Source organism: Coregonus clupeaformis, chromosome 37 (assembly GCF_020615455.1).
Source record: "Coregonus clupeaformis isolate EN_2021a chromosome 37, ASM2061545v1, whole genome shotgun sequence".
Classification (NCBI taxonomy): domain Eukaryota; kingdom Metazoa; phylum Chordata; class Actinopteri; order Salmoniformes; family Salmonidae; genus Coregonus; species Coregonus clupeaformis.
In genome coordinates this window covers 22,342,862-22,414,950 of record NC_059228.1, presented here as the reverse complement: position 1 = coordinate 22,414,950, position 72,089 = coordinate 22,342,862, and the positions used below count along the sequence as shown (strand labels likewise).

The following is a 72,089-nucleotide window of genomic DNA, read 5'->3' as shown; positions in this document are numbered from 1 at the left end:
GGCCTAGTTAGAGTAATCAAAGACAAAAAGCTAAAAACATTAACATTTCATCCTAAGACCTAATTCTTCCTTGTAATTCTTTCTCCCTCTTTCCTCTTTTCAAACAGGAGAGAAACCCCACAGATGCCACCTGTGCCCCTTCGCCTCCGCCTATTTGCGCCACCTAGAGGCCCACATGCGCTCCCACACGGGAGAGAAGCCTTACAAATGTGAGCTGTGCTCCTTCCGCTGCAGTGACCGCAGCAACCTGTCACACCACCGCCGCCGCCGGCACAAGCTCTTACCAATGAAGGGCGCTCGCTCCTCTCTCTCCCACAAGAAGATGCTGAGCGTCTTGCAGAAGAAGACCAGCCTGGGCTACGGTCGCCGGCTCCTCATCAACTTCAGCCCCCCCTCCATGGTGGTGCACAAGGCTGAGCACCTGGATGATTACTCCCATGAGCTGCCCCACCTGCGCCAGGAGACCTACGACGACCAGGGTGCTGGTGGAGATGGTAGCTCAATGGACGAACACCACAATCATCACCACAACTTGGTCATGGACAACCCCCTTAACCAACTCTCCACCCTGGCCGGCCAGCTGGCCAGCCTGCCCTCAGAGGCTGAAGGCCAGACCCAGCAGCCTCCCATGTCTCCAGGTGCGGAGTCCTGTGTGGACGAGAAGCCCTTCCTCATCCAGCAGCCTCACCCAGCCACAGCTCCTGCTGCTGTGTCAGCCAGCGCTGCCCACGCCTCTTCCTCCCCCATCACCCCAGAGCCCAGGCCCCCACCACCCAGCAACTGCAGCCCCGGGGCAGGTCCCTGCAGCGAGCACAGTGGGCGCACCAGTACTCCCAGCATCACCAACAGCCAGCCCAGCACACCAGCCCCGGGCCTGCCCTCTCTGCATCAAGACCCCCAGATGCTGCACCACTGCCAGCATTGTGACATCTACTTCCCTGACAACATCCTGTACACCATCCACATGGGCTGCCACGGCTACGAGAACCCCTTCCAGTGCAACATCTGTGGCCACAGGTGCAGGAGCAAGTACGACTTTGCCTGCCATTTTGCCAGGGGGCAGCATAAGCAGTGACTTGGTGCCGGGTCAGTGATGAAGGACTAGAGATGATGAATGGAGGTTGTTTTTATTTAATTCAATGATGGATATTTTATTTATTGCTGTTGAACTTTCTGAAATTGGCCTTGATGTAACCTCTGCGAATTCTGTGTAGTGAATTAGATTTTCTAGGGGGAAAATAACACGTTTGACAGTGCCCATGCGTATGTAGCTAGTGTGTAGGGATGGAGTGGTTTAGATGGACAACTCATTTGACCAGTTTGATCATGAACATTCCTCATGTGGGTTTTTAACATGAACACTATTTTCAGCCTTACAAACATAGTTCTAGATGATGCTAAACCCTTTGTGAGAGTGCCCTTTAGTGGCTTTAACCATACCCAACTAAACCATTTATGAGTGAAAGACTGCACCATTCATGCCTCCAACAGTGCCTACGATATTCACAATCTCTTTACCTGTACTGAAATGGACACATCTGACATTTTGTGTTCGTTTTCTTCAGATTAAGATGTCCTCTTGACATTTGTGATGGATCTGTACACAGTGCCCTTCCTTAACCGCAGACAGGTAGCCCTAGCGGTTAGAGCGTTGGGCCAGTAACCGAAAGGTCGCTGGTTTGAATACCTGAGCCGACAAGGTGAAAAATCTGTCTGTGCCCTTGAGCATGGCACTTAACCCTAATTTGCTCCAGGGGCGCTGTACTACTATGGCGGACCTTGTAAAACAACACATTTCTCTGCACCTCTATGGTGTATGTGACAATAATAATACAACTTTTTGCTAATTGGGTGAGAATAAAGCCTAACCTATACATCATCTTATATTCTGACCTTTAAATAGCATATGTCATTGTGAGATCCAACACCTTTACTGTCAAAGCAGTATCACCATATCAATTTTTTTCTCCTTTGTCATGTCTATTGAGTTCAGAATTGCCAAGTAGCACCAGAGATGCCATGTTTTAGCATACATGCTATGCCTTGGGATTCATTCAGTCCTGCATTAATCAAGGCATTGTATATTGTGGATCTCAATGTTTTCTTAAATATTTATTGAGTATTGTATTCTATATTTTCCAGTCTGATAGGTGTTGTCAATGACGTTGAAATTATGCTGAAGTGAAGATGACTGCCTTAGCAGGGTTGTTTTGTTTTAGATACTGTCGTGTCTGTTGCATAGCAACATTTGTGGAGAAAATAGTTATTGTTCCTAGGACTAATTGCACATCACCATGCTTACAGGCATCCAATGATGGAGGGGTTATTTAAAGGGGAAGTTCACAGAAGAAGAAAAACCTGTAAGGGAATTTGTTTAATGGGTTGTATCTTTTATAGGACAGTTGAATGTTGAATTGTTTTGGCGGTCAAATCATTTTATGTGAGGGGAAATATTAACACATTTCTAAGTAAAGTGTTTTCTAACAGAGTTTCTTTGTCTCAGCTGTCCTTTTTCTTGGTGTCTCTGAATTAACATAGTCAGAATTTGAAATGTCACATATTTGATCTGTTTTAATGCTATCACATGGAATAAGATGTTCAGACACCAATAATTGTCTTTTGAGAATGCTTTTAATCATTTTGCTAATGTAGCAAAGACATACATGATTGTGTACAGTAGCAGTGAATATACTTCATTGCCACAGGTGAAATGAATTGATAGCATTAATGATTATAGTTTGTTGAGGCTGGTCAGCTTAGTCTTAAGCTTCCACCTTAGCCTGGAGCTCTTCCTTATCAGACACTTTCTCTGGCTTCTCCAGATCTGAGGAAAGAAAGACCTGTTTATGTCTACATTGTATCTGAACCAGAGTGATAACATACATACACTGCTCAAAAAAATAAAGGGAACACTTAAACAACACAATGTAACTCCAAGGCAATCACACTTCTGTGAAATCAAACTGTCCACTTAGGAAGCAACACTGATTGACAATAAATGTCACATGCTGTTGTGCAAATGGAATAGACAACAGGTGGAAATTATAGGCAATTAGCAAGACACCACCAATAAAGAAGTGGTTCTGCAGGTGGTGACCACAGACCACTTCTCAGTTCCTATGCTTCCTGGCTGATGTTTTGGTCACTTTTGAATGCTGGCGGTGCTTTCACTCTAGTGGTAGCATGAGACGGAGTCTACAACCCACACAAGTGGCTCAGGTAGTGCAGCTCATCCAGGATGGCACATCAATGCGAGCTATGGCAAGAAGGTTTGCTGTGTCTGTCAGCGTAGTGTCCAGAGCATGGAGGCGCTACCAGGAGACAGGCCAGTACATCAGCAGACGTGGAGGAGGCCGTAGGAGGGCAACTACCCAGCAGCAGGACCGCTACCTCCGCCTTTGTGCAAGAAGGAGCAGGAGGAGCACTGCCAGAGTCCTGCAAAATGACCTCCAGCAGGCCACAAATGTGCATGTGTCTGCTCAAATGGTCAGAAACAGACTCCATGAGGGTGTATGAGGGCCCGACGTCCACAGGTGGGGGTTGTGCTTACAGCCCAACACCGTGCAGGACGTTTGGCATTTGCCAGAGAACACCAAGATTGGCAAATTCGCCACTGGCGCCCTGTGCTCTTCACAGATGAAAGCAGGTTCACACTGAGCAGACGTGACAGAGTCTGGAGACGCCGTGAAGAACGTTCTGCTGCCTGCAACATCCTCCAGCATGACCGGTTTGGCGGTGGGTCAGTCATGGTGTGGGGTGGCATTTCTTTGGGGGGCCGCACAGCCCTCCATGTGCTCGCCAGAGGTAGCCTGACTGCCATTAGGTACCGAGATGAGATCCTCAGACCCCTTGTGAGACCATATGCTGGTGCGGTTGGCCCTGGGTTCCTCCTAATGCAAGACAATGCTAGACCTCATGTGGCTGGAGTGTGTCAGCAGTTCCTGCAAGAGGAAGGCACTGATGCTATGAACTGGCCCGCCCGTTCCCCAGACCTGAATCCAATTGAGCACATCTGGGACATCATGTCTCGCTCCATCCACCAACGCCACGTTGTACCACAGACTGTCCAGGAGTTGGCAGATGCGTTAGTCCAGGTCTGGGAGGAGATCCCTCAGGAGACCATCCGCCACCTCATTAGGAGCATGCCCAGGCGTTGTAGGGAGGTCATACAGGCATGTGGAGGCCACACACACTACTGAGCCTCATTTTGACTTGTTTTAAGGACATTACATCAAAGTTGGATCAGCCTGTAGTGTGGTTTTCCACTTTAATTTTGAGGGTGACTCCAAATCCAGACCTCCATGGGTTGATAAATTTGATTTCCATTGATAATTTTTGTGTGATTTTGTTGTCAGCACATTCAACTATGTAAAGAAAAAAGTATTTAATAAGATTATTTCATTCATTCAGATCTATGATGTGTTGTTTAAGTGTTCCCTTTATTTTTTTGAGCAGTGTATAATTCAGAAGAATATGACAGTGCGCCACTGCTCCTAATTGTTTGAGATTTTTCAACAGCCTAAAGCAAACATTAGCAGCAAATATTAGCCCATACAGATCTGTGCCCAGGTTAGTATGTCCCACGTATGTCTAGAGAAATCATGACATCATGGCCCTATTAGGAGTTGACTTCTGACCTTTGAGCTAGATGGGTCCTAGGACCATGGTGTGGCTCTCCTGGGAGGGTCCCTGGCCTTGTGGGTGCGGCTGCCTCGGCGGCAGCGGGAGTTGTAGTCGGTGGCCTAACAGATGGTGACCTTACACTGCAGGTACACAAACTTGTGGGCTCGCAGGAACTTGAAGGCCTGGAAGGTGAAGCAGGCGTAGCCACTGGTACCAGAGGTATAGGAGTAGTAGGTCAGGTTCCTCCTACATCTGTGGGTGCATCAGAAACAAATGTTTATTTTATCAAGATCCTTGAAGAATAAGCATTTGTTGATAAGGTATAGGACCCAGAATGTTTCCTTCTCCGCAATATCTCATGGCCCTACAACAACCTCTGCAGGTCAGCAGTGCCTGTCTCTTACCCGTTGCGCACCAGGTCGTAGGATCTGGTTTGGAAGTCATGAGGGGAGGGAGAGGTCATACAGGTGTCCAGGAACAGATGTAGGCTGCTGTCGGACCTCCTCAGACGGACATGGATGTACAAGTTCTGGTTGAGGGTAATCTCGTATGGAGTCTGGGCTATCTGGGTGTAGAAGTTGCTGCTGGGAAAGAAGGCCATTGTGACATTGAATCTTCCCATGCCTGTGATGGTACTGTTACCCCCATCGTGCTTGGCCATGTACATAATCTGGACCATGGTGTCCTGCTCCATACGACACTCAACTCGCAGCATGAAATGAGACTGGTGTGTGATCTCGCCTGAGTCGGACCGGTAGGCACGGACGGCGTTGGTGTAATCTACTCTCCCATTTTCAAACTGTTTAGAGTTTGAGGCAAAAAAAAGTTATTGGACAAGAAACAGAAAGTGATTGGAAAATGTAGATGCTAGTTGATGTGACTATATCCACTGTTCATAAAATATAAAAATGATTTGCAGCACACTAGATAGAGCTCTATGTGGCTTTTTACATACCAAACATAATGTGGTAATCGCTTTGCTTTTGGTGAATTAATTTACCGTTCGTTGGGTCCCACAGATGTTGATCGGGAAACTGAGCACCACCTGCTAGCTGTTGACCTGAGGTGCTGGTCATACAGGAACAAGTTGTAGGCGTCGTAGCCCATTGAGATCAGGTAGGATCTTTGAATCACGATGTTCATGTTGTCTGAGGAGCAGTACACTCGACCTGAAACACAACAGCATAAATAAAACCAACCTGAGGCTCCTAAGCTTTAATATCTATGTCATAATACCTGAGATAAATGATCAGTGTTTGATTAACTGCACCAGATTATCACTCTCAGGCTACCTTGGTTTGGTGAGGGACCTGCTGAACATGGCCCTGAAGCCCCTGCTGACCCCTGAGTAGTCGGAGCAGAAGACAACTGTCATGTAGTTAGGAGTGGTAGGCATCCAAAGAGGTGCCATTGTTGAAGTCACAGATTGTGCCTATCAGACGAGAGTGCACAGACAATCCATCCTACACAGAGATGTAATCACAGGAGCAGCAGTTCTCCAACCTGAACCAACAATGAGCATACATTTACTGTATAGGGGACTTTGAAGTAGATGTCAATGTGAACTCCATTTCAAGATCTGTCTTAATGCACATTCAGAATTATTGAAATCCATTAGATTGTTCTTGAAAGGGAACTGTCAATCTGAAGCTTTCTCAAATATTTTACATTAAGATGAAACAAACCAGGGTAATCACAGGAACCATTTCTGAAGAGGATTCTTAACTCACTCCAGGTCAGTAAACGACAGGAAGGTCCTTTGGCCAGAGGGGGCTGATAGGTGCCATACACTGTAGGTGTTGTCATGGTAATATTCTGGAAAGTAGGGACTGGAGATGGAACCAGAGCCATGCAGGTTTCCTCCACAGGTGGGGCGAGTCCCTGAGACTCGGGACGAGAAATGAAACACAAAATCAATTTTAATGAATTCAAGAGTCAGACATCTCGACACCAAATGTGATTCACTATAGATATTCTACAGTAAATCACATTCAGTGTCAAGAAAGGTTTAGTTAGTTACACATTGACATCTACTTGTGTTATTCTGTCATTATACAGCTTATTGAATCCCCTTTTTTAATGGATGTTATGGGAAGTTGAAATACCTGATGTGGCTGGAATATCTGGTGTGGTGGTGGGCAGTATGCTGTGTGAAGAAAAACATAAGAATGAGGAATATCCAGACCAAACTGGAGTAAATGCAACTGTGCTTAAAGTCAGTTAGGGAGTGTGACTGGTACTACTGTATTCATTGTTCAGGTTTCATTGTTTAAAGCTACACTTCTACAGCATATTAACTGAATGTATGACTCAATCTAATTTTCAGATTATCTGGTAGATATTTTACACAGGCCTACTTAGAGTGGATGGGCAACTCAAGTCTTGGCAGCAGGAATTACTATTTGTGCCCATAATTTCTCCACATTTTTCCTATCTTTACAGTGTGCTCTTTCACAGAGAATAGCAGGACCCATCTGATCTACTGTTTGTCTCGGACGCTTACTGCTGTAGTCATGGCAACAATTTCCATAGTATTTACAGGAGCTGGCACAGGAACAGCTTCCAAAATTGTAACCACAGTTGTACCTACAGGAAGTCCCTGCAGGACAAAATAAATGTCCTTACTAAGTTAGTTATAATAACAACACTTGTGCAAACAAAGCTTTAAAGGTCCAATGCAGCCATTTTTATTTCAATATCAAATCATTACTGAGTAACAATTAAGTACCTACTGTGATTGTTTTCAATTAAAATGGTCAAAAAGAAAACAAAAATAGCTTCTTAGCAAAGAACAATTTCTGAAGCAACATTTTTGCTAGCTCTGACTGGGAGTGATCTGAGTGGGGAGGGGAAAACTGAAAACTAGCTGTTACTGGCCAAGAGGTTTGGAACTCTTTCTTATTGGTCTATTAACTAATTAACCACCTAGTGATGTCACCAAGCAGGCCAAAACTCCATCCAACCAAAACAGCCTCAGAAATTGCAGCCCAAATAAATGCTTCACAGAGTTCAAGTCACAGACACATCTCTACATCAACTGTTCAGAGGGGACTGTGTGAATCAGGCCTTCATGGTCGAATTGCTGCAAAGAAACCACTACTAAAGGACACCAATAAGAAGAAGAGACCTGCTTGGGCCAGGAAACACGAGCAATGGACATTAGACCGGTGGAAATGTGTCCTTTGGTCTGGAGTCCAAATTTGAGATTTTTGGTTCCAACCGCCGTGTCTTTGTGAAACGCGGTGTGGGTGAACGGATGATCTCTGCATGTGTAGTTCCCACCGTAAAGCATGGAGGAGGAGGTGTTATGGTGTGGGGGTGCTTTGCTGGTGACACTGGCTGTGATTTATTTATTTAGAATTCAAGGCACACTTAACCAGCATGGCTACCACAGCATTCTGCGGTGATATGCCATCCCATCTGGTTTGGGCGTAGTGGGACTATAATTTGTTTTTCAACAGGACAATGACCCAACACACCTCCAGGCTGTGTAAGGGCTATTTGACCAAGAAGGAGAGTGATGGAGTGCTGCATCAGATGACCTGGCCTCCACAATCCCCCGACCTCAACCCAATTGAGATGGTTTGGGATGAGTCGGACGGCAGAGTGAAGGAAAAGCAGCCAACAAGTGCTCAGCATATGTGGGAACTCCTTCAAGACTGTTGGAAAAGCATTCCAGGTGAAGCTGGTTGAGAGAATACCAAGCGTGTGCAAAGCTGTCATCAAGGCAAACGGTGGCTATTTGAAGAATCTCAAATATAAAATATATTTTGATTTGTTTAACACTTTTTAGTATAGACAAAGAAAACCTTCCCAAGTACTAAAAATCAAAGACAACTCTTTAACATCATTGTAGTCATGTCAACAGTTGCCATAGTATCAACAGGATGAGGTGCAGGATCAATCACCAACATTAGAGCCACAGTTGTATCTACAGGAACCCTAACCTTCTGTATAGGACAGACAGCATGACCCATTACTCACAGTTACTGTAGGCTAAATCCAGTAGATGTTTCATTTGTGACCAAAGTTTAAAGCATTTGTTGTTATTTTATTTATTTTTTATTTATATTGTCATCATGTTTTACGTAGGTGACAGGTCAGTAATCACGATGTACATCGACATTACGGAAGATAAATACCTGTGGCTGTGGCCAAAGATTAGTCTATTGTGCCCTGGCAATAACCTGTGAGAAGAAGAGGCAATAACACTGGGATGAACATTACCGTAGGCAAAGAGCACCGCCACACTGTTAATAATCAGAAACTAAAGTCTTTAACATCTCTTTCTCTACCATACCATAGTAGTCATAGCAACAGTTGCCCTGGTTTTGACAGGATGAGGTGCAGGAGCAGATCATGCCATTGGAGCCATGGTTGTCCCTACAGGAATTCCAATCTGTTGTATAGGACAGAAAGCACTACTCAAAGTTCCTGTAAATCCAGTTAACTTTTTATTTGTGTGACCAAAGCTTTGATACATGAACAACTCATTTGATTATTTATGAATTTTTTTAAATGTTACATTATGTTACATTTTCCAAAAAGCTTTGAAATAGGAAAAATTATTTATGTGAATTTTGTTGAACTACACTAGTTGTACAGCAAAATTCTGACACAGCTGAATAAATACCTCAGTTTGCTACAGGACTTGGAGCTGCTGTTGTGTCTGCAGGTGTGCCATATCAGTACTCTATACAAAGTAGATAAAATGGCACAGAAGTTCACATTTTAATGGAGGAAGAGCACCCACTGTTACAATGTTATTTTCTGATTACCTGGGACTTTGCAGACTTATTTTAGAATTGAAGAGCAACCCAAGTCTTGGTGGCAGATACAGTATTTGTATTCTTACCCAGAATGTATCCACATTCTTTCCATCTTTGTAGTGTGCTTTTTCACAGAGAATATCTGAACCTTCTGATCTACTGTAATAGACTCATACTGTTGTAGTCATAGCAACAGCTGCCATAGTATTGACAGGAGCTGGAGCCGGAACAGCTTCCAAAATAGTAACCACAGTTGTACCTACAGAAAGCCTGAGCTGAAGGACAGAAAGCAATTTAGAAACTATAATATCACTTGTGAGGCCAAATGTTTAAAACATGCACATTTTACTATTGATATGGTCAGCATTTTCTACACAGGTCACCAAACTATATGCTGGCAAAGCTGAAGGTTTTACAGGTTTGAGTTTTGGGGGTGAAATGCCTGTGGTTGCAGGTATTTCGGTTGGAGCATCTGTGTTGGGTTCTGCGCTTGTGCCAGGACAGTACTCTATACAAAGTAGATAAAATGGCACCGAAGGGAACATTTTAACGGAGGAAGAGCACTCACTGTTACAATATTCTAAAGTTGATCCTAATTCCCTGCTCTTACGTTGATAGTCCTGGCAACAGTCTCCCCTGTATTCACAGGAAGATGAGCAGGAGCAGTTGCCGACCTGATAACCACAGATGTATCTACAAGAACCTCCATCTACAAGAGAAACTAACAGATTAAGCATGCTTCACTGATCATAACACAGCAATTATAACAAGCTGCTAAAATGAACAGACCATTAGTACACATGTAGTGTATATCAGTATCAGTTCATGAGTAAAATAGAAAGCACTTTATATGGCCTGATGATTTGCGATATTTGCATCTATTTTCAGTTCAGGGAGAAAATACCACCTCTGACAACCTATGCAATGAATGTCTTTATGAATGTTTCCCTCATCTCAGTGCCTTACCCACTACATGATACTCTCCCTGAAATCCCTTGTATGTTGAGGAGTCGTCACTTGTGAATTGCACAGTTATTGAACTTCCAGTGGAGTAAAAAGTTGAGCTCTGTCCTCCACACAGCTTCCCCAGCAGTCGGTAGTTGGTGGAAGGGCCATCGTAGACAGAGATTACATCATACCTACAATTGAAGTCACCCTCAAGACTGTGGTCGAAGACAGGAAAGATGAATGGAATACGATGATGGTGACTAGTTTAGGCCTTTCCCATAGGCTGTTAATTGTTACATTACCTACTTTATGATACCTACTTCATGATTAACTACTTGTTGCACTAACACCCGCACTTGTCTCCTCTTACAAGCACTGATTATGCTCATTGCTACTTTATTAAAGAAAAATGTACTTACTATGACTGTGAAATGTGATTGTCTCCCCTAGCTATCTTAAACAAACTCCTTAAAACAATTCACTTCTCCTCTGTAGGCCAAAATGACGCGCATTGTGTTTTGCGGACAGTCTATCAGCCTGTTCTAAGTAATCGTACGTCACCTTATCATAAAAATGAATTCTTTCATATGTGCTATATCATAAACTCCTTAAAACCATTTACTGACCTTCTGTAGCCCAAATGTACATGAATTTTGTTTGCGGAAAGTCATTAAATGTGTTCACTATGTGAACTGGCTACTTTATGACCACGAGCCCAGGTGGGACATTTCTCACACACTGAGTATTAAGTGATTTCTCACATTCAGCTTTCAATGACTTTATGGGTGCTATAAGGAGGTTTGAATGCATGCTTTTGGGTATATAAGCCGTCCTGTTTTGGAAATGTGGCATCGTCAAGGGGAAGGTACCACTCTTCTTGTTCTTTGCTCTGTGATAGCCTCACATGGAGCTCAAGGTAATGTATTCACTACACTGTATATGTGTTTATTGGTGTCTATCTGTATTCGTAAGTATTGTTCGTGTGTAACTATGGGTATGGTTATAGCGTTGTAGTAGCGCTTCAAGTGGCTATTTCGCTCAAAGACTTTAAATAGTTTTACTCAAATACTCGTACTTTCTCGTTTCAGGTTACTGGACCACATTTGGTAAGTATTATTGATTATCTGATTTCTTCTCCTAAATAACATCCAGCAGTTGGTCCTCTTTTTTAGTTTTTTTGTGCAATTTCAATTCAAATTTCAGATTTATTCCGACATTTCAGATTTACAGTGCCTATAGAAAGTCTACACCCCCCTTGGATTTCTTCACATTTTATTGTCTTACAGAGTGGGTTTAAAATGGATTTCATTGTCATTTTTTGTCAACGATCTACACAAAATACCCTGTTATGTCAAAAATTGAAGAAAAATTATATATATTTTTTTAAAGATTAATGAAAATTAAAACACTAAAATACCTTGATTAGATAAGTATTCACCCCCCGAGACAATACATGTTAGAATCACCATTGGCAGCGCTAGAAAGACCTAGTTAATCTATAGCTGGCCCAGAACAGAGATGCACGTCTTGCTCTTCATTGTAATTAGTGGGCTAATATGAATACCATGAATGCCACTCTCTTGTCTGAGAGTTGAGGAAAGACTGACTGCGTCACTTCTTGGTTTTATAAGAAACAATGTGTTGGAAATTCAAAATTGTTTTTATAGTGAACTTACACACATCACTGACACACACACTTACCCCACCAGACATGCCACCAGGGGTCTTTTCAAAGTCCCCAGGTCCAGAACAAATTCAACGAAATGTACAGTATTATGCAGAGCCATAAGTGCATGGAACGCCCTTCCATCTTATACAGCGCAAGTGAACAGCAAACCTGGTTTCAAAAAACAAATAAAGCAACACCTCATGGCACAACGCCTCTCCCCTGTGTGACCTACCTGTTGTGTTTATATATTGACATGCATGTGTAACTGATAGCTGAGCACCCAACACACACACACACACACTACATGTTAATGTTTTTAAATGTATGTAAATGGTATTTGTTGTTGTCTGTAATGTATTTTTCTGTCCCTTCTACTCCCTCTCCGGTGCTCGAGGTCACCAGTTCACTCATCATTACATACACCTGCCACCATCGTTAAGCGCACCTGCGCTTAATTATGGGACTCACCTGGACTCCATCACGTCATTGATTACCTCCCCTATATCTGTCACTCCCTCAGGTTCATTCCCCAGTCAGCATTGATGCTGTTATGTTTATCATGTCCAGACACTGTTCTTGTTTTGTTTCATGTTTATTTATTATTAAAACCAAACCCTGTACTTGCTTCTCGTCTCCCAGCGTCTGTCGTTACAGAATGCTGACTCCACAATTGGAAGCAACAGGGATTTTTCTGGTGACCTCGGGTCCGAATGCCACAGCTGAAAATAAAAAAATCCCATCACAGCCATTGAACTGTGTATCTTTTTTAAAATCACCAATGGACTCATGTTGACATCCCTCAGCAGTTCCCTTCCTGTCCTGCAGCTCAATTCAGAAGGACGACTACATATTTTATGTGTCTGGGTGGTTTAATACATCATTCACAGCACAATGATTAACTTGACCATGGTTAAAGATATATTCAATGTCTGATTTGTTATTGTTACCCATCTACCAATCACTGCCCTTCTTTATGAGGCTTTCAAAAAGCTCCCTGGTCTTTGTAGTTGAATCTGTACTTGAAAATCAAGACTTGATTGAGGGACCTTACAGATGTTGTATGTATGGGGGACAGAGGAAGGGGCAGTTATTCAAAAATCATGTCAACCACTATTATTTCACACGGAGTGAGTCCATATAACTTATGTGATTTGTTAAGCCAAATTTTACTTCTGAATAATTTTAGACTTGCCTAAACAAAGGGGATGAATACTATACAGCGAGTATATTTTAGTTATAAAAATGGTATTAATTTGTAAACGTTTGTAGAATTTTCTTATCACCTTGACATTATGGAATATTTTGTGTAGACCAATTAAATCTATTTCAATCCCACGTTGTAACACAACAAAATGTGAAAAAAGTTCAAGGGAGTTTAGATTGTCTATCGGCACTGGATTTGCACTGACCATAAGTGTGCAGAGGTTTCCTAATCAGCTATTTTGGGTGTAACCTAATGACATATCTATTTCCCACAGAAACGATCTGTCTCTGTCACCTTCCACCGTAGATGCGGAAGTGAGACATAGGCGGATGCGGTGATTGAGACGCATCCAATGCAAAAAAAACGATATCTCTAGCTTAAATTGACAGATTTTTAAGGGGATAAAAAAAATATGCTAATTAGATTTCCGCAGGGGTGGGATATCGACCTTAGGGGCTTAAGATGAATGCACTAACAGTAAGACGCTCCAGATAAGAGTGTCTGCTAAATGACTAAAATGTAAAATGTCATGATCACTGATCTGTCCCGGCAGATTAAATAAACAAATTATTGCTCAGTGGTAAGTAATTATAATTTAAGAATATTTTAAGTGTATTCACACAGATTCAAGTGTATACATAAACATTTAAGGAGCCTACTTACCTGACATAGGGGAATTCCAGCTGAACGATTTGGGTCTCCCCTGTGCGACTGTACCAAGCACAGTTTGTATAGTTAGGGAAGGTAGTTGCTGGGGTGGTTCGGGCTGGTGAACTGGCCCTTTAGTCCAAACAGGTAACCACCACATGGAGCCGCGGTGCCTGAAAAAACAAATAAAGACAACATATTTATTAAGAATGATGAGTATAATTCAGTATCTGACTGGCAGTGCTAACTGGCACAATGAGAAAAATATTACTTAACTGGAACTTTGATAAAGTAATGTGTTTTAATGAACAAGGTGATTAAACACATGGGATAGTTAATCAAAATTGTTGATAAACAGAGCAACATACAATAGACACTGCTCAGAAATGGAAAAACAGTTGGAATATCTGATATGGGGTAATCTGTAGCTGGCCAAGGTTCTGTGGGAAATAGAAATGTTGTTACGCTTCACCCAAAATGGCTGCTTTTCCTTCACTCTACCGTCCGACTCATCCCAAACCATCTCAATTGGGTTGAGGTCGGGGGATTGTGGAGGCCAGGTCATCTGATGCAGCACTCCATCACTCTCCTTCTTGGTCAAATAGACCTTACACAGCCTGGAGGTGTGTTGGGTCATTGTCCTGTTGAAAAACAAATGATAGTCCCACTAAGCCCAAACCAGATGGGATGGAGAATCGCTGCAGAATGCTGTGGTAGCCATGCTGGTTAAGTGTGCCTTGAATTGTAAATAAATCACAGACAGTGTCACCAGCAAAGCACCCCCACACCATAACACCTCCTCCTCCATGCTTTACAGTGGGAACTACACATGTGGAGATCATCCGTTCACCCACACCGCGTCTCACAAAGACACGGCGGTTGGAGCCAAAAATCTCCAATTTGGACTCCAGACCAAAGGACAAATTTCCACCGGTCTAATGTCCATTGCTCATGTTTCTTAGCCCAAGCAAGTCTCTCCTTATTATTGGTCTCCTTTAGTAGTGGTTTCTTTGTAGCAAAATCGACCATGAAGGCCGGATTCACACAGTCCCCTCTGAACAGTTGATGTAGAGATGTGTCTGTGACTTGAACTCTGTGAAGCATTTATTTGGGCTGCAATTTCTGAAGCTGGTAACTCTAATGAACTTATCCTCTGCAGCAGAGGTAATTCTGGGTCTTCCATTCCTGTGGTGGTCCTCATGAGAGCCAGTTTCATCATAGCGCTTGATGGTTTTTGCTACTGAACTTGAAGAAACTTTCAAAGTTCTTGACATTTTCAGTATTGACTGACCTTCATGTCTTAAAGTAATGATGGACTGTCGTTTCTCTTTGCTTATTTGAGCTGTTCTTGCCATAATATGGACTTCGTCTTTTACCAAATAGGGCTATCTTCTGAATACCCCCCCTACCTTGTCACAATACAACTATTGGCTAAAACGCATTAGGAAGGAAATAAATTCCAAAAACTAACTTTTAAGAAGGCACAACTGTTAATTGAAATTAATTCCAGGTGACTAACTCATGAAGCTGGGTGAGAGAATGCAGAGAGTGTGCAAAACTGTCATCAAGGCAAAGGGTGGCTTTTTGAAGAATCTCAAATATAAAATAAATTTTGATTTGTTTAACACTTTTTTGGTTACTACATGATTCCATATGTGTTATTCCATAGTTTTGATGTCTTCACTATTATTCTACAATGTAAAAAATTGAAAAAATAAAGAAAAACTTTTGACTGGTGGTGCATCTAAACATCCATGCGTAAAGATCTACCCTGTCCAGTACTGTTTTTATAAATGTGTTGTGCTATTCTTTATAGCCTATTCTGTATCTTAACCTGTTTAGTTTTTTTTGTGTGTGCATGAGGGCTTAAGTGTCATTTTTATTTATAGTGTGCATTCATTGTATTATGTACAGTGGCTTGCGAAAGTATTTACCCCCATTGGCATTTTTCTTATTTTGTTGCCTTACAACCTGGAATTAAAATTGATTTTTATTTGGATTTCATGTAATGGACATACACAAAATAGTCCAAATTGGTGAAGTGAAATTAAATAAATAACTTGTTTCAAAAAATGGGGGGGGTTATCATTTGATTTACACAACAGATGCAAAATATTTTTTATTGTGAAACAAACAAGAAATAAGACAAAAAAACAGAAAACTTGAGCGTGCATAACTATTCACCCCACTGGGATTTTTGCCCATTCAAGGCAAAACTGGTCCAGCTCCTTCAAGTTGGATGGGTTCCGCTGGTGTACAGCAATCTTTAAGTCATACCACAGATTCTCAATTGGATTGAGGTATGGGCTTTGACTAGGCCATTCCAAGACATTTAAATGTTTCCCCTTAAACCACTCGAGTGTTGCTTTAGCAGTATGCTTAGGGTCATTGTCCTGCTGGAAGGTGAACCTCCGTCCCAGTCTCAAATCTCTGGAAGACTGAAACAGGTTTCCCTCAAGAATTTCCCTGTATTTAGCGCCATCCATCATTCCTTAAATTCTGACCAGTTTCCTAGTCCCTGCCGATGAAAAATATCCCCACAGCATGATGCTGCCACCACCATGCTTCACTGTGGGGATGATGTTCTCGGGGTGATGAGAGGTGTTGGGTTTGCCCCAGACATAGCGTTTTCCTTGATGGCCAATAAGCTCAATTTTAGTCTCATCTGACCAGAGTACCTTCTTCCATATGTTTGGGGAGTCTCCCACAGGCTTTTGGCGAACACCAAACATGTTTGCTTATTTTTTTCTTAAAACAATGGCTTTTTTCTGCCCACTCTTCCGTAAAGCCCAGCTCTGCGGAGTGTACGGCTTAAAGTGATAGATACTCCAATCTCCGCTGTGGATTTTTGCAGCTCCTTCAGGGTTATCTTTAGTCTCTTTGTTGCCTCTCTGGTTAATGCCCTCCTTGCCAGGTCCGTGAGTTTTGGTGGGCGGCCCTCTCTTGGCAGGTTTGTTGTGGTGCCATATTCTTTCCATTTTTTAATAATGGATTTAATGGTGCTCCGTGGGATGTTCAACGTTTCTGATATTTTTTTATAACCCAACCTTCATCTGTACTTCTCTCTAACTTTGTCCCTGACCTGTTTGGAGAGCTCCTTGGTCTTCATGGTGCCGCTTGTTTGGTGGTGCCCCTTGCTTAGTGGTGTTACAGACTCTGGGGCCTTTCAGAACAGGTGTATATATACTGAGATCATGTGACAGATCATGTGATACTTAGATTGCACACAGGTGGACTTTATTTAACTAATTATGTGACTTCTGAAGGTAATTGGTTGCAACAGATCTTATTTAGGGGCTTCATAGCAAAGGGGGTGAATACATATGCACGCACCACTTTTCCGTTATTTATTTTTTAAATTTTTTTGAAACAAGTTATTTATTTAATTTCACTTCACCAATTTGGACTATTTTGTGTATGTCCATTACATGAAATCCAAATAAAAATCAATTTAAATTATAGGTTGTAATGCAACAAAATAGGAAAAAAGCCAATGGGGATGAATATTTTTGCAAGGCACTGTAGTCTTGTGTTTTTCTCCATACCCTAGTCCTCCCATCAGCGTGATACGGCAGGAACAGGGATTCATCAGACCTGGCAATGTTTTTCCAATTCTCCAATGTCTAGTGTTTTCGTTCCTTAGCACAATACAGCCGCAGTTTCTTGTTTTTTGTTGAAAGAAGTGGAAATCTGTAAGGTCCTCGGCTGCAATACCCCATTCGTGTCAAGGTATGATGAGTTGTGCATTCTTTTATGGGTCTTTGGGCACCAATGTTGTACTGGACTGTCAGTTGACTAACTGTAGCCCGTCTGTTGTTCTGCACAATTCGTGTCAGCCTCATTTGTCTTATTTCATCAATTACCCGTTTTCGACCACTGGCCTGCCGTTGGCTGGAAGTCCTTTGGGTGGTGGACCATTTTTGACACAGACGGGACATTGTTGAATGTGAAAAACCCAGCAGCGTTGCAGTTCTTGACAAACTCTATCCAGTGCGCCTGGCAGCTACTACCATACCCTGTTCAAAGGCACTTACAGTGCATTCGGAAAGTATTCAGACCCCTTGACTTTTTCCACATTTTGTTACGTTACAGCCTTATTCTAAAATTGATTAAAATGTTTTTTTCCCCCCTCATCAATCTACACACAATACCCCATAATGACCATGAAAAAACTGGTTTTAAGACATTTTTGCAAATGTATATATATATTTAAAAAATGATATATCACATTTACATAAGTATTCAGACCCTTTACTCAGTAATTTGTTGAAGCACCTTTGGCAGCGATTAAGCCTTGAGTCTTCTTGGGTATGACGCTACAAGGTTGGCGTCCTGCATTTGCTTAGTTTCTCCCATTCTTCTCTGCCGATCCTCTCAAGCTCTGTCAGGTTGGATGGGGAGCGTCGCTGCACAGCTATTTTCAGGTCTCTCCAGAGATGTTCGATTGGGTTCAAGTCCGGGCCCTGGCTGGGACACTCAAGGACATTCAGAGACTTGTCCCAAAGCCACTCCTGCATTGTCTTGGCTGTGTGCTTAGGGTCGTTGTCCTGTTGGAAGGTGAACCTTCAACCCAGTCTGAGGTCCTGAGCGATCTGGAGCAGGTTTTCATCAAGGATATCTCTGTACTTCGCTCCGTTCATCTTTCCCTCGATCCTGACTAGTCTCCCAGTCCCTGCCGCTGAAAAACATCCTCACAGCATGATGCTGCCACCACCATGCTTCACCGTAGGGATGGTGCCAGGTTTCCTCCAGACGTGACGCTTGGCATTCAGGCCAAGGAGTTCAATCTTGGTTTCATCAGACCAGAGAATCTTGTTTCTCATGGTCTGAGAGTCATTTAGATGCCTTTTGGCAAACTCCAAGCAGGCTGTCATGTGCTTTTACTGATGAGTGGCTTCCGTCTGGCCACTCTCCCATAAATGCCTGATTGGTGGAGTGCTGTAGAGATGGTTGTCCTTCTGGAAGGTTCTCCCATCCCACAGAAGAACTCTGGAGCTCTGCCAGAGTGACCATTGGGTTCATGGTCACCTCCCTTCTCCCCCGATTGCTCAGTTTGGCCGGGTGGACAGTTTTAGGAAGAGTCTTGGTGGTTCCAAACTTCTTCCATTTAAGAATGATGGAGTCCACTGTGTTCTTGATGGAGGCCGCTGTGTTCTTGCTGCAGACATTTTTTGGTACCCTTCCCCAGATCTGTGCCTAGACACAATCCGGTCTCGGAGCTCTACGGACAATTCCTTAGACCTCATGGCTTGTTTTTTGCTCTGATATGCTCTGTCAACTGTGGGACCTTATTTAGACAGGTGTGTGCCTTTCCAAATCATGTCCAATCAATTGAATTTACCACAGGTGGACTCCATCAAGTTTTAGAAACATCTCAAGGATTATCAATGGAAACAGGATGCACCTGAGCTCAATTTCGAGTCTAATAGCAAAGGTTCTGAATACTTATGTAAATAAGTTATTTCTGTTCTAAAAACCTGTCATTATGGGGTATTGTGTGTAGATTGATTAGGAAAAAAATGAAGTTAATTAATTTCAGTATAAGGATGTAACTTAACAAAATGTGGAAATAGGGAAGGGGTCTGAATACTTTCCGAATGCACTGTATGTTCTTGGTAATAAATATGTACCTGGTGGCACCGCAGAATCATCAACACACCCCTGACCAAGAGGTCAGTGTCCCTGAGCCCTGCTATTTTTATTTTGTTGTTGTCAGATAATTTGACTTTGCCCATCCCCACTGATCCAAGATGGCGTAGCATTGCGGTCGTGTACTCTGTGTGTGTCCGTGTAAATTGCCTGTTTTCTGTATTTATTTATTTTATTTTTCATACATATTTCCCTATCACACTTTTCATCCTTCTACTAAATATACGTTCCTGCAACCCGCCTCACTCAATGTGGAACGGATTCTATTATTGACTTACCTTTTATCTAGAATCTCCAGTTGAAACTAGCTAGCCAGCTAACTAGCTACTTGCTATTAGCCACCGTTAGCGGTTTTCACCCAGAACATCGGATTCTCTGCCGGAATAACTGAATCACTGGACATTAACACCGGATCGCAACTAGCTAGCCGCAACCGAATGGATGTTGCTGTTGGCTAATCACCAATGTCCCCCGAAGCAAGCTCCAGTTAGCCTTGAGCTAGCCTCGAGCCAGGCCCTTATCCCGGCTATCTACCTCTCTGTCTACCGGACGGGAGTAGCCAGCTAACTAGCTACTTGCTATTAGCCACCGTTAGTGGTTTTTCACCATTGTCCGTGACCTGCACTACCTACCAGCCAGCTCTAGCCTGGACTATTATCGGCCAGTCTGCACTGTCTGCACAGCGCGTTATCGACCCAGAACATATAGGTTTTTCTGCCCGAATCACTGAATCACTGGACCTTTAACACCGGATCATCGCAACTAGCTAGCTGCAACCAAATGGATGTTGTTGTTGGCTAATCAGCCTTGAGCTAGCCTCGAGTCAGGCCCATCTCCCGGCTATCTACCTCTCTGTCAACCGGACGGGACCTCCTAGAGTCGACACGGAGCCCCGCCGATCAATCACGACTGGTCTGCCGACGTATTCGTCTGTGGTTTCAACAGGCTTCCCGTTGCGACGACCACGAAGATCCATCTGCTAGCCCCGGCCCGCTAGCACACGCAAACAACAGCCGTGCTTCCTGCTAGCCTGTGCTGTAGCACCAATTCGAACTGCTCTCGGACTCACATAATTTATTGCTGTTCACTGGACCTTATGATCACTCAGCTGCACAGCTGATGCCTGCTGGACTGTTCCTTTACATGGTACCCTGTCCTGTTTATCTGTTTAGCCTCAGCCCGAACTTTCATCGCCATTACCAGTTGTTGTCTTAGCTCTCCTGAATAACACCTGTGATTGCTTTATGCCTCTCTCCCATGTCAATATGCCTTGCCTATTGCTGTTCCAGTTAGTTATTATTATACAATTTCACTGTAGACCCCCAAGTCCCTCTCAAACTGCCTCAAATAGCTCCTTTGTTCCACCCCCCATACACACGGAGACCGGCTCAATCGGTGCCTCCAGTGATGCTATCTCTTTCATTGTTACCCAACGCTTAGGTTTACCTCCACTGTACTCATATCCTTCCGTATCCTTGTCTGTACATAATGCCCTGAATCTATTCTACAACGCCCGGAAATCTGCCCCTTTTTTCTCTGTACCCAATGCACTAGAAGACCAGTTCTTAAAGCCTTTAGCCGTATCCTTATTCTAGTCCTCCTCCGTTCCTCTGGTGATGTAGAGGGTAACCCAGGCCCTGCAGCCCCCAGTATCACTCCTACTCCCCAGGAGCTATCATTTGTTGACTTCTGTAACCGTAAAGCATTGTTTTTTTGCACGTTAACATCAGAAGCCTCCTCCCTAAGTTTGAGTTATTCACTGTGTTAGCACACTCCGCCAACCCTGATGTTCTAGCAGTGTCTGAATCCTGGCTTAGGAAGGCCACCAAAAATGCAGAAATGTCCATCCCCAACTACAACATTTTCCGTCTAGATTGAACTGCCAAAGGGGGTGGAGTTGCAATCTACTGTAGAGATAGCCTGCAGAGCTCTATCATACTGTACTATCCAGGTCTGTGCCCAAACAGTTTGAGCTCCTACTTCTAATAATCCACCTTTCCAGAAATAAGTCTCTCACTGTTGCCGCTTGCTACAGAACCCCCTCAGCCCCCAGCTGTGCCCTGGACACCATATGTGAATTGATTGCCCCCCATCTATCCTCAGAGTTCGTACTGCTTGTTGACCTAAACTGGGATATGCTTAACATCCTGGCCATCCTACAATCCAAACTAGATGCCCTCAATCTCACACAAATGATCAATGAACCTACCAGGTACAACCCTAAATCCGTAAATATGGGCACCCTTATAGATATCATCCTGACTAACTTACCCTCTAAATACACCTCTGCTGTCTTCAACCAGGATCTCAGCGATCACTGCCTTATCACCTGCGTCTGTAACGAGTCCGCGGTCAAACGACCACCCCTCATCACTGTCAAACGCTCCCTAAAACACTTTAGCGAGTAGGCCTTCCTAATTGACTTGGCCCAGGTATCCTGGATGGATATCGATCTCATTCCATCAGTAGAGGATGCCTGGTTGTTCTTTAAAAGTGCTTTCCTCTCAATCTTAAATAAGCATGCCCCATTAAAAAAATTCAGAACTAAGAACAGATATAGCCCTTGGTTCTCCTCAGACTTGTCTGCCCTTGACCAGCACAAAAACATCCTGTGGCGTACTGCATTAGCATCGAATAGCCAGTTTCCGAGCTGGTCATGGGTGCACCTCAGCCACACTCAAGGTCCTAAACAATATCATAACCGCGATCGATAATAGACAGTACTGTGCAGCCGTCTTCATCGACCTGGCCAAGGCTTTTGACTCTGTCAACCACCGCATTCTTATTGGCAGACTAAATAGCCTTGGTTTCTCAAATGACTGCCTCGCCTGGTTCACCAACTACTTCTCAGATAGAGTTCAATGTGTCAAATCGGAGGGCCTGTTGTCTGGACCTATGGCAGTCTCTATGGGGGTGCCACAGGGTTCAATTCTTGGGCCAACTCTTTTCTCTGTGTATATCTATGATGTCGCTCTTACTGCTGGTGATTCTCAGATCCACCTCTACGCAGACGACACCATTTTATATACATCTGGCCCTTCATTGGACACTGTGTTAACAAACCTCCAAACGAGCTTCCATGCCATACAACACTCCTTCCGTAGCCTCCAACTGCTCTTAAACACAAGTAAAACTAAATGCATGCGCTTCAATCGAACGCTGCTGGCACCCGCCCACCTGACTAGAATCACTACTCTCGACGGATCTGACCTAGAGTATGTGGACAACTACAAATACCTAGGTGTCTGGTTAGACTGTAAACTCTCCTTCCAGACTCACATTAAGCATCTCCAATCCAAAGTTAAATCTAGAATCGGCTTCCTATTTCGCAACAAAGCCTCCTTCACTCATGCTACCAAACATGCCCTCGTAAAACTGACTATCCTACCGATCCTTGACTTCGGCGATGTCATTTACAAAATAGCCTCCAACACTCTACTCAGCAAATTGGATGTAGTCCATCACTGTGCCATCCGTTTTGTCACCAAAGCCCCATATGACCTGTACGCTCTTGTTGACTAGTCCTCACTACATATTCGTCGCCAAACCCACTGGCACCAGGCCATCTATAAATCACTGCTAGGCAAATCCCCGCCTTATCTTAGCTCATTGGTCACCATAGCAACACCCACCCGTAGTATGCGCTCCAGCAGGTATATCTCACTGGTCATCCCCAAAGCCAACACCTCCTTTGGCCGCCATTCCTTCCAGTTCTCTGCTGCCAATGACTGGAACGAACTGCAAAGATCTCTGAAGCTGGAGACTCCTATCTCCCTCACTAACTTTAAGCATCAGTTGTCAGAGCACCTTACCGATCACTGCACCTGTACACAGCCCATCCGAAATTAGCCCACCCAACTACCTCATCCCCATATTGTTATTTATTTTGCTCATTTGCACCCCAGTATCTCTATTTGCACATCATCTCTTGCACATCCATCATTCCAGTGTTAATACTAATTGTAATTATTTTGCACTATGGCCTGTTTATTGCCTTACCTCCATAACTTGCTACATTTGTATATATATTTTCTGTTGTATTTTTGACTTTATGTTTTGTTTTACCCCATATGTAGCTCTGTGTTGTTGTTTTTATCGCACTGCTTTGCTTTATCTTGGCCAGGTCGCAGTTGTAAATGAGAACTTGTTCTCAACTGGCTTACCTGGTTAAATAAAGGTTAAATAAAATAAATAAATAAAATGTCATGCCCAGAGACCTGGCAGCATAGCACGAAATTCAGGTTGCTGGCAACCAAGAGGTTGCAGTAAAAATACAGTAAATATAATAATTTACAAGACTTCACTGTAATCAGAATACAGCAGCATGCCTTAGTCATTTTACAGCAATTACACCCTACTAAAATATTTTTTACTGCAACACCAGTAGCCAGTAATTTACCGGGAACCTTTAGCAAAGTGCAGAAATGTATCGTCCCAATAAATCTGTGGCCTTCTGGTCGCTGGCAACCAGGAGGTTGTAAGTTCAAATCCCAGGTGATGTTGAATCCCAAGTGTCACTTTACAGCAATAACATATTAATTCAGATGTAAAAATAGTAAGTTATTGTATATTTTCTGTATTTTTACTGCAACCAGCAGCCAATAATTTACGATAAAATTACAGGTAGTTTTTAACAGTGAAGTAACTCATTAGAATTGCCTTTTAAATCAGGTCTCTTGCAGCTTTTATATAATACAAACAAAAAATCTTAGAAACTTTTCTGGTAGTTGTATGGCAGATACATTGTGCTACATAGTATATGTTTGTTTTATTGTTCTTTACAATTAATAGACACAGAAACTAGACACATTCATAAAGCTTGCCAGCTGGAAGATTGGATTCATTCTTTTTTTGGAGGGAATAGTAAAGTATAAAGTATATATATAAAGAATAGTAAAGTATAACCAAGTAGCGCAAGGATAACGGATGAATTTGCAATTAAACGTAATATCTTAGAGTAAATGTCATGAATTAGTTTAGTTTATTGAAACATACCAAACCTGAATATAAATGTAGATATTTCAATAAAATAAACAAACTGCCAACAAAAGCAAAACATCTTTATATTTATGCATTCATGATAAATATTTATTTTCACATTTAGGTTGATTGTTTAAACGTTTTAACAATATACAATTATTATATTTAACAGACAACATTAGTTAAAGAACAGAATATATGGCAACTTATTTTGTTTGTGTACATTACAGCCGTGCAACTGATATGTTAAACATTCATTGGAACTTTACATTAAAGTATACTTTATAAAGGGGTTATAGGTAGTTTATAAATCAGTATTATTTAAACAGTTAATTGCTTGAAAACCATTATATCACATCAAAGTTTCCACAAATTAGTTATAACAATGTTTTACTGATTCATAAAGTGTTATCTTCATTAGTTTCATAGTATGGTTATTCCTGACATTCACACATTTGTCGAATTAGTACAGTTCCTTTCTTTGGTACCACAAATATAAACATCAAATTTCATTACCCTGGTTGTGGTGCAGAAAGTGATATATTTTATAGACACTGCCAACAAGAGAGATTGAGGAACTACCAGCCTGACAGCAAGACCATGGCGAGAATGGGGAGAAAAAAAGAAAATAAGCGCAAAAGAGAGAGGGAGCTGGGGGCTGCATTTCCTGTGTTGTTAGGGGCAGTGGTTGTTTCCAGGGCGGGTAAGTCACAGATCATCTTATTAAAAAAGGACCTGAATCTGGAGGTTTTGGCAAAAATGTGCATCGCGGTCGCTCGCAAATTGGTACCATTTTCATCCTTATTCATTGTTATCACTCCAGCCTGGAACCATGCCGGGCCAGACTTACACACCAGGGGGCCACCTACATCTCCCTGTAGAGAAAACAACACATAAATACATAGAATTGGATATTAATGACAATCACTTAAACAGAGAATGAATATTTCTGACCTACACCCACATTCACAGTCTACTACACCACACAGCAATGCCTAGCACTCTCCGCCGTACATTCTGTTTTGAAGAAACAAATATGAAAACGGATGGGTAACACTTAAAGCATTCAAGTGTAATGCTTTATAACTTGTTATAAGCATTTATGAGCCTTTATACTGTCTTATTACAAGGCCTATACAGTATGTAATGCCTCTCTATGCATTAAATTCACAACTCTCAAACTGACTGTTATTTTGTCCTGATCATTAAGAGATGTTTATAAGACATTATAAAGAGATCATACATGACAAGTCGTATTATAACTGCATCATAATGCATTATACCTGGATGCTTTAAGTAAAGTAGCCCTTGCTGTAGCCTTTGTTACCTGCTCTAGATTCATCGCTGAAGTGCAGATGTTCTCAGTGGAGGAGATGTCGCCACAGCTCATCACATTAGCCTGCTGCTCTCGTAGACCTGTCCCAGTGGTGCCATTCACTAGGATAGTGATTCATTTAATTGGGTTAAAAACATCAGTTAATACGCATGGTCAACTGGTATGTATAATTTAACAAAAATTACATGCATAGAAATATTCCACCACATGCCTGTGGTAGAATAAACTAACAAGGAATGTCCTAATAATAATGAAATGTCCTAATAATACGGTGAACAAAAACAATAATTTTCTGAACTGATTTCATCATCTCATTTTCCCTGAAGAAATTATGAATGATTGAATCATGTGCATCCATTACTTGAACATTGAATGACCTTCCAGCATCTTGCCAACAAACACAGTTTCTTACCCCTGCCCTTGTCCTGGTTTCCCCAGCCTGTCACAAAGCACTGAGTCCCAGGTGGGAAGCTTCCATCGTTGCTCCAGTCTACAGATATAGGCTGAATGCAGCTGCTGAAGTTTACGAAGTTCTCCAGCTGCAGCAGCGCAATGTTAGTCCCAGTGTGGTTGGTCAGAGTGATGTTCACAATGCCCAATGAAACCTCGCAGACATCAGATCCTTTCTGCTGTTGCTCTCCCAGAAACACAGTCCAGTCGTCGGGATTTAAATGTGAACTACAGGAACAGAAAAGCAGATATGGTCTTTGAATAAAATAGATTTTACTGGCCAATCTTTCTATTCAATGTTGATTACAATGCATGTACACATATACTGCATTATGACTGGATTATGACTAATTATGTTTGTTTAAAATGCATTACAGATATGGGTTCATAGATAGTGTTATCCAACTGTTCTCTGTAAAGCTCAGTGCAAGATTAATTTACCCGGGGAAGCATTGTGCAGCACTAAGTACGAATTCCTCCGTGATAAGAGTGCCACCGCAAATATGGATCCCATTTCTGTATAGACTGACCATCCAGGGCCAGGTTCCCCTCACAACGTTATAACTGTTGCCCCCTAGACGGGGACTCTTAGGGGCACGGCCACATACTCGCCCTAAAAGGAAAATAAGAAAACAGTAAGTAATTAATACAAAATAGTGTCGTATTCTTTCACAGGTCAGCAAATAAAAAATAAAAGTTAAGACACTACACACATGGAAAAAAAGGTGCTACGGTGGGGAAAAAAAGTATTTAGTCAGCCACCAATTGTGCAAGTTCTCCGACTTAAAAAGATGAGAGAGGCCTGTTATTTTCATCATAGGTACACGTCAACTATGACAGACAAAATGAGAATTTTTTTTCCAGAAAATCACATTGTAGGATTTTTTATGAATTTATTAGCAAATTATGGTGGAAAATAAGTATTTGGTCACCTACAAACAAGCAAGATTTCTGGCTCTCACAGACCTGTAACTTCTTCTTTAAGAGGCTCCTCTGTCCTCCACTCGTTACCTGTATTAATGGCATCTGTTTGAACGTGTTATCAGTATAAAAGACACCTGTCCACAAACTCAAACAGTCACACTCCAAACTCCACTATGGCCAAGACCAAAGAGCTGACAAAGGACACCAGAAACAAAATTGTAGACCTGCACCAGGCTGGGAAGACTGAATCTGCAATAGGTAAGCAGCTTGGTTTGAAGAAATCAACTGTGGGAGCAATTATTAGGAAATGGAAGACATACAAGACCACTGATAATCTCCCTCGATCTGGGGCTCCACGCAAGATCTCACCCCGTAGGGTCAAAATGATCACAAGAACGGTGAGCAAAAATCCCAGAACCACACGGGGGGACCTAGTGAATGACCTGCAGAGAGCTGGGACCAAAGTAACAAAGCCTACCATCAGTAACACACTATGCCGCCAGGGACTCAAATCCTGCAGTGCAAGACGTGTCCGCCTGCTTAAGCCAGTACATGTCCAGGCCTGTCTGAAGTTTGCTAGAGTGCATTTGGATGATCCAGAAGAGGATTGGGAGAATGTCATATGGTCAGATGAAACCAAAATAGAACTTTTTGGTAAAAACTCAACTCGTCGTGTTTGGAGGACAAAGAATGCTGAGTTGCATCCAAAGAACACCATACCTACTGTGAAGTATAGGGGTGGAAACATCATGCTTTGGGGCTGTTTTTCTGCAAAGGGACCAGGACGACTGATCCGTGTAAAGGAACGAATGAATGGGGCCATGTATCGTGAGATTTTGAGTGAAAACCTCCTTCCATCAGCAAGGGCATTGAAGATGAAACGTGGCTGGGTCTTTCAGCATGACAATGATCCCAAACACACCGCCCGGGCAATGAAGGAGTGGCTTCGTAAGAAGCATTTCAAGGTCCTGGAGTGGCCTAGCCAGTCTCCTGATCTCAACCCCATAGAAAATCTTTGGAGGGAGTTGAAAGTCTGTGTTGCCCAGCGACAGCCCCAAAACCTCACTGCTCTAGAGGAGATCTGCATGGAGGAATGGGCCAAAATACCAGCAACAGTGTGTGAAAACCTTGTGAAGACTTACAGAAAACGTTTGACCTGTGTCATTGCCAACAAAGGGTATATAACAAAGTATTGAGAAACTTTTGTTATTGACCAAATACTTATTTTCCACCATAATTTGCAAATAAATTCATAAAAAAATACTACAATGTGATTTTCTGGAATTTTTTTCTCATTTTGTCTGTCATAGTTGACGTGTACCTATGATGAAAATTACAGGCCTCTCTCATCTTTTTAAGTGGGAGAACTTGCACAATTGGTGGCTGACTAAATACTTTTTTTCCCCACTGTACCCTTTGTTGGCAATGACACAGGTCAAACGTTTTCTGTAAGTCTTCACAAGGTTTTCACACACTGTTGCTGGTGTTTTGGCCCATTCCTCCATGCAGATCTCCTCTAGAGCAGTGATGTTTTGGGGCTGTCGCTGGGCAACACAGACTTTCAACTCCCTCCAAAGATTTTCTATGGGGTTGAGATCTGGAGACTGGCTAGGCCACTCCAGGACCTTGAAATGCTTCTTACGAAGCCACTCCTTCGTTGCCCGGGCGGTGTGTTGGGGATCATTGTCATGCTGAAAGACCCAGCCACGTTTCATCTTCAATGCCCTTGCTGATGGAAGGAGGTTTTCACTCAAAATCTCACGATACATGACCCCATTCATTCTTTCCTTTACACGGATCAGTCGTCCTGGTCCCTTTGCAGAAAAACTGCCCCAAAGCATGATGTTTCCACCCCCATGCTTCACAGTAGGTATGGTGTTCTGAGTGGAAATGGAAGAAAACTAGACTCCCTGCAGACCTGGCATCTTTTCACTCCCTCCTCTCTACATTTTCTTAATCTGTTTCTGCTGCTAAGGCCACTTTCTACCACTCTAAATTCCAAGCATCCGCCTCTAACCCTAGGAAGCTCTTTGCCACATTCTCCTCCCTGCTGAATCCCCCCCTCCTCCCTCTCTGTGGATGACTTCGTCAACCATTTTGAAAAGAAGGTTGACGACATCCGATCCTCGTTTGTTAAGTCAAATGACACTGCTGGTCCTGCTCACACTGCCCTACCCTATGCTTTGACTTCTTTCTCCCCTCTCTCTCCAGATAAAATCTTGCGACTTGTGACGGCAGGCCGCCCAACAACCTGCCCGCTTGACCCTATCCCCTCCTCTCTTCTCCAGACCATCTCCGGTGACCTTCTCCCTTACCTCACCTCGCTGATCAACTCATCCTTGACCGCTGGCTATGTCCCTTCCGTCTTCAAGAGAGCGAGAGTTGCACCCCTTCTCAAAAAACCAACACTCGATCCCTCTGATGTCAACAACTAGAGACCAGTATCCCTTCTTTCTTTTCTCTCCAAAACTATTGAGCGTGCCGTCTTTAGCTAACTCTCTTGCTATCGCTCTCAGAATGACCTTCTTGATCCAAACCAGTCAGGTTTCAAGATTGGTCATTCAACTGAGACTGCTCTTCTCTGTGTCACAGAGGCTCTCCGCACTGCTAAAGCTAACTCTCTCTCCTCTGCTCTTGTCCTTCTAGACCTGTCTGCTGCCTTTGATACTGTGAACCATCAGATCCTCCTCTCCACCCTCTCCGAGCTGGGCATCTCCGGCGCGGCTCACTCTCGGATTGCGTCCTACCTGACCGGTCGCTCCTACCAAGTGGCGTGGCAAGAAGCTGTCTCCGCACCACGTGCTCTCACCACTGGTGTCCCCCAGGGCTCAGTTCTAGGCCCTCTCCTATTCTCGCTATACACCAAGTCACTTGGCTCTGTCATATCCTCACATGGCCTCTCCTATCATTGCTACGCTGACGACACACAACTAATCTTCTCCTTTCCCCCTTCTGATAACCAGGTGGCGAATCGCATCTCTGCATGTCTGGCAGACATATCAGTATGGATGACGGATCACCACCTCAAGCTGAACCTCGGCAAGACGGAGCTGCTCTTCCTTCCGGGGAAGGACTGCCCGTTCCATGATCTCGCCATCACGGTTGACAACTCCGTTGTGTCCTCCTCCCAGAGTGAGAAGAGCCTTGGCGTGACCCTGGACAACACCCTGTCGTTCTCCGCTAACATCAAGGCGGTGACCCGATCCTGTAGGTTCATGCTCTACAACATTCGGAGAGTACGACCCTGCCTTACACAGGAAGCGGCACAGGTCCTAATCCAGGCACTTGTCATCTCCCGTCTGGATTAATGCAACTCGCTGTTGGCTGGGCTCCCTGCCTGTGCCATTAAACCCCTACAACTCATCCAGAATGCCGCAGCCTGTCTGGTGCTCAACCTTCCCAAGTTCTCTCACGTCACCCCGCTCCTCCGCACACTCCACTGGCTTCCAGTTGAAGCTCGCATCTGCTACAAGTCCATGGTGCTTGCCTACTGAGCTGTGAGGGGAACGGCACCTCCGTACCTTCAGGCTCTGATCAGTCCCTACACCCAATCGAGGGCACTGCGTTCATCCACCTCTGGCCTGCTGGCTCCCCTACCTCTGCGGAAGCATAGTTCCCGCTCAGCCCAGTCAAAACTGTTTGCTGCTCTGGCACCCCAATGGTGGAACAAGCTCCCTCACGACGCCAGGACAGCGGAGTCACTCACCACCTTCCGGAGACATTTGAAACCCCACCTCTTTAAGGAATACCTGGGATAGGATAAAGTAATCCTTCTACCCCCCCCTTTACTCCAACCCACCCTCCCCCCAAAAAATATAATAATAATAATAATAATAATAATAATAATAATAAATAAATAAAATAAAAAAATACATTTGTAATGTGGTTATCCCACTGGCTATAAGGTGAATGCACCTATTTGTAAGTCGCTCTGGATAAGAGCGTCTGCTAAATGACGTAAATGTAAATGTAAATGTGTTCTTTGGATGCAACTCAGCATTCTTTGTCTTCCAAACACGACGAGTTTAGTTTTTACCAAAAAGTTCTATTTTGGTTTCATCTGACCATATGACATTCTCCCAATCCTCTTCTGGATCATCCAAATGCACTCTAGCAAACTTCAGATGGGCCTGGACATGTACAGGCTTAAGCAGGGAGACACGTCTGGCACTGCAGGATTTGAGTCCCTGGCGGCGTAGTGTGTTACTGATGGTAGGCTTTGTTACTTTGGTCCCAGCTCTCTGCAGGTCATTCACTAGGTCCCCCCGTGTGGTTCTGGGATTTTTGCTCACCGTTCTTGTGATCACCACGGGGTGAGATCTTGCGTGGAGCCCCAGATCGAGGGAGATTATCAGTGGTCTTGTATGTCTTCCATTTCCTAATAATTGCTCCCACAGTTGATTTCTTCAAACCAAGCTGCTTACCTATTGCAGATTCAGTCTTCCCAGCCTGGTGCAGGTCTACAATTTTGTTTCTGGTGTCCTTTGACAGCTCTTTGGTCTTGGCCATAGTGGAGTTTGGAGGCCATAGTGGAGTTTGGAGTGTGACTGTTTGAGGTTGTGGACAGGTGTCTTTTATACTGATAACAAGTTCAAACAGGTGCCATTAATACAGATAACGAGTGGAGGACAGAGGAGCCTCTTAAAGAAGAAGTTACAGGTCTGTGAGAGCCAGAAATCTTGCTTGTTTGTAGGTGACCAAATACTTATTTTCCACCATAATTTGCAAATAAAATCATTAAAAATCCTACAATGTGATTTTCTGGATTTTTTTCTCTCTCAATTTGTCTATCATAGTTGACGTGTACCTATGATGAAAATTACAGGCCTCTCTCATCTTTTTAAGTGGGAGAACTTGCACAATTGGTGGCTGACTAAATACTTTTTTCCCCCACTCTATCTAGAACCTAAAAGGGTTTATCGGCTGTCCCCATAGGAGAACCCTTTGATGGAACTATTTTGGGTTCCATGTAGAACCCTTTCCACAGAGGGTTCTACATGGAACCTAAAAGGGTTCTACCTGGAACCCAAAAGGGTTCTCCTATGGGGACAGCCGAAGAACCCTTTTGGAACCTTTTTCTAAGAGTGTAGCAACATAGGTAGGAAACTCATGTGCAGCAGTGGTGAATGTACTTCCGGTTGTGATCATGGTTGGTGGCAAGCCAGGACAGGTATATCTGCTGTCCACATCTAACCCACTGGAGGTAAACTGGACAAAGCCTGGCTTGTCGATGATGAACTTAAAATGTAATAAAAAACTCACCTTCTGCACTTGAAATGACAGTGATATCTGGTGCTTTAGTTGTTTTGACTGGTACATTTGTAGCAGGACCAGTAGATGGTGGGACAGTTGTAGCAGGAGGGGGTAGGCCAGGACAGGTATAACTGCTGTCAGTATCTACCCCACTGGAGGTAAATTGGACAAAGCCTGGCTTGTCAGTAGTGATCTCGGAGTTGATCCAGGGCTGGTAGCGAGACACTCTGGTGTATACCCCAGGGAGATTGGGCCGAGCGCAGCCAAAACCCCAACTAACAACCCCAGACTGGATCCAGACAGAGTTCTGTTTAGTCACCATTGGACCTCCAGAGTCACCCTGAAATGATGGAGCAAGGTAAGTCTTCCAATCCATTAAAAAACAAAGAATAGTTTAGGAACAGGGCAATAATGAAATGGGTTATCATGGACTCTACCTGACATGAGTCCTTGCCCCCTGTCAGCACACCAGCACAGAGCATGTTGTCTGTGACTGAGCCGACCCCATTGAGGCAGTTACACTGTCTATTACCCAGAACTGGAACCTCCACTTCCTGCAGAGCCTGAGGGGAGGGGAGGAATTCTGAGGGAGAGGATGAGAGACAGACTCATGATGAACATTCCATTTTCAGTGGAAAAATTATGTTTTTTAGTCTGCAATGTACTGCTATTTCTCACAACACAATATGTCATTGACATCTCCATGAAGGTCTCCTCACTTCCTTCGTTGATGTTGCCCCAGCCAGTGACCCAGCTATCAGTGCCATTGTGGTAAAAACTGTCACTTGCTGCCAGACAGACGGGTCTGATATAGTTTGTGAAGCTGACTGGTGAGGTGAGTCTGAGCAGAGCGATGTCGTTGTCATTGTTGTCATTGTTGTAAACTGGATGTAACACGATCTGAGCCACAGTTCTGGACACTTCGTTGGGGTTACTGCCCTCCTGGTTCTGTCGACCCAAGATGATGTTCCAACCATTTGGGCTTGAGCTTTGTTGGAATGGGAAGATAATATATTTTTTGCATCATATGAGAATTGGACAAAATATAAGATTCCCATGAAACGAAAGTACATTTTGGAGAAACTTCTTTCAAGTAAGAGGTGCACTCAGCTGCATTACAGAGAGTTTGACATATTCCTTGAGCTACAACCTTTACGTCCCCTGTATCTCACGCTAACTCACCTAGAGAAGCAGTGGGCTGCAGACATCACCCACTCCTTGTTGATGAGGGACCCGCCACAAACATGGCCGCCAAATAGGTGTAGGCTAGCTTGCCAGGGCCAACTTCCTGCAGGGGCATCCTCACCCCCCACTATTTTGTTGTTGAATGAAGTGGTCCCACACACTGAAACAGAGATAAACAATGATGAGTGGAGTGGTGCCACATACTGGAACATAAGAGTCTGAATTGAGTCACTAAGCCATAGAATACAATATGAAACGACTTTACTTGACACCCAGCATCATAACACGTTATGACACAGTCATAACCATGTCATAACCTGTTATAATATGGTCATAACACTGTCATGACACATATATTTAGACCTGTTGTGACATATATTGCTGTCACGGATTCAGCCGAGGCTGCTCCTCCTCCTTGCTCGGGCAGACTTTGGCGTTCGTCGTCCCCGGAGTACTAGCTGCTGCCGATCGATGTTTCGGTGTTTGTCTAGTTTAGTCTTTATTGTTTACACCTGTTCCCCATTATGTTTGATTGTATTCCCTATATTTACCCCTGTCTCTCATTTGGTATTTTGTGTGTTATTGTTTGTGGTTACGTGTGTCGTTGGTGAGCGGGTTAGTTCCTCCCTGTGTGGAGGTATTCTGTGTTGTGTTCTTTACTTATTTCAGTAAAGTACGTTTCTTGGAGTTCTGTGTCCTGCGCCTGACTTCTATCCACCGCATTACACTGACACTCGTGACAGAATAACACACCACGACATGGAGTCAGCAGGAGCGGCGGTGCCAACGGGATCACTGGAGGAGCGCGTTATACAACAGGCGGCTATGATCCAGGATCTTGGCACCGCCATGGAAGGGGTGATGAACACCTTGAGGCGATGGGAAAGAGGAGGTTTGCCCACACCTCCTCCAACGATACCACCACCATCAGCCATACCCATCGTTTCACCTCTGGAGTCCAGTGGGATTCGGCTCTCGCTCCCGAGGGCTTATGATGGTACCGCGGCCGGGTGTCAGGGTTTCCTGCTCCAAGTGGAACTCTACCTGGCAACCATCCACCCGGCGCCCTCGGGATACGAGAGCGTGTCCGCTCTCATCTCCTGTCTGTCCGGCAAGGCACTGGAGTGGGCCAACGCCGAGTGGGGGGGAATAGACGCCGCTACAGTCAACTATGCGGAGTTCACCCACCGCTTCAGGGCGGTGTTCGATCATCCCCCAGAGGGGAAGGCGGCGGGTGAGCGTCTGTTCCACCTCAGACAGGGGAAGAGGAGCGCGCAGGAGTTCGCACTGGACTTCCGGACTCTGGCTGCCAATGCGGGATGGAATGAGAGGGCCCTCATCGACCACTACAGGTGCAGCCTAAGGGAGGACGTTCGTCGAGAGTTGGCCTGCAGGGACACCAAACTAAGTTTCGATCAGCTGGTGGACATGTCGATTCGCCTAGATACTCTGTTGGCTACCCGCGGGCGTCCGGAGTTGGGGCCGTCCATTCTGTCCCCCAGCACTTCCGAGCCGAGCCCTATGGAGCTCGGGGGTGCTGGTGCTAGGGAGACTAGGAGAGAGACCAGGAGAGAGGCCGTCCCCTGCACCAACTGTGGCCGCAGAGGACACACTGCGGTTCGGTGCTGGGGAGGGTCTCCTAGGAATCGAGGCAGTAAGCAACGCACTGATGAGTCATTCCAGGTGAGTAAGCACCCAACTCACCCAGAGCTCCCTGTTGTACATATGTGTATTGAAGTTGTGTTTCCCGAGGTTTCTTCTCACTCCCAGCATAAGGCGCTAGTAGATTCCGTAGGGGCAACGACGGTGGAAAGTCCGAACCAAATTCCCACAATGCACATTCCTCCTGAGTATGCCGATTTGGCACTCGCCTTCTGTAAAAAGAAGGCGACTCAATTACCACCTCATCGACAGGGGGATTGTGCGATAGACCTCCAGGTAGGCGCTGCGCTTCCTCGTAGTCATGTGTATCCTCTGTCTCAGGAGGAGACGGCAGCTATGGAGACATACATCACCGAATCTCTGAGACAGGGATACATACGGCCGTCCACTTCCCCTGCCTCCTCAAGTTTCTTTTTTGTGAAGAAGAAGGATGGGGGTTTACGCCCGTGTATTGATTACCATGGTCTCAATCAGATTACAATTAAATACAGCTATCCTCTCCCTCTGATTGCTAGTATGACGGCGTCATAACACGGGGTGCGATTCTTCACAAAATTGGATCTCAGGAGCGCTTACAACCTGGTGCGCATTAGGGAAGGAGATGAGTGGAAGACAGCATTCAGTACCACCTCGGGTCACTATAAGTACCTCGTCATGCCATACGGTTTAATGAATGCTCCTTCAGTCTTCCAATCATTTGTGGACGAGATTTTCCGGGATTTGCATGGACAGGGTGTAGTGGTGTATATTGATGACATTCTAATATACTCCGCTACACGAACCGAGCATGTGTCCCTGGTACGTCGGGTGCTGGGTAGACTGTTGGAGCATGACTGTCACGCCCTGGCTCTGGGGACACTGTTATGTTGAGCCAGGGTGTGTAGATCTATGTTCTCTATTTCTATGTTGGCCTGAGTGACTCCCAATCAGAGGCAACGAGTGTCAGCTGTTTGCTGGTTGTCTCTGATTGGGAGCCATATTTAAACTGTCGGTTTTTCCTTTGTTTTTTGTGGGTTCTTGTTTCAAGTTGGTTGTGTTTGACCGTGTACTGTCACGTTACCGTCTTTGTTGTTTTGATCGCGTTTCGCTCAATAAAGAGTATGTTTGCCTGCAACGCTGCGCCTTGGTCCTCATCTGTTCCCGACGATCGTGACAGAAGAACCCACCAAGACAGGACCAAGCAGCGTGAAGAGGAGAGAGGAAGGACTTGGGATCAGTGGAGTAGGAGTCTCGACTGGGCCAAGCCAAGTGAAGAGCAGAGAGGTTGGACTATGGAGCAGTGGATTAAGAGTCTCGACTGGCAAGCCAAGTGAAGAGCAGAGAGGTTGGACTTTGGAGCAGTGGGGTGAGAGTCTGGCAAGAACTAGGGAGGCCTGGTCCACGGGGAGGAGAGACCCCCAGAAATTTTTTTAGGGGGGCTCACGTCGTGGGACTGACGGGGGCAGCAGGAGGCCGCGATGGAGCGGTCCAGCGGGTGCGCAGAGGAGGCCGCCAGGTTAAGGGGGCCACTGGTCACAGAGGAGAGGGAAAGTGTGGAGGCACGGCGAGAGGTACTGGGGTGTGTTACCAGTCCGGTCGGGCCCGTTCCTGATCTCTGCGTAGGGCCAGTGGTGTGTGTCCCCAGTGCGGTCCGGTCTGTTCCTGTTCCTCGCATCGAGCCTGTGGTGCGCGTCGCCAGCCCGGTCCGGCCTGTTCCTGCTCTCCGCATCGAGCCTGTGGTACGCTTCGTCAGCCCAGTCCGGCCCATTCCTGGTCCCCGCACCAAGTCTGTGGTGCGTCTCGTCAGCCCGGCTCGGCCCGTTCCTGCTCCCTGCACCAAGTCAGTGGTGCGCTTCGTCAGCCCGGCTCGGCCCATTCCTGCTCCCCGCACCAAGTCTGTGGTGCGTTTCGTCAGCCCGGCTCGGCCCATTCCTGCTCCCCGCACCAAGTCTGTGGTGCGTTTGCGTCAGCCCTGTCCGGCCCGTTCCTGCTCTCCGCACCAAGTCTGTGGTGCGGCGTCGCCAGCCCAGTCCGGCCCATTCCTGCTCCCCGCACCAAGTCTGTGGTGCGTTTCGTCAGCCCTGTCCGGCCCGCTCCTGCTCTCCACACCAAGCCAGTGGTGTGCGTCGGTCAGTCCAGCACGGCCCGTGCCTGTTCCCCGCACCAAGCCAGGGGTGCGTATCGTCAGCCCGGCTCGGCCGTTCCTCCTCCACGCACTAAGCCAGGGGTGCGCATCGTCAGCCCGGTCCGGTCCATTCCTGCTCCACGCACCAAGCCAGGGGTGCGTATCGTCAGCCCGGTCCGGCTAGTTGCTACTCCACGCACCAAGCCAGGGGTGCGCATCGTCAGCCCGGTCCGGTCCATTCCTGCTCCACGCACCAAGCCAGGGGTGTGTATCGTCAGCCCGGTCCGGCCAGTTGCTACTCCACGCACCAAGCCAGGGGTGCGTGTCGTCAGTCCGGCTCCGGCCAGCGGGGCCAGACCGGACCAGGGGTACTTTGGGGGGTTGGAGAGGGAGTGGGGATCGGGCCCAGAGCCGGATCCGCCGCCAAGGCGGAGTGCCCACCCGGTCCCTCCCCTGTGGTATTTAGTTGGCGCGGTCGGAGTCCGCGCCTTTAGGGGGGGGTACTGTCACGCCCTGGCTCTGGGGACACTGTTATGTTGAGCCAGGGTGTGTAGATCTATGTTCTCTATTTCTATGTTGGCCTGAGTGACTCCCAATCAGAGGCAACGAGTGTCAGCTGTTTGCTGGTTGTCTCTGATTGGGAGCCATATTTAAACTGTCGGTTTTTCCTTTGTTTTTTGTGGGTTCTTGTTTCAAGTTGGTTGTGTTTGACCGTGTACTGTCACGTTACCGTCTTTGTTGTTTTGATCGCGTTTCGCTCAATAAAGAGTATGTTTGCCTGCAACACTGCGCCTTGGTCCTCATCTGTTCCCGACGATCGTGGGACATTGGTTGTCTCCTTCCTGGGACATTGGTTGTCCGCATCAGGGGTGGAAATGGAGATTGACCGCGTTTCAGCCGTGCGTAATTGGCAGACTCCCACTACGGTGAAGGAGGTGCAGCGGTTTTTGGGTTTTGCCAATTACTACCGGAGGTTTATCCTGGGCTTTGGACAGGTAGCAGCTCCCATCACCTCCCTGCTAAAGGGGGGCCCGGTGCGTTTGCAGTGGTCGGCTGAGGCATACAGGGCGTTTAGACATCTGAAGGACCTGTTCACCTCGGTTCCGGTGCTGGCACATCTGGATCCCTCTTTGGCGTTCCAAGTTGAGGTGGATGCGTCCGAGGTGGAGTACATCTGGGCGGAGTACAACCTGGAGTACATCCGGGCAGCGAGGAGACTGAACCCTCGTCAGGCTAGGTGGGCCATGTTTCTTGCCCGGTTTGTATTTAAGCTCACTTATCTACCAGGGTCACAGAACGCTAAGGCAGACGCCCTGTCCCGACAATATGACACAGAGGAGAGGTCCATTGAGCCCACTCCCATACTTCCGGAGTCTTGTCTAGTGGCACCGGTGGTGTGGGAGGTCGATGCGGAAATCGAGCGGGCATTACGTGCCGACCCTACTCCCCCAGAGTGTCCAGAGGGGTGGAGGTACGTGCCGATCGAGGTCCGTGATCGACTGATATATTGGGCTCACACGTCACCCTCCTCTGGTCATCCTGGTATTGGTCGGACTGTGCACTGCCTTAGCGGGAAGTACTGGTGGCCCACCTTAGCTAGGGACGTGAGGGTTTACGTTTCTTCCTGCTCGGTGTGCGCCCAGTGTAAGGCACCTAGACACCTGCCCAGAGGGAAGTTACAACCTCTACCCGTTCCACAACGGCTGTGGTCTCACCTATCGGTGGATTTTGTCACGGACCTTCCCCCCTCCCAGGGGAATACCACGATCTTGGTCGTTGTGGATCGGTTTTCGAAGGCCTGCCGTCTCATTCCTATGCCAGGTCTTCCTACAGCCCTACAAATGGCCGACGCCCTGTTTACTCACGTCTTCCAGCACTACGGGGTGCCTGAGGATATAGTGTCTCATCGGGGTCCCCAGTTCACCTCTAGAGTCTGGAGGGTGTTTATGGAACGTTTGGGGGTCTCGATTAGCCTTACCTCGGGTTTTCACCCTGAGAGTAATGGGCAGGTGGAGAGAGTAAACCAGGATGTGGGTAGGTTTCTGAGGTCCTATTGCCAGGACCAGCAGGAGGAGTGGTCGGGGTATATCCCCTGGGCAGAGATAGCCCAAAACTCATCTTACGCCTTTTCAGTGTGTGTTGGGTTATCAGCCGGTTCTGGCACCCTGGCATCAGAGCCAGATCGAAGCTCCTGCGGTGGATGAGTGGTTTCGGCGCTCGGAGGAAACATGGAACGCTGCGCATGTCCATCTGCAGCGGGCTATCAGACGGCAAAAAGCGAGCGCCGATCGCCACCGCAGTGAGGGTCCGGTTTATGCACCAGGAGATCGGGTCTGGCTCTCGACCCGAAACCTGCCCCTTCGCCTGCCCTGCCGGAAGCTGGGTCGGCGGTTTGTGGGGCCATTTAAAGTCCTGAGGAGATTGAATGAGGTATGTTATAGGTTACAACTGCCCATTAATTACCGCATTAACCCCTCGTTCCATGTGTCTCTCCTCAGGCCGGTGGTAGCTGGTCCACTCCAGGAGAATGAGATACGAGAGGCTCCTCCACCCCACTAGACATCGAGGCGTACTCTGTCCGTTCCATCGTTGATTCGAGGCGTCGGATGGGGGGTCTGCAGTATCTCGTGGAGTGGGAGGGGAACAGTCCGGAGGAACGGTGCTGGGTCCCTAGGAGGGACATCCTAGATCCCTCCCTGTTGAGGGATTTCCACCGGAGTCATCCGACTCGCCCTGCTCCGCGTCCTCCTGGCAGTCCCCGAGGCCGGGGTCGGCGCACGGCTGGAGCCGCGCGTCAAGGGGGGGGTGGGGTACTGTCACGGATTCAGCTGAGGCTGCTCCTCCTCCTTGCTCGGGCAGGCTTCGGCGTTCGTCATCCCCGGAGTACTAGCTGCTGCCGATCGATGTTTCGGTGTTTGTCTAGTTTAGTCTTTATTGTTTACACCTGTTCCCCATTATGTTTGATTGTATTCCCTATATTTACCCCTGTCTCTCATTTGGTATTTTGTGTGTTATTGTTTGTGGTTACGTGTGTCGTTGGTGAGCGGGTTAGTTCCTCCCTGTGTGGAGGTATTCTGTGTTGTGTTCTTTACTTATTTCAGTAAAGTACGTTTCTTAGAGTTCTGTGTCCTGCCCCTGACTTCTATCCACCGCATTACACTGACACTCGTGACAATTGCATTCTTTTATGGCAGGTTATGACTCCTAAATAAGAGTGTCAAAACCCCCAAAACCTACCACTCAAGGCAAAACATTCCATACACCATAAACATACTGTTGACACATACTGTAGGCTATGTTATATACAGTGGGGAAAAAAAGTATTTAGTCAGCCAGCAATTGTGCAAGTTCTCCCACTTAAAAAAATGAGAGAGGCCTGTAATTTTCATCATAGGTACACGTCAACTATGACAGACAAATTGAGAAAAAAAAATCCAGAAAATCACATTGTAGGATTTTTTATGAATTTATTTGCAAATTATGGTGGAAAATAAGTATTTGGTCACCTACAAACAAGCAAGATTTCTCGCTCTCACAGACCTGTAACTTCTTCTTTAAGAGGCTCCTCTGTCCTCAACTCGTTACCTGTATTAATGGCACCTGTTTGAACTTGTTATCAGTATAAAAGACACCTGTCCACAACCTCAAACAGTCAGACTCCAAACTCCACTATGGTCAAGACCAAAGAGCTGTCAACGGACACCAGAAACAAAATTGTAGACCTGCACCAGGCTGGGAAGACTGAATCTGCAATAGGTAAGCAGCTTGGTTTGAAGAAATCAACTGTGGGAGCAATTATTAGGAAATGGAAGACATACAAGACCACTGATAATCTCCCTCGATCTGGGGGCTCCACGCAAGATCTCACCCCGTGGGGTCAAAATGATCACAAGAACGGTGAGCAAAAATCCCAGAACCACACAGGGGGACCTAGTGAATGACCTGCAGAGAGCTGGGACCAAAGTAACAAAGCCTACCATCAGTAACACACTACGCCGTCAGGGACTCAAATCCTGCAGTGTAGACGTGTCCCCCTGCTTAAGTCAGTACATGTCCAGGCCCGTCTGAAGTTTGCTAGAGTGCATTTGGATGATCCAGAAGAGGATTGGGAGAATGTCATATGGTCAGATGAAACCAAAATATAACTTTTTGGTAAAAACTCAACTCGTCGTGTTTGGAGGACAAAGAATGCTGAGTTGCATCCAAAGAACACCATGCCTACTGTGAAGCATGGGGGTGGAAACATCATGCTTTGGGGCTGTTTTTCTGCAAAGGGACCAGGACGACTGATCCGTGTAAAGGAAAGAATGAATGGGGCCATGTATCGTGAGATTTTGAGTGAAAACCTCCTTCCATCAGCAAGGGCATTGAAGATGAAACGTGGCTGGGTCTTTCAGCATGACAATGATCCCAAACACACCGCCCAGGCAACGAAGGAGTGGCTTCGTAAGAAGTATTTCAAGGTCCTGGAGTGGCCTAGCCAGTCTCCAGATCTCAACCCCATAGAAAATCTTTGGAGGGAGTTAAAAGTCTGTGTTGCCCAGCGACAGCCTCAAAACATCACTGCTCTAGAGGAGATCTGCATGGAGGAATGGGCCAAAATACCAGCAACAGTGTGTGAAAACCTTGTGAAGACTTACAGAAAACGTTTGACCTGTGTCATTGCCAACAAAGGGTATATAACAAAGTATTGAGAAACTTTTGTTATTGACCAAATACTTATTTTCCACCATAATTTGCAAATAAATTCATTAAAAATCCTACAATGTGATTTTCTGGATTTTTTTTTCTCATTTTGTCTGTCATAGTTGACGTGTACCTATGATGAAAATTACAGGCCTCTCTCATCTTTTTAAGTGGTAGAACTTGCACAATTGGTGGCTGACTAAATACTTTTTTTCCCCACTGTACATACATTATCAGTCAAAAGTTTGGACACACCTACTCATTCAAGGGTTTTTCATTATTTTTTACTATTTTCTACATTGTAGAATAATAGTGAAGACATCAAAACTATGAAATAACACATATGGAATCATGTAGTAACCAAACAAGTGTTAAACAAATCAAAATATATTTTAAATGTGAGATTCTTCAAATAGCCACCCTTTGTCTTTATGACAGCTTTGCACACTCTTGGCATTCTCTCAACCAGCTTCACATGGAATGCTTTTCCAACAGTCTTGAAGGAGTTCCCACATATGGTGAGCACTTGTTGGCTGCTTTTCCTTCACTCTGCCGTCTGACTCATCCCAAACCATCTCAATTGGGTTGAGGTCGGGGGATTGTGGAGGCCAGGTCATCTGATGCAGCACTCCATCACTCTCCTTCTTGGTAAAATAGCCCTTACACAGCCTGGAGGTGTGTTGGGTCATTGTCCTGTTGAAAAACAAATGATAGTTCCACTAAGCCCAAACCAGATGGGATGGCGTATAGCTGCAGAATGCTGTGGTAGCCATGCTGGTTAAGTGTGCCTTGAATTCTAAATAAATCACAGAGAGTGTCACCAGCAAAGGACCCCCACACCATAACACCTCCTCCTCCATGCTTTACGGTGGGAACTACACATGCAGAGATCATCCGTTCACTCACACCGCGTCTCACAAAGACTCCAATTTGGACTCCAGACCAAAGGACACATTTCCACCGGTCTAATGTCCATTGCTCGTGTTTCTTGGCCAAGCAGGTCTCTTCTTATTATTGGTGTCCTTTAGTAGTGGTTTCTTTGCAGCAATTCGACCATGAAGGCCTGATTCACACAGTCCCCTCTGAACAGTTGATATTGAGATGTTTCTGTGACTTGAACTCTGTGGCTGCAATTTCTAAGGCTGGTAACTCTGATGAAATTATTCTCTGCAGCAGAGGTAACTCTGGGTATTCCATTCTTGTGGCGGTCCTCATGAGAGCCAGGTTCTTCATAGCGCTTGATGGTTTTTGTGACTGCACTTGAAGAAACTTTCAAAGTTCTTGAAATTTTCCGGATTGACTGACCTTCATGTCTTAAAGTAATGATGGACTGTCGTTTCTCTTTGCTTATTTGAGCTGTTCTTGCCATAATATGGACTTGGTATTTTACCAAATAGGGCTATCTTCTGTCACAACACAACTGATTGGCTCAAACACATTACAAAGGAAAGAAAACCACAAATTAACTTTTAAGAAGGCACACCTGTTAATTGAAATGCATTTCAGGTGACTACCTGAATGCCAAGAGTGTGCAAAGCTGTCATCAAGTTAAAGGGTGGCTATTTGAAGAATCTAAAATCTCAAATATATTTTGATTTTTTAGCACTCTTTTGGTTACTACATGATTCCATATGTATTATTTCATAGTTTTGATGTCTTCACTATTATTCTACAATGTAAAAAAAATAGTAAAAATAAAGCAAAACCCTTGAATGAGTGGGTGTGTCCAAACTTTTGACTGGTAGTGTACGTGATAGTTCTATCTGGCTTATATGATTATGATGGTCATAGTGCTTCTTGACAGTGTCATAAAGTGTATTTTCTTAGTCCAAGTAAAGTGACACAGGATGGTCATTATGGTTCTTGACAGTTATAAAGTGTATTTTCTTAGTCCAAGTAAAGTGACACAGGATGGTCATTATGCTTCTTGACAGTCATAAAGTGTATTTTCTTAGTCCAAGTAAAGTGACACAGGATGGTCATAATGCTTCATGACAGTGTCATAAAGTGTATTTTCTACAAGTTTTTTAAAATATGAAGAAAAAAAACATGACTGTAAAGAATTCCTTGTAACAACAACAAAGGATGTAAGAAACAAACTTCTTGGCAGGGAAAAAACGAAATATACTCTATATATACAAAAATATGTGGACACCCCTTCAAATGAGTAGATTCGGCTATTTCAGCCACTCCCGTTGCTGACAGGTTTATAAAATCGAGCACACAGCAATGCAATCTTCAGAGACAAACATTGGCAGTAGAATAGCCCGTAATGAAGACCTCAGTGACTTCCAACATGGCACCGTCATAGGATGCCACCTTTCCACCAAGTCAGTTCGTCAAATTTCTGCCCTGCTAGAGCTGCCCCGGTCAACTGTAAGTGCTGTTATTGTGAAGTGGAAACGTCTAGGAGAAACAATGGCTCAGATGCGAAGTGAACACAAGCTCACAGAACGGGACCTCGGAGTGCTGATGCGCAGCGCGTAAAGATCGTCTGTCCTCGGTTGCAACACTCACTACTGAGTTCCAAACTGCCTCTTGAAGCAACTTCAGCACAATAACTGTTCGTTTGGAGCTTCATTTAATGGGTTTCCATGGCCGAGCAGCCGCAAACAAGCCTAAGATCACCATGCGCAAAGCCAAGACTCGGCTGGAGTAGTGTAAAGCTCGCCGCCATTGGACTCTGGAGCAGTGGAAACGCGTTCTCTGGAGTGATGAACCACGCTTCATCATCTGGCAGTCCGACTGAAGAATCTGGGTTTGGTGGATGCCAGGAGAACGCTACCTGCCCCAGTGCATAGTGCCAACTGTAAAGTTTGGTGGAGGAGGAATAATGGTCTTGGGCTGTTTTTTATAGTTCGGGCTAGGCCACTTAGTTCCAGTGAAGGGAAATCTTAACGCTACAGCATGCAATGACATTCTAGACGATTCTGTGCTTCCAACTTTGGGAAAGGCCCTTTCCTATTTCAGCATGACAATGCCCCCGTGCACAAAGCAAGGTAATTACAGAAATGGTTTGTCGAGATCGGTGTGGAAGAACTTGACTGCACAGAGTGCTGACCTCAACCCCATCAAACACCTTTGAGATTAATTGGAACGCTGACTGAAAGCCAGGCCTAATCGCCCAACATCAGTGCCCGACCTTCCTAATGATCTTGTGGCTGAATGGCAGCAAGTCCCAGCAGCAATGTTCCAACATCTAGTTTAAAGCCTTCCCAGAAGAGTGGAGGCTGTTATAGCAGCAAAGGGGGGACCAACTCCATATTAATGCCCATGATTTTGGAATGAGATGTTCGACTATCAGGTGTCCACATACTTTTAGGCATGTAGTGTACGTCACAACAGGTGTAAATATATGGGTGATGACAGTGTTATGACCATATTATGACAGGTTATGACAAGTTATGTCAGCTGTTATGACATATTATGAGATGGTTATGACCGTGTCATGGCCTCCTGTAGCTCAGTTGGTAGAGCATGGCGCTTGCAACGCTAGGGTTGTGGGTTCGATTCCCACGGGGGGCCAGTATGAAAAATGTATGCACTCACTAACTGTAAGTCGCTCTGGATAAGAGCGTCTGCTAAATGACTAAAATGTAAAATTTAAATAACGTGTTATGACACTGGGTGTCAAGTAAAGTGTTACCAAAATATGACCACACAGTGTGGAAATCTACCTTTGGCTTCACAGTAAGATGATACACAGTATACATGATAAATAAAATATTCGGACATTAAAACATCAGGAGCACTTCATTAAGATCATTACAGCTGTCCAAATGTGCATGCAGGTATGTGGACTGATTACATTTTTCGTCAATAATGACAACATGAATAATATCTCAAAGGTTGACATTTATAGTATGTTCTAATCGATCATGCTCTTTAAATTAAAGAAAACAAATAGCAAAAAGAAATGGCAGCAATGGGAGTGATGATCATGAATTTCCGTACAATTCTGGAAAAGAAAATGTAGATCATGTTCTTACCATCAAGTTGACAATATGATTCTGCGAAAGAGAGGAAGTAATTGAGTTAGTGCATTGTCTGATAGTCTCTATTAAACATTTTTGCTTTTGTGTAAATGCACCTTGTGAATTGTTGAACATGTCACACCTCATTGCATGTTAGCTTGCATCAGTTGCACCTGTTCTTCAGTAGTGGATCAAACAAATAAAGCTAAAACATGAAATTCATGTTTTCATTAAACTGAAAAGTCTCTGAAATGGAATGCTGTTGTAATATGAGTTGGATTAGAGTGTTTTCTTTTTTTCTTTTTTTAGGGGGTAGTTTAGCGTTAATATTTCAGATAGACTGTGGCTTCCATTAATGTAATTGTCTGCATCATTTCCATTCCCCCATATATATATTTTTAAAATATATTTTCCTTTATTATTTTCCCCTAACCCTACCACCCTTCCCCTAATTGGAGTAAACTAATGGACAACAACACTTAGGCTTCTACTTCCAGCTTATACATACTATATACAGTGGGGAGAACAAGTATTTGATACACTGCCGATTTTGCAGGTTTTCATACTTACAAAGCATGTAGAGGTCTGTCATTTTTATCATAGGCACACTTCAACTGTGAGAGACGGATTCTAAAACAAAAATCTAGAAAATCACATTGTATGATTTTTAAGTAATTAATTTGCATTTTATTGCATGACATAAGTATTTGATCACCTACCAACCAGTAAGAATTCCGTCTCTCACAGACCTGTTAGTTTTTCTTTAAGAAGCCCTCCTGTTCTCCACTCATTACCTGTATTAACTGCACCTGTTTGAACTCGTTACCTGTATAAAAGACAACTGTCCACACACTCAATCAAACAGGCTCCAACCTCTCCACAATGGCCAAGACCAGAGAGCTGTGTAAGGACATCAGGGATACAATTATAGACCTGCACAAGGCTGGGATGAGCTACAGGACAATAGGCAAGCAGCTTGGTGAGAAGGCAACAACTGTTGGCGCAATTATTAGAAAATGGAAGAAGTTCAAGATGACGGTCAATCACCCGTGGTCTGGGGCTCCATGCAAGATCTCACCTCGTGGGGCATCAATGATCATGAGGAAGGTGAGGGATCAGCCCAGAACTACACGGCAGGACCTGGTCAATGACCTGAAGAGAGCTGGGACCACAGTCTCAAAGAAAACCATTAGTAACACACTACGCCGTCATGGATTAAAACCTGCAGCGCACGCAAGGTCCCCCTGCTCAAGCCAGCACATGTCCAGGCCCGTCTGAAGTTTGCCATTGACCATCTGGATGATCCAGAGGAGGAATGGGAGAAGGTCATGTGGTCTGATGAGACAAAAATAGAGCTTTTTGGTCTAAACTCCACTCGCCGTGTTTGGAGGAAGAAGAAGGATGAGTACAACCCCAAGAACACCATCATTCTTTGGGGATGCTTTTCTGAAAAGGGGACAGGACGACTGCACCGTATTGAGGGGAGGATGGATGGGGCCGTGTATCGCGAGATCTTGGCCAAAAACCTCCTTCCCTCAGTAAGAGCATTGAAGATGGGTCGTGGCTGGGTCTTCCAGCAAACACACAGCCAGGGCAACTAAGGAGTGGCTCCATAAGAAGCATCTCAAGGTCCTGGAGTGGCCTAGCCAGTCTCCGGACCTGAACCCAATAGAAAATCTTTGGAGGGAGCTGAAAGTCCGTATTGCCCAGCGACAGCCCCGAAACCTGAAGGATCTGGAGAAGGTCTGTATGGAGGAGTGGGCCAAAATCCCTGTTGCAGTGTGTGCAAACCTGGTCAAGACCTACAGGAAACGTATGATCTCTGTAATTGCAAACAAAGGTTTCTGTACCAAATATTAAGTTCTGCTTTTCTGATGTATCAAATACTTATGTCATGCAATAAAATGCAAATTAATTACTTAAAAATCATACAATGTGATTTTCTGTATATTTTACAATAGTTATCTTTTGTTTGCTTTTAGTCCCATCCTTCAGTTACCCTCAACCCCTCCCATCTATCTCTGAAGACCATCCAGTGTTGATTTCTTTTTGCCATCTATTTTCCATCTCTGCTGTTTCACAAAAGTTCTGAACCTATGTACATTTTACGGACACAGTATATTTGAAATTAGTTATCTTGTTATTTTTTGTCCCACCCTTCAGCTCCACTCAACCCCTCCCATCTATCTCTGAACACCATCCAGTTTTGATTTCTATTTGCCATATATTTCTTAACTGTTCTTCAACTCATAAAACTGAAAAGACTGAAATGGAATGCTGTTGTAATATGTGTTGGATTGTAGTGTTTGTAAGGTGTTTTAGACATATTTTATAAGTATCTAAGTATATTTTTTAAGTATGTCAGTAGTTAACTGTAAAAACGTTTTTGTTTTTTTTATGCATTAAAGCTGCAATATGTAACTTTTTGTGTGACCTGACCAAATTTGCATAGAAATGTTATGTTAATGTTATGAGCTGTCATGCTCATTAAAGTTGCCTTGGAAAGAACAGGTGCAAATGCTCGGTAAATCTGGCCCTTGTGTAAATACTGTTTATTTCTGATTTTATGTGTGTGTTTATATGTGTATTAAGTCAGGATTATAAAACATGTTCTTATTGGTCTTGAATACATTGTGTCAGTAAAGGATTTCCATCAACAATTGCCTTGTTTTGTTCTCACTATAGTAGCTAGCCATTCTATAGAAAAATCTAGTTTTACGTTAACTATTTACTTTTGAGATGTTTCGTTGGGAAGGATACTGCAACACTCAAAAAGTGCAATGAAAGATACATGAAAAGTGTAATGATGCCTATGTATACACTGAGTGTATACATTGACACTGACCAGGTGAATCCAGGTGAAAGTTATGATCACTTATTGATGACACTTGATAAATCCACTTCAATCAGTGTAGATGAAGGAGAGGCGACAGGTTAAAGAAGGATTTTTAAGCCTTGAGACAATTGAGACATGGATTATGTATGTGTCCCATTCAGAGGGTGAATGGGCAAGACAAAATATTTAAGTGCCATTGAACAGGGTATGGTACTAGGTGCCAGGCGCGCCAGTTTGAGTGTATCAAGAACTGCAACGCTGCTGGGTTTTTCACGCTCAAAAGTTTCCTGTGTTTATCAAGAATGGTCCACCACAAAAAGGACATCCAGCCAACTTGACACAACTGTGGGAAGCATTGGCCTCAGCATGGGCCAGCATCTCTGTGGAAGGCTTTCAACACATTGTAGAGTCCATGCCCCAATGAATTTAAGCTGTTCTGAGGGCAAAAAGGGGTGCAACTCAATATTAGCAAGATGTTCCTAATGGTTTGTACACTCAGTGTATACAGTGCCTTCGGAAAGTATTCAGACGCCTTTACTTTTTCCACATTTTGTTACGTTACAGCCTTATTCCAAAATGGATGAAATAAAAAAAAGTCCTCAGCAATCTACACACAATACCCCATAATGACAAAGCAAAAACAGGTTTAGAATTTTTTACAAATGTATTACAAATAAAAAACAAAAATTCCTTATTTACATAAGTATTCAGACCCTTGGCTATGAGACTCGATATTGAGCTCAGGTGCATCCTGTTTCCATTGATCATCCTTGAGATGTTTCTACAACTTGATTGGAGTCCACCTGTGGTAAATTAAATTGATTGGACATGATTTGGAAAGGCACACACCTGTCGATATAAGGTCCCACAATTAACAGTGCATGTCAGAGCAAAAACATAGCCATGAGGTCGAAGGAATTGTCTGTAGAGCTCCGAGACAGGATTGTGTCGAGGCACAGATCTGGGGAAGGCTACCAAAACATTTCTGCAGCATTGAAGGTCCCCAAGAACACAATGGCCTCCATCATTCTTAAATGGAAGAAGTTTGGAACCACCAAGACTGAGCAATCGGGGGAGAAGGGCCTTGGTCAGGGAGGTGACCAAAAACCCGATGGTCACTCTGACAGAGCTCCAGAGTTCCTCTGTGGAGATGGGAGAACTTTCCAGAGGGACAACCATCTCTGCAGCAGTCCACCAATCAGGCCTTTATGGTAGAGTGGCCAGACAGAAGCCACTGCTCAGTAAAAGGCACATTACAGCCCACTTGGAGTTTGCCAAAAGGCACCTAAAGACTCAAGAAACAAGATTCTCTGGTCTGATGAAACCAAGATTAAACTCTTTGGCCTGAATGCCAAGCGTCACATCTGGAGGAAACCTAGCACCATCCCTACGGTGAAGCATGGTGGTGGCAGCATCATGCTGTGGGGATGTTTTTTAGCGCCAGGGACTGGGAGACAGGATCGAGGCAAAGATGAACGGAGCAAAGTACAGAGAGATCCTTGATGAAAACCTGCTCCAGAGCGCTCAGGACCTCACTGGGGCGAAGGTTCACCTTCAAACAGGACAACGACCCTAAGCACACAGCCAAGACAACACAGGAGTGGCTTCGGGACAAGTCTCTGAATGTCCTTGAGTGGCCCAGCCAGAGCCCGGACTTGAACCCGATCTAACATCACTGGAGAGACCTGAAAATAGCTATGCAGCTCCCCATCCAACCTGACAGAGCTTGAGAGGATCTCCAGAGAAGAATGGGAGAAACTCCCCAAATAGAGGTGTGCCAAGCTTGTAGCGTCATACCCAAGAAGAGTCGAGGCTGTAATCGCTGCCAAAAGCGCTTCAACAAAGTACTGAGTAAAGGGTCTGAATACTTATGTAAATGTAATATTTCAGTTTTTATATTTATATAAATTAGCAAAAATGTCTAAAATCCTGTTTTTTCTTTGTCGTTATGGGGTATTTTGTGTAGATTGATGAGGGAAAAAAACAATTTAATCAATTTTAGAATAAGGTTGTAACCAAACAAAATCTTGAACAAGTCAAGTCTGAATACTTTCCGAAGGCACTGTATACTCTTTTCAAGTGTTACTGATTTTTCAATGCAGATCAACTGTTAAAATTCCTGGTAGCTTCCTAAATAAGCCCTGACAACAATCACAAACAAGAAAGGCTGCCATCTCCAAAAACAGCCTCTCTTCAACAGACATTGTATGTCTGACAAAGTGTATGCCAAATGGCAAAATAAATGCTATACATGAACATGTATTAAAACATTATTTTCTAAATTCAACTGATATTTGCGCCATCAGGTAACTCTTTCCTGCTGATAATTTTGACACAGGCAAGTAAAGTGCAGTGATTGAGGACACAGTCTCTAACCCGTGGTGACACACTTTTTTTGCTGCAACTATATGTTGACACAGTCACATACCGGCAAGGCACAGAAGAGGTGACGCCAAGTGTAACCATTTATTTGTCAAAATATGCCTTGTCCCACACGCCATTTAATGTAATAAATATACTGCTATAATCAAATATTTGGAGGTTTATATGCGCTACCAGTCAAAAGTTTGCACACACCTACTCATTCAAGAGTTTTGCTTTATTTTTTAAAAAATTTTACATTGTAGAATAATAGTGAAGACATCAAAACTATGAAATAATACATATGGAATCATTTAGTAACCAAAAAAGTGTTAAACAAATCAAAATCTATTTTATATTTGAGATTGTTCTATGTTTGAGCTGCTTTTGAAAACAAAAGTCGAATTGAAAACATTATTGGCATTGTTGAATTCGATTTTCATAATAGTAAGCTAGGACTGATGGTTTGGTTAAACTAGCAAGTCTGTTTGTTTGGTTACCAAGGCAACTACTATAGTGTTCTAGTAAACTTGCTAGGTACTTCAGTGGATGTTGAACACATTTGTAGCTAAATGAATACATTTCATGTGTTAAATTATAGCCATGGTATAAAAGGGATAATCAACTCGTGGCTCTATGAGTTCTCTGGAAAATAATGCAACTCAGTGGAAGGTTAGTTCCACTCCGCTAGTGCTTCATAGAACACACCTTCCATGTCGTTCATTATTTCCATAGAATGCATAGCATTTTGTTGATTATTCCTTACTTCGTTCGTAGATTCACTCTGGCTATCTACTCCGATTTCAGAGCACTCTCGTCTGAGTGTGCCAGAGGGCAGAATAACTGAAGAATTCACCCGTTGAATATGGCCGGTGTCAGCAAAAAAGCTTAATTAAATTGTTGCCAGCAGCACAGTTACAGTCACCAACGCTCTGGATAACATGAAAACAGCCTAACCCGTTCTGCTAGGGTGCACTCTGGCACTCCAGATTGAATTTACGAACACACCACAGATTGAATTTACAAACACACCGAGTCAATCAGAAACAAGTATTCAACAATGGCATGGTATAAAGGTGGTTGACTTCAACAACCCTCATCAACTATTCAAAATATTTGTGGACAATGACTCCCTTGTATCTTGTCAGTATATCCATAATCTTTGATAGCATGCGACTTTTCGAAAATCAAGTATGGTTTAAATGCCAGGATATTATACTCATTTCAGCTCTTCATCTAGTAGAATTCAATGCATACTTTTCCACAATGCATTGGAAGAGGTGGTCTGTGAGTGATAGGCCCTAGTTCTCTTCAAGTATCCAACAACAAAACAAGGTTAATTAATTGGGAAGATGCCCAAAGATTCTGCGGTGGTGCTCAAATGTAGGCTAAGTAGTTTTAGTTGTCCTTAAAATGATCACGAGTATTGCATCTTATTTTTACCCGAAAGTGGATTTCTGTTTTCTCACTGAAAAGTGTTTCTTGTTCTCGTCAGAGCTTTTAAACTAAATACTAAACCATCTTTTGATTTCTGAATGTGTCGGCACCGGGGACTCTGGATGTGGCTGCGTAATTGATGTCATGTTAATCAGGCCTTTTGATTTGAACAGATTGTTTTAGCTTTGTAGGCTAGGCTACCTATTTATGCATTTAATTTATGGATCAAGCTTTAGCAGTCATTCTGATCTCGTTCCCAATTATCAGTAATTTAGTTTGTTATGTTTCTGAATTTGTGACTGAATTTGCACCCGACTGTCCACGTTTTTCTGTGCCATAGCCTTTTGATTTGAACATTTGAAAAGTTTTGGTGTGTATCTTAGGCTATTTCATTTAGCCTATATATGTTACAGCACTTTGGTTTCACTGATAAATATGTTGAAATGGAACCAAATGATCTGTTTGAGGATAACTACTGCGGCTACTATGGTATAGGTCGAATGTGATAGTCTGCCTATAACCAGCCTGAGTAGGCCTATAACTCCATTCGTATTCTATTCAGAGTTTAGAGAAATTAATCAAATTGGAAATTAGCTATTATCAGTCTGGTTAATGCGATGCATGTCTGTTGAGTTTGGAAAAATCCACCCGCACTCGGCCCCGACCCACCTACTCAGCCAATCAGGAGCCGCTACTGCTTTGTGGCCATGGCATACTTTTTACTAAACAGTAGGCTACGTGCTTAATAGTATGCGACGATGCATAAATAGTATGCAGTTTAAGTATGTGGCACACTAGTATGGGTATTCGGACAAGGCCGTAGACAATCCCACACCTGACACAGAAAATTATAGTGGTCAAGCCAATACGCTCAAAAAGACTCACCTTGAATTAGGAGACTTACCACCGTCAACAAACAGACCCATTTCTTCACAGACATTTCTCAAGTGTTATGTACAAAATCCATGTTTTCGCTCTTTAAATATCCCTCATGCTATCCTTCTTTTTTTTCTATTCATCACTCAACTTGATTTCCTTGTTGGTTTACATTGGCTATCGTGAGGCCACTCATAAGAGAGGTATGGCCAAACACTGATTAACTGTGATATTTGATTATGCTTAGGTCATTCAGTAAGGCTAGAAAGGCTAAGTTCTTTGAATAACCTTTTGTGTATGGTTCTTCATTACACTGTTAAACATTTCCGGCTAATGTTTGCAGTGAAAAAACTGTAAATATACAAAAAGTTACTGTATTTTTAGAACTGGATTAAAGTATTATTGCTGTAAGGGACAGTATGCTGCTGTATTCTGATTACTTGGGAGTCAACCTCACTTGGGATTTTAACTCACAACCTCTCAGTTGCAAGCAACCAGACTTGCTCCTGCTACGCCACTGGGTCTGTGGTTATGATAGAGATTATTAAAAGATTACAACCAATAGACATTTTGTAATTTGTCCCTATGGGGTAACCCTTTTGGGTGCCACGTAGAACCCTTCAATTTTTTATAAACCTCTCACAAGGAACCCTAGAGTTTTTTTGTGTGTTTTTTTCCTGTAGGGGAACCCAATTGGGCTCTAATAAAATGAATCATTTTATAAATTTTTTATTTTACCATTATTTTACCAGGTTGACTGAGATGAAGGTTGAGCACCTCATTTGTCTACTCCCAGTTCTACAGTCTTTGTAAGCGCTTGTGACAATCAACAGCTGCACTGTTACTGCATTTTCCAGGAACTTAATGGGAGTTGGTCACCAGGAAGTTAATGTTTATTTTTCAGTCATTGTCAGCTTGCTGCAAGTAGTTAATGCAAAAACTTGTTCTGGCTGATCTCTATCACGCTCACTGACCTGATAGTGTGGTTGAGACCAGGTGAGGCTGAGTCCCAAGTTTGGTCCCAATAAAGAATGCTTAGTAGTTGTCAACTAATGTTAAACCATCTTATAATCATTAAAGTTCAGTGAATTTTACAATAACTTACTGACAGCTAGTTGCCAGTTAGGTAATGCAAAATTCACAGCAACTTCCAGGCAACTAACTGCCATTAAGTTACTGTGAAATGCACAGTAACCTCTTAACAGTGCAACTCTTTATTGTCACATGATCTTACGAAGATTCCAGAACTGACAGTGTTAAAGTTGTGCTCAACCTTTGACAACATAACCATCAACTACTTAAACTTGTACAACACATTCTTGTTGTTGTTTTCCTTACTTTCACTACAACCAGCAGCCTTTAGCATACCGTAAAATTACAGGAACTTTAACAATGTAGCATTTCATGGCATAAAGGAAAACATGTTGGAGAGGGAAGGAACAGGATGATTCTTCACAACCATCAGATCAGTAAAGAACCCTTCCTGAGCAGTAAAGAACCTTACCTGAAAATAAGGTTACACATTTCACCCTCACCCCTGACAAAGAACCGCTCAAGATTTGTTTTTGAGAGTGTCATATCAACATTGTCACGGATCCCCCCGGTACTGCTGCTCATTCCGTTCACCTTCTCCGGAGGTCTACGTCACCGGTCTTCTAGGCGTCACTGACCTGGATCATTACCACCAACCCCAGACTGTCTTGTCTCATTCCCACACCTGGTTCCCATTTCCCATGATTAGTATATGTATATACAGTATGTGCCCTCTGTTGCCCATGGTCCTTGTCAAATCAAATCAAACCAAATCAAATTATATTTGTCACATATACGTGATTAGCAGAAGTTATAGCGTGTGTAATGAAATGCTTGTGCTTCTAGCTCTGACAGTGCAGTAATATCTAACAAGTAATATCTAACAATTTCACAACATATACCCAATACACACAAAACTAGTAAGGAATGGAATTTAAGAATATATACATATATGGACAAGCAATGACAGAGCGGCATGGACTAAGATACAGTAGGATATTATAGAATAGAATGCAGTATATACATATGAGATGAGTAGTGCAAGATATGTAAAGTGACTAGTGTTCCATTTCTTAAAGTGGCCAATGATTTCAATAGGCAGCAGCAGCCTATAATGTGCTAGTGATGGCTATTTAACAGTCTGATGGCCTTGAGATAGAAGCAGTTTTTCATTCTCTCAGTCCCAGCTTTGATGCACCTGTACTGACCTCACCTTCTGGATGATAGCGGGGTGAACAGGCAGTGGCATGGATGGTTGATCTCCTTGATGATCTTTTTGGCCTTCCTGTGACATTGGGTGCTGTATGTGTCTTGGAGGGTGGGTAGTTTGCCCCCAGTAATGCGTTCAGCAGACCACACCACCCCCTGGAGAGCCCTGCGGTTGCGGGCGGTGCAGTTGCCGTACCAGGCAGTGATACAGCCCGACAGGATGCTCTCAATTGTGCATCTGTAACAGTTTGTGAGAGTTTTAGGTGCCAAGCCAAATTTCTTCAGCCTCCTGAGGTTGAAGAGGCTCTGTTGTGCCTTCTTCACCACACTGTCTGCGTGGGTGGACCATTTCAGTTTGTCGGTGATGTGTACGCCAAGGAACTTGAAGCTTTCCACCTTCTCCACTGCGGTCACGTCGACGTGGATAGGGGGGTGCACCCTCTGCTGTTTCCTGAAGTCCACGATCATCTCCTTTGTTTTGTTGACATTGAGTGAGAGGTTATTTTCCTGGCACCACACTCCCAGAGCCCTCACCTCCTCCCTGTAGGCGGTCTCGTCATTGTTGGTAATCAAGCCTACTACTGTTGTGTCGTCTGCAAACTTGATGATTGAGTTGGAGGCGTGCTTGGCCACGCAGTCATGGGTGAACAGGGAGTACAGGAGGGGGCTGAGCACCCACCCTTGTGAATCAGCGAAGTGGAGATGTTGTTTCCTACCTTCACCACCTGGGGGCGGCCCTTCAGGAAGTCCAGGACCTAGCTGCACAGGGCGGGGTTCAGACCCAGGGCCTCGAGCTTAATGATGAGCTTGGAGGGTACGATGGTGTTGAATGCTGAGCTATAGTCAATGAACAGCATTCTTACATAGGTATTCCTCTTGTCCAGATGGGATAGGGCAGTGTGCAGTATGATGGTGATTGCATCGTCTGTGGATCTATTGGGGCGGTAAGCAAATTGAAGTGGGTCTAGGGTGACAGGTAAGGTAGAGGTGATATGATCCTTGACTAGTCTCTCAAAGCACTTCCCAATGACAGAGGTGAGTGCTACAGGGCGATAGTTATTTAGTTCAGTTACCTTTGCTTTCTTGGGTACAGGAACAATGGTGGCCATCTTGAAGCATGTGGGAACAGCAGACTGGGAATGGGAGAGATTGAATATGTCCATAAACACACCAGCCAGCTGGTCTGCGCATGCTCTGAGGACGCGGCTAGGGATGCCGTCTGGGATAATAAATACAGTTATCTTGGGAGATAGTACGGTCGGCATTTGATTGTGAGATATTCTAGGTCGGGTGAACAAAAGGACTCGAGTTCCTGTATGTTACTACAATTACGTTAATCATGAAACACACACATCTGCCCTTCTGCTTCCCGGAGAGATATTTATTCCTGTCTGCGCGATGAAATGAGAACCCATCTGGCTGGACGGATTTCGACAGAATATCCAAAGAGAGCAATATTTCTGTGAAACAAAGTATGTTACAGGCCTTGATGTCTCTCTGTCGATTATTGTCCCATGTCCGTTGGTCTCGTGAGTAGTGTGTATTGTGCTCTTGTTATTACGGGTCTCGTCCAGTGTATTGTTTAGAGGTTTATACCTCGCTCTTTTATTTGGGTCAGATCCCTGTGTTATATACAGTGGGGGAAAAAAGTATTTAGTCAGCCACCAATTGTGCAAGTTCTCCCACTTAAAAAGATGAGAGAGGCCTGTAATTTTCATCATAGGTACACGTCAACTATGACAGACAAAATGAGAAATAAAATTCCAGAAAATCACATTGTAGGATTTTTTATGAATTTATTTGCAAATTATGGTGGAAAATAAGTATTTGGTCAATAACAAAAGTTTCTCAATACTTTGTTATATACCCTTTGTTGGCAATGACACAGGTCAAACGTTTTCTGTAAGTCTTCACAAGGTTTTCACACACTGTTGCTGGTATTTTGGCCCATTCCTCCATGCAGATCTCCTCTAGAGCAGTGATGTTTTGGGGCTGTCGCTGGGCAACACAGACTTTCAACTCCCTCCAAAGATTTTCTATGGGGTTGAGATCTGGAGACTGGCTAGGCCACTCCAGGACCTTGAAATGCTTCTTACTTCATTGCCCTGGCGGTGTGTTTGGGATCATTGTCATGCTGAAAGACCCAGCCACGTTTCATCTTCAATGCCCTTGCTGATGGAAGGAGGTTTTCACTCAAAATCTCACGATACATGGCCCAATTCATTCTTTCCTTTACACGGATCAGTCGTCCTGGTCCCTTTGCAGAAAAACAGCCACAAAGCATGATGTTTCCACCCCCATGCTTCACAGTAGGTATGGTGTTCTTTGGATGCAACTCAGCATTCTTTGTCTTCCAAACACGACGAGTTTAGTTTTTACCAAAAAAGTTATATTTTGGTTTCATCTGACCATATGACATTCTGCCAATCCTCTTCTGGATCATCCAAATGCACTCTAGCAAACTTCAGACGGGCCTGGACATGTACTGGCTTAAGCAGGGGACAAGTCTGGCACTGCAGGATTTGAGTCCCTGGCGGCGTAGTGTGTTACTGATGGTAAGCTTTGTTACTTTGGTCCCAGCTCTCTGCAGGTCATTCACTAGGTCCCCCCGTGTGGTTCTGGGATTTTTGCTCACCGTTCTTGTGATCATTTTGACCCCACGGGGTGAGATCTTGCGTGGAGCCCCAGATCGAGGGAGATTATCAGTGGTCTTGTATGTCTTCCATTTCCTAATAATTGCTCCCACAGTTGATTTCTTCAAACCAAGCTGCTTACCTATTGCAGATTCAGTCTTCCCAGCCTGGTGCAGGTCTACAATTTTGTTTCTGGTGTCCTTTGACAGCTCTTTGGTCTTGGCCATAGTGGAGTTTGGAGTGTGACTGTTTGAGGTTGTGGACAGGTGTCTTTTATACTGATAACAAGTTCAAACAGGTGCCATTAATACAGGTAACGAGTGGAGGACAGAGGAGTCTCTTAAAGAAGAAGTTACAGGTCTGTGAGAGCCAGAAATCTTGCTTGTTTCTAGGTGACCAAATACTTATTTTCCACCATAATTTGCAAATAAATTCATTAAAAATCCTACAATGTGATTTTCTGGATTTTTTTCCTCAATTTGTCTGTCATGGTTGACGTGTACCTATGATGAAAATTACAGGCCTCTCTCAAAATTCCCTGTTTTAGGTCAGTTAGGATCACCACTTTTTTTTAAGAATGTGAAATGTCAGAATAATAGTAGAGAGAATTATTTATTTCAGCTTTTATTTCTTTCATCACATTCCCAGTGGGTCAGAAGTTTACATGCACTCAATTTTACATTACCACAAATTTTCTATAGGATTGGGTTCAGGGCTTTGTGATGGCCACTCCAATACCTTGACTTTGTTGTCCTTAAGCCATTTTGCCACAACTTTGGAAGTATGCTTGGGGTCATTATCCATTTGGAAGACCCATTTAAGACCAAGCTTTAACTTCCTGACTGATGTCTTGAGATGTTGCTTCAATATATCCACATAATTTTCCTTCCTCATGATGTCATCTATTTTGTGAAGTCCCTCCTGCAGCAAAGCACCCCCACAGCATGCTGCTGCCACCCCTGTGCTTCACGGTTGGGATGGTGTTCTTCTGCTTGCAAGCCACCTTCTTCCTCCAAACATAACAAGGGGCATTATGGCCAAACAGTTATATTTCTGTTTCATCAGACCAGAGGACATTTCTCCAAAAAGTACGATCTTTGTCCCCATGTGCAGTTGCAAACTGTAATCTGGCTTTTTTTATGGCGGTTTTGGAGCAGTGGCTTCTTCCTTGCTGAGCGGCCTTTCAGGTTATGTCGATATAGGACTCGTTTTACTGTGGATATAGATACTTTTGTACCTGTTTCCCCCAGCATCTTCACAAGGTCCTTTGCTGTTGTTCTGGGATTGATTTGCACTTTTCGCACCAAAGTACGCTCATCTCTAGGAGACAGAACGCGTCTCCTTCCTAAGCGGTATGACGGCTGCGTGGTCCCATGGTGTTTCTACTTGCGTACTATTGTTTGTACAGATGAACGTGGTACCTTCAGGTGTTTGGAAATTGCTCCCAATGATGAACCAGACTTGTGGAGGTCTACAATTATTTACCTGAGGTCTTGGCTGATTTCTTTAAATTTTCCCATGATGTCAAGCAAAGCAAAGTATGTTTATTGTCCATTTGCACAGAAATGTTGCTGTCACAGTACTCAATCCAACAGTACGCACGCATGAATGCACACACACACACACACACTTCCTAACCTAGACCCCAATACAATTGCCACCACCAGACCAGGTGGGAATGTACAGTATATTACAAGTAAGACAAAGTATGCCCCTAATAACATATTGTACACATCACTCACAAAAGGTTTCACATGGTAAATATTTCGGTTAGAACTGGGAAGATCCATGTTGCCTTGTGGATTCTCTTGTGAAGAAACACACTCCCGCTGATGGCAAACCTGTTGGATGCACATACATGTATGGGTTGCAAACATCTCCCCATTTTCATTCATCTGGCTGAGTTTATGTTTTTCCATGATTTCTTCAAAGCCACTATTGTCTGCTTCAATTTTAGCATTGAAATCTCCCAAGCATGTTTGTAGTCTGTGGTAGAAGACGACTTTCAATTCTTCCTCTTTGTTGTTGGTCTGGGTGTGTAGCGCTGTATGATGTTCAGCCGTTTTTTATTGGTGTTGGTTCTGAACAGGAGCAGGAATCCTTCATAGAGCATAATATTTGCATGGAATTAGAAATCAACGTTATAATTTTTTTGTGTACATGCTCCTCATCATGCATTTGACAACAACTCAAATGTTTAACTGTTTGATAGTGCCTTTAGAAAATATAAACACCTTTTGACTTTTTCCACATGGGCCGCCATGGGTTATCATGTATTACAAGACGAGGGCACTAAACCTCTGAGCCATGCTTGGCAAAACTGAGGGTTGAAAACTATGGAAGAGCATGCATATACATACAGGGAATCAAACCCACTATCCTGGCGTTGCAACTGCTGTGCTCTACTAACTGCGCTACAGAGAACCACCAAGTGGGTAGTGGACAAGTGCACACTTCTGGAAAAAGTGGAGAGTATGAGAGGCATAGCCAGAAGGGGGCTCCCACTCCAAGAGCGTATGCACAGAGCTTTGGTGATGCACTCCTGGCATACTTTTGATCTGATGAATGGTGTTTTGTGAACATGATCTCAACCAATTTGTATTTGAAAGACTTCAAGTGTCAGGCCACGCCCTCACTCAACTTCAGTAGCTCACAGCGTCCATGACGTTTAAGATATCAACTTCATAAGTAACATACAGTATAAAGATCTTGGTCTATAGATGCTGTACACCAATTTGTTCCTTGGGTAGAGAGGAACCTCTGCACCAAATTCTGAGACTCTAGGTCAAACGAGGAGGCAGGCCTGAGTTTTTGAAGTCACATTTTGTGTATAGCACCACCATTTGGTTCAACCAGATATATTCGACCACCAATTTACACCATCCCACCAAGATTGGTCTCTTATCTGTAGGTCTTACAATTTAAGAGCTATAGCTCTCCAAAAAAAGTTGAATAATAATAACGTTAGAATATTAAGAATCCTAAAAAACAATATGGTCCAATCCCAGAACCATAATTTTTGTAGTTCTGTCCTTGAGCTGTTCTTGTCTATTAATGTTCTGTAGTATGTAATGTTTCATGTGGTGTGTGGACCCCAGGAAGAGTAGCTTCTGCTTTCGCAACAACTAATGGGGATCCTAATAAAATACCAATACCATCATCCCTTTATACTTTTTCAATTGAACCATAGGAGGATTTGTCTCATTTCAAAGATAATTGACAATTCATTAACAAAAATGAATACATCAAAATCTTAAATTGGATCACATTAAATAAAATAAAAAATTGTGTGACTTAGTTATGCACATATGTTCTGTTTGGCTGCATTATATAAAGTAAGATAGATGTGCTATACACAGTAGTACCAAGACACCAACATTTGCGTTAAGGTAGGCTATTATGAAACCTCTGGTTGAATTAGTGTATTAATGTTATGGCCTTTCAGAACGTGCTATTTGGCATTAATTGAAGATTGTTGTTTTCAATTTTATATTTGCTCACACTCTAATATTACATTTTTAAAAAGATGGCTGCAAACCACATGGAAGCAATATAAAGCTAATCTTTTCATGTATTCTGCAGCGATACGCCTTCCCATCTGGTTTGCGCTTAGTGGAACTATCATTTGTTTTTCAACAGGACAATGACCCAACACACCTCCAGGCTGTGTAAGGGCTATTTGACCAAGGAGAGTGATGGAGTGCTGCATCAGATGACCTGGCTTCCACAATCACCCGACCTCAACCCAATTGAGATGTTTGGGATGAGTTGGACCGCAGAGTGAATGAAAAGCGGCCAACAAGTGCTAAGCATATGTGGAAACTCCTTCAAGACTGTTGGAAAAGCATTCCAGGTGAAGCTGGTTGAGAGAATGCCAAGAGTGTACAAAGCTGTCATCAAGGCAAAGGGTGGCTACTTTGAAGAATCTAAAATATTAAATATATTTTGATTTGTTTAACACTTTTTTGGTTATTACATAATTCCATATATGTTATTTCATAGTTTTTATGTCTTCACTATTATTCTACAATGTGGAAAATAGTAAAAAATAAAGAAAAACCCTTGAATGAGTAGGTGTGTCCAAACTTTTGACTGGTACTGTATATTAAAAAAAAGTATAATAATTGTGTGTGTCAATTTCGACCAGCCCACCCAGCTAAAAAAACGGTGCAGCCCATCTGGCATTTGTCAGAATTGCCAGATTGTCAATCCGCCCCTGAAGACTTGGCTAAAGATAAAAGCATTAGAGGTATGCACTCAGTGGCCAGTTTATTAGGTACACCCATCTAGTACTGGGTCGGATCCCCCTTTACCTCCAGAACAGCCTGAATTCTTTGGGGAATGGAAACGTTGCTCATTGGTATCAAGGGACCTAACGTGTGCCAGGAAAACATTCCTCACACCATTACACCACCGCCACCAGCCTGTACCGTTGACACCAGGCAGGATGGGGTCATGGACTCATGCTGCTTACGCCAAATCCTGACTCTGCCGTCAACATGACGCAACAGGAACAGGGATGCATCGCACCTTAGCACTGTCATACGTGAAAAGCCTGGCACCAACGATCATACCACGCTCAAAGTCACTTAGGTCACTTATTTTGTCCATTTTAACGTTTCATCGAACAGCAACTGAATACCTCAATGCCTGTCTGCCTGCTTTATATAGCAAGCCAAGGTCCACGTGACTCACTGTCTGTAGGAGCAATCCATTTTCGTGAACGGGGTGGTATACCTAATAAACTGGACAAGAGACAGAGGGGAGGTAAAGAGGTGAACAGGCCGTTGGGGCCGGGATTCGATCCCACGCAGGCAAGGGGATCATACAGTGGGATCATACATACAGACTGCTTTTAATGTCTTTTTTTATTTTATTTTTGGGGGGTAGATCAGCTTTAATATTGCAGATAGATTGTAACTTCCAACAATGTAATTGTCTGCATCACTTCCAATCCCCCATATGTTTTTTTTCCCTCGCAAATATATATATGCATATATATATATATATATATATATACATATATACATTTATATACATATATACATATATACACATATACACACATACATATACACACATACATACACATCCTTTAAAAATATATATTTCCCTTTATTACCTTCAAACCCCACCACCCCTTCCCTAATTGGAGTAAACTAGTGAACAACTACGCTTAGGCCTCTACTTCCAGCTTATACATACTATATACATTTTATGGACACAGTCAATTTTACAATAATTCTATTTTGTTTGTTTTTACTCCTGAACTTACTCTACCCTCAACCTCTCCGATCATTTTCATGATGTCCATCCGGTTTGCTTCTATATGCCATACCATATCTTTCTAACTGTCCTCTTTCACCAAAGCTCTCAACCTATAACCTATATACTTATTATGCTTATTATGGACACAGTATGCTTACATTATTATTATTATTATTTTTTCTTTTCTTTTTTTCGGGGGGATGGATCAGCTTAATATTGCAGATAGTGTCACGGTTTACTATGCCAGAACCCAGAAGGGTGAAAACCAGATGTGAGACTGACTGTAGCTCCAATGGCCAAACAGAAGGACTTCCAGACAGCAGAGGTAAACTGAGGGCCACGGTCGGAAACGATATCACTGGGCAAACCGTGGACCCTGAAAACCTCCCTAACCAGGATCTCGGACGTCTCCGAGGCAGAGGGAAGCTTGGCAATTGGCACAAAGTGGGCGAACTTGCTGAATCTGTCCACGATAGTCAGAACGACCGTGTTCCCCTCAGAAGCGGGCAACCCAGTGACGAAGTCCAGGGGCCAGATGCGACCATGGTCGCCGGGGAATAGGAAGGGGGTGAAGTAGTCCAGAGCTGGGCCGATTGGTACTCTTATTCTGCGCACACACTGGACAGGCAGCAACAAAACCCCGAGTATCCTCGGCCATGGCAGGCCACCAAAAAGCGTCTGCGAAGAAACGCCCATTGTCCGAGCCACGCCTGGGTGACAAGCCATCTTGCTGACGTGGGACCATTTGAGGACAGCAGGACGAACCGACTCAGGCACAAACAACCGACCGGGTGGACCGTTACCGGGACCGGGCTGAGTCCGAAGGGCCGCCAGCACCTCCTCCTCAATCTTCCACATAACTGCTCCCACGACGCAGTTCCGGGGGAGGATTGTCTCGGTCTTGGACCCACTCTCCTCCGTCTTGGAGAACATCCGGGACAAGGCGTCTGCCTTGCCGTTCTTAGATCCAGGTCGGAACGTCAGGGCAAACTTGAATCGTCCGAAAAACAACGCCCACCTGGCCTGACGGGGAGTTGAGGACGTTTAGCCGATTGCACGTAAGCAAGATTCTTGTGGTCAGTCCAGACAATAAACGGTTGCTCCGCCCCCCTCCAACCAGTGGCGCCACTCCTCCAAGGCAAGTTTCACCGCGAGAAGCTCCCGGTTACCCACATCGTAATTCCTCTCCGCAGGCGAAAGGCGAGAGAGTAGTAGGCGCAGGGATGGAGTTTACTGTCCGTGGAGCATCGCTGCGACAGGATGGCGCCAACTCCCACATCAGACGCGTCCCACTTCAACGCAGCGAACTGACGGGCCGTGTCCGGTTGAGAGAGAATCGGTGCGTTGGTGAATCGCCTCTTCAAATCCAGAAACGCTCGATCCGCCTCCGGATTCCACTTGAAGGTCCTGATACTGGAAGTCAAGGCAGTTAACGGAGCGGCCACACGGCTGTAATCCCGGATGAATCTGCGGTAGAAATTCGCAAACCCCAAAAATCTCTGGAGTTGCAATCTCGTGCCGGGCTGGGCCCATTCCAGAACCGCTCTAACCTTCTCCTGGTCCATCCTAATCTCTCCCCTGGAGATGATGTACCCGAGAAAGGATGTCGTGTGGGCGTGAAACTCGCACCTCTCGGCCTTCACGAACAGGCGATTCTCCAACAATCGCTGCAGAACCTGCCGGACATGCTGGACGTGGTCGGAAGGTTCCTTCGAGAAGATCAGAATGTCATCCAGGTAAACAAACACAAAGAGACCGATCATATCTCTCAGGACGTCGTTCACCATACTCTGGAATACCGCTGGAGCATTGGTCAGTCCAAACGGCATCACCTGATACTCGAAGTGACCCATCGGTGTATTGAAACCCGTCAACCACTCGTCCCCCTCTCTGATCCGGACCAGGTGATACGCATTGCGTAGGTCTAGCTTGGTGAACACCGTAGCACCCTGTAAGGAGTCGAAGGCAGAACTCATCAAGGGCAGGGGATACTTGTTCTTGACCGTGATGTCATTCAACCCCCCGATAATCAATACACGGTCGAAGAGAGCCATCCTTCTTACCCACAAAGAAGAATCCTGCCCCCAGGGGGTGATGACGAGGGACTGAACGAGACCAGCAGCTAGGGACTCCTTGATGTAGGTCTCCAACGCCTCACGTTCAGGTCGGGAGATACTGTATAACCTTCCCTTGGGGTAGACAGCTCCAGGGACCAGGTTGATGGCACAATCATATGGTCGGGTGGGGAGGGAGTGACAGAGCCTTCTGCTTACTGAAAACTTCCCCCAAATCGTGATATATCTCGGGAACCAGGGACAAATCTGGGGGTTTAGCCTCAATCACCTGACTGGGAACCGAATGGGGGCAGGCAGTCTTGAGACAGTTAGCATGACAATCAAGGCTCCAACTCGTTACCTTGCCCGTCACCCAATCGAACGTGGGATTGTGTTCCTTCAGCCAGGGGTATCCAAGGACCAGAGGAACATGGGAAGACGGCAGAATGAAGAATGAAATCATCTCAGAATGATTCCCCGACAACCGCATCTTAACCGGTTCAGTCCTCATCGTGATACGTGCCAGACTACTGCCGTTCAGAGTGGTCGCTTCAATGGCTTCCGCAATTGCTCCTTGGAAAGCCCCAGCTGTTCCACCAACTCGGCATCAAGAAAGCTTCCATCGGCACCTGAATCGATAAAAGCGTTAAGCGCTAAGCTCTGATTCCTGTTCACAAGGGTAGCCGGGAAACGGGGTCTGACAGAGGTACTGAGAGGTTGAAACTGGCTCGCTAAAAGTCCTCCCAACTTTAGCGAGCCGGGCAGTTTGACGACCGCCGGGAACAAGTGGAGATGTAATGTCCCGAGCTACCACAGTAGAGGCAGCAGTTGGTCTTACGTCTATGTTGACGCTCCTCCTTGGTTAACCCGTGCCGCCCCACTTGCATGGGTTCAGAATCGGGAGAGAGAACCTCTCCACTAATCCATTGTGGTGGAGAATGATCGACGTGTTCTGGTCCACCACCCGACCCGACTGGGAACTGAGAAGCTGATCGATTGGACGGACCCCATTGCTTCTCCCTCCTTCGCTCTCGAACTCGATTATCCACCCGAATAGACAAGGCTACCAAGCTGTCCAGGTCACTAGGCTCCGGATAGGAGATCAACTCATCTGCTCCGACAGACCCTGGTAAAAGGCCGCTTGCAGAGACTCCTCGTTCCACCCACTCTCCACAGCCAACGTCTTGAACTCGATCACGAAGTCGGCCACGCTGCGAGTTCCTTGGCGAAGCGAAAACAGGCGCCTAGCTGCGTCCCTCCCTCGGACGGAATGGTCGAAGAGCTTCCTCATCTCGGCCGTGAACCCCTGGTATGAAGCCATGCAGGGATCCTGTCGTTCCCAAACGGCTGACGCCCACTCCAGCGCTCGACCACGCAGCAACTCAATCACAAAGGCTATCCTAGCCTTGTCTGTGGCATAAGAGTAGGGCTGTAGATCGAACACTAATCCACACTGCATAAGGAAGGAACGGCATCTTCCCAGCTCCCCCTCATATTTATCCGCGTCGGGAACCTTGGGCTCACGGATGGACACAGCTTCAGAAGCGGCAGGCGAGATGGGTGAAACCGGTAGTGGATCCTCCACCGGACACTTACGTTGGTTCTGGACCTCCGTCAGACCGGTAGAAAGGTTCCGAACTGACAACGCGATCTCCTGTAGTACCATGCTATGATGGCCCAACATCTTCTCCTGCTGGGTAATAGCATGGCGAACAGAGTCCAGGTCCGCTGGGTTCATTACTGGCCGGATCGTTCTGTCACGGTTTACTATGCCAGAACCCAGAAGCAGACCAGGACAAGGTACGTTGAGAGAAAGGTGAGTGTTTATTTAATAGATTCCGAGTGAGGCTGAATAATCCAGGGAACAGAGCGGGTGGCGTGGATGGGTTGTTGAGGGTGCAGTGGTTGGTCCGGTACTGGCTCGGCAGCCGCCGACCATCAGGCAGAGGTTGGGTGAAGGTTCCGGGTGAGAGACTGCAGACAGAACAAAAACGGAGGTCAGTACACAGCAAGTCACAAAGTGCAAAACAACAAAACTAACACTAATGGCTCAGAGGCTGATACGCTGACAAACATACTGTTCATAGCTAACGATCCGGCAGGAACTGGATGTTCGGCCAGAGCCTAAGAAGGGGTGATGATCAGGACCAGGTGTGCAGATTGCTGATGGGATGCAGGTGCGGAAAACAAGAGCGCTCCCCGGAGCGTTCCCGAACCCTCGGGAAACTGGAGATTACGAACAGGAACACTAGTCACCAGACAGGACCCGACTCAGACAGCCGGGATCGTTACAGATAGATTGTATCTTCTATCAATGTAATTGTCTGCATCACTTCCAATCCCCCATGTTTTTTTTATATATATACTCCCCTTTATTACTTTTCAACCCCGCCATCCTTTCCCTACTTGGAGTAAATTAGTGAACAACAATGCCCAGGCCTCTACTTCCGGTCTATACTTACTATCTACACCTTATGGACAAAGTTAATTTTACAATAATTCTATTATATATATATATATATATATATATATATATACAATTATTCTATTTATATATATATATATATATATATATATATATACATACATACATATTTTTCTTTTGCTCCTGAACTTCTTCTACTCTTAACCTCTCCGATCATTTTCATGATGTCCATCCGGTTTGCTTCTATATGCCATATCTTTCTAACTGTGCTCTTTCCCAAAAGCTCCCAACATACAACCTATATACTTATTATGGACACAGTATGCTTACATTATTAGCTATCTTTGTTATTATTTGTTGTTATTTGTTATTAGTCCCATCCTTCAACTCTATTCAACACCTCCCATCTATCTCTTAACACCATCCATATAGGATTTCTATTTGCCATATATATTTCAACCGTACTGTGATGTTTTACAAAAGTTCTGAACCTTTCTATGCTCATTGCTTCTACAGATTGTGAATTAAAAATAAACGTTTTTGCTAAAAGTATTATTATATTGTAATGACCCAGCGGGGTCATAAAGTAAAAGAGAGACGGGCACCAGGTGTACAGGCAGAACACAGGTTTATTCCTAAATGGGCTATTGTTCAGGCCACAACCCACGCCGCTAAACCTCAAACATACACAAATAGAACATGTCAAATCAAGGGTCCCGAACAGAAGAGAGAGAGATGAGACCGTAACCCCTATTTAATCATTCCCAAAATCCCGCGGGATTACCCATCATACCCCCAACCTTTCCATCTGTCCTGGCATATTTAACCCCTGCTAGTACCCATGAGAACGATAACACATCCATGAACACAGAACACAATACAGGGTCGTTACATAGCCCCCTCCTTTCTAAACCCTAGCCCCTAGGGTTACAAAACAAAATCCTTAAAACGACCCGGAGGTCGCATCAGTCTCTTGTGCCTTCCCTTGACTCTCACTGGTGGACCCCCAGAACACTCATCTGCCCCAATGTCATTTCCAGCACCCCCGAAGAGGCAGCCCCGTCCCAGGCTCAGCTTGCATTAGAGTCTCCTCGCTAGACTGTCCCCGTGTGCTCACATCAGAGTCCTCACTTCCATTCCCTACCGTTTTCCTCCCTCTGTAGGGCGCTAATCGGTCCCGGTGGACCACCACCTTCCTGCCCCGTGGGGGGAACCTCCACCCGGTACGTCACCTCCCCCACTCTCTCTATCACCAGGCACGGCCCCACCCAGGCACTGTCCAGCTTTGGGCACCGCCCCTTCTTGCGCGTGGGGTTGTGAAGCCACACGCGTTCTCCCGCTCCAAAGTGCCTCCCCCTAGCGCGTGAGTCATAGTGGCGCTTTTGGCGCATTCCTGCGTTCTCGAGTTGCTCTCTTGCTGTCATGGGCCTCTCACTCCACCGGGTTACCACCTTAATTTTCTTCCACTCTGCTCACCACTCTCTCTACTCAGCCTAACTAGCTCCACCTGTCCCTGCTCTGCTCTGCTCTAATTACTCTGCCAGCTGCGCTGCATTACCCACTACCTCTCCCAGTATTTAAGGCCCTGTCTTTCAGCTCTCCGGTGTCAGATCGTCTGCAAAGCTCACACCCGGAACCTGTTTGCTCGCGCTTCTGGCTCACCCTGGTTTTGTGACCCCGGGACCTGCCTGTTTTTGGATACTCTTCTGCCTCAGGAGATCCAGACCTGCTTCTGCCATTACGACTCCTGACTACTCTTCAATCCCGGTAACTCTGACCAGCCTTCTGCCTTGCTACTACGTATTTTGGATTTCCCTTGAACTGTACTGCTGCCTGGTTTCATTCCGCCCTGTTGTGTCTGTGTCTCCCCCCAGGACTTCTGGACCACCCACCACCGGCTTCATAGGACGCATCGCTGCCACTGGGGGGCACAGACCCAGCGCATTGGACGGGATCCCTGTTACCCCTGGAGCCTTCATTCACTCCCTACTTCCCCTTTTCCCTTAAGTTTAATAAACTTTCTGGTGTGACGCAATTGTGGTCCTCTGGTCGTCTGTCTGAACCGTGACAGTACGATCTGACCATTATGGACTCAGCGCACACTTTCCCCGACATGGAAACCGATGAGCATGAGCAGCAGTTCCAGCAGCAGCAACAACAACTCGCCATGATCATTCAACTCCTCACCAACCTTACCCCAGCCAGTCTGCCCACCAGCCCAGCCCCCGAGTTACCTGCCCGGTCATTGCAGCCGCTGCTCCGAACCCAAGATTGGAAACCCCGAGCGGTTCAACGGGCGATTCAACCCAGGTCCGGCCATTCCTGACTAGCTGCCGACTTCAGTTCTCCTTGCAGCCAAGGACCTTCGCCACGGAGGGGGCTAAAGTTGGGTATGCCATCACTCACCTGACGGGCCGAGCTCGACTCTGGGGAACAGCAGAGTTCGAACGTCAAACCCCGCATGTGCAACCTTCGACCTGTTTGCTGAGGAGATGCTGAAGGTGTTTGACCTGGACTCACCCACCGCAGAGGCGTCTCGTGAACTGTTCAGTATTCGACAAGGCAGACGTACAGTCGCAGACCATTCCATCGACTTCCGAACCCTGGCTAGACGAAGTTCTTGGAACACACCATCGTTGGTGGACGCGTTCTTCCATAGTTTGGCTGACTATATCAAGGACGAGTTGGTCTCCCATGAACTGCCTTCCACTCTTGATGAAGCCATCGCACTGACTGTCAGGATCGACAGAGGGATACAGACCCGTCGTCGTGAGAGGGGGCGCCAAGGTCCACCTACTACCGGCATTCGGAGAGATCCGACTGGGCTCCTGTCATCTACTGCCACTCACCCAGGTCAGCTTGATCAGTCTGAGCCTATGGAGATTGGGCGAGCCTCCCTCACTCCTGCAGAGCGCCAGCGCCGCTTCACCTCAAACCTCTGCCTCTATTGTGGAGGTGATGGACATCGTGTGGTAACCTGCCCTTTAAAGGGCCGAAGCTCACCGGGCGTAGGGGAGTCCGGTTGAGTTCAATGACCATCCAGTCCTCCGACCGCAAACCCCTGCTGCAAGTTCACCTCCGCCTCTCTGACTCTACTCACACCCTGGCTGCTCTGGTGGATTCTGGCGCCGAAGCCAACATAATGGACATCAAGCTGGCACGCCAACTGGGACTGGAGAACCTCCGTTTGACACCTCCTATTCCTGCCCGGGCACTGGACGGACACTTACTCGGATCGGTCACTCATGTCACGGCCCCGGTCTCGATGGGTCTGTCCGGAAACCATCAAGAAACTATCCAGTTTCACCTGCTCCCCTCTCCAGGCCAACCCCTCATCCTGGGTTACCCATGGCTCCGCCCGGCACAACCCTCAGCTCGACTGGGTGACCGGGGTGATCAGGGAGTGGGGAGAGGACTGCCACCGAACCTGCCTGCTTGCTGCCGCACTACCCCCTCGGCCAGTACCTACTAACTCCGCTCCTGACCTCTCCAATGTCCCAGAATGCTACCATGGTCTCAGAGAGGTGTTTAACAAAGCAAGAGCCACATCTCTGCCCCCTCACCGACCGTACGACTGTGCCATCGACCTCCTCCCTGGAACAGCTCCTCCAAGGGGTCGTCTTTATTCGTTGTCTGCTCCTGAAAGAAAGTCCATGGAGGACTACATCAATGGCTCTCTGTCCGCAGGATTAATCCGTTCATCTTCATCTCCTGCTGGTGCTGGCTTCTTCTTTGTGGGGAAGAAGGCGGATCTCTTCGCCCCTGCATCGACTACAGGGGACTCAACGACATCACAGTGAAAACCGTTACCCTCTGCCTCTGCTCACCTCTGCTTTTGAGTTGCTCCAGGGAGCCACTGTTTTTACCAAGTTGGATCTCAGAAACGCTTACCAC

The 72,089-nt window shown here is 44.9% G+C and overlaps 2 protein-coding genes across 3 annotated transcripts in view; one reads left to right on the top strand and one right to left on the bottom strand.

Annotated features, from left to right (window-relative positions):
- The window catches only part of LOC121553511 (zinc finger protein Pegasus), a 3,523-nt gene extending 1,811 nt beyond the window's left edge, over window positions 1-1,712 (top strand). For both annotated transcript variants that reach the window (XM_041866658.2, XM_041866660.2), the window contains one exon: window positions 108-1,712. In XM_041866658.2, coding sequence (XP_041722592.1) covers window positions 108-1,075 — 968 coding nt within the window. In that variant the 3' untranslated portion in view covers window positions 1,076-1,712. The remainder of the gene's footprint in view (window positions 1-107) is intronic.
- A 22,667-nt stretch (window positions 1,713-24,379) lies between these two features.
- Window positions 24,380-53,680, bottom strand: LOC121553530 (transmembrane protease serine 9-like). Its single transcript, XM_041866709.1, has 10 exons — window positions 53,584-53,680; window positions 46,080-46,100; window positions 33,636-33,798; window positions 33,173-33,441; window positions 32,891-33,036; window positions 32,463-32,793; window positions 26,718-26,889; window positions 26,239-26,504; window positions 25,818-25,927; window positions 24,380-25,365 (listed from the first exon to the last, which is right to left on the bottom strand). Exons 1-10 carry the CDS (start codon window positions 53,636-53,638, stop codon window positions 25,069-25,071), a joined length of 1,830 nt encoding a protein of 609 aa, XP_041722643.1. The 5' UTR covers window positions 53,639-53,680; the 3' UTR covers window positions 24,380-25,068.
- Window positions 53,681-72,089: the final 18,409 nt, after the last annotated feature.

Bases quoted from the DNA above. Each gene is read 5' to 3' on its own strand.
- LOC121553530 (XM_041866709.1), bottom strand. From the start codon at position 53,638: ATGTCTGTGAAGAAATGGGTCTGTTTGTTGACGGTGGTAAGTCTCCTA. The intron at 33,799-46,079 runs GTAAGAACATGA...TCTCTGTTTCAG, and splicing joins ATCATATTGTCAACTTGATG to TGTGTGGGACCACTTCATTC. The intron at 33,442-33,635 runs GTGAGTTAGCGT...ATTCCAACAAAG, and splicing joins GCAGCCCACTGCTTCTCTAG to CTCAAGCCCAAATGGTTGGA.